The sequence below is a fragment of the Ranitomeya variabilis genome, chromosome 3, assembly GCF_051348905.1.
Source record: "Ranitomeya variabilis isolate aRanVar5 chromosome 3, aRanVar5.hap1, whole genome shotgun sequence".
In the NCBI taxonomy this organism is placed as follows: Eukaryota; Metazoa; Chordata; class Amphibia; order Anura; family Dendrobatidae; genus Ranitomeya; species Ranitomeya variabilis.
In genome coordinates, this window is record NC_135234.1 from 300,405,605 (window position 1) to 300,477,693 (window position 72,089).

Consider the following 72,089-nt stretch of genomic DNA (forward strand, 5'->3'; position numbering starts at 1 on the left):
TAGGTCCCAACCACCAAATTTAAAAAACAAAACACTTAATGAGAGCCAGAAGGTTGAAGCTCAGATTTATTCAGTTGAGGACAACACCAGGGAGCGGCAAACAGAGGAATTAGGCCCCAACCACCAATTTTTTTTAAAAAAGCACTTAATGAGAGCCAGAAGGTTGAAGCTCAGCTTTATACAGTTGAGGACAACACCAGGGAGCGGCAGACACCGTTAGTAGGCCGTAACCAAAGTTGAAGGCCAAATGCAGTTTAATATCTGATACTATAGGCCGAAATCCTAAAGACTGAAGCTCAGCTTTATTCAGTTGAGGACAACACCAGGGAACGGCAAACAGAGGTATTAGGCCCCAACCACCAATTTTTTTTAAAAAAAGCACTTAATGAGAGCCAGAAGGTTGAAGCTCAGCTTTATTCAGTTGAGGACAACACCAGGGAGCGGCAAACAGAGGTATTAGGCCCCAACCACCAAATAAAAAAAAAAAAAACACTTAATGAGAGCCAGAAGGTTGAATGTCATGAATCCCCAACGGCTAGGGATAGCACAGGACAAGCAAAGTATAACAAATATCGGACGAGCTCTAGGGTGATGGAACCTGGGCTGACCGCTGCCCTACGCCTGACAAACGCAACTAGAGATAGCCAGGGAGCGTGCCTACGTTGGTTCTAGACGCCACGCACCAGCCTAAGAGCTAACTAGTACTGCAGAGAAAACAAAGACCTCACTTGCCTCCAGAGGAATTAACCCCAAAAGGTATAGTTGCCCCCCACATGTATTGACGGTGAAATGAGAGGAAGGCACACACATAGAGATGATGTAAATAGTTTTAGCAAATAGAGGCCCGCTGAAAACTAGAAAGCAGAATGATACAAAAGGGGACTGAGCGGTCAGCAAAAAACCCTAATCAAAAAAACCATCCTGAGATTACAAGAACCCATGTGCCAACTCATGGCACATGGGGAGAACCTCAGTCCACTAGAGCAACCAGCTAGCATAGAGACATTCTAAGCCAGCTGGACCAAAAACCAAACAACTGAAAATCAGCACTTAGCTTATCCTGAAAGATCTGGGAGCAGGTAGGCAGGAACCAAACAGAGCACATCAGAACACATTGATAGCCGGCAAGGGAAATGACAGAAAGGCCAGGTAAAATAGGAAACACCCAGCCTCTGATGGACAGGTGGAAACCAAAGGCCGCAACCCAGCAAAGTCACCCAGTACCAGCAGTAACCACCAGAGGGAGCCCACAAACAGAATCCACAACAGTACCCCCCCCCTTGAGGAGGGGTCACCGAACCCTCACGAGAACCCCCAGGGCGATCAGGGTGAGCTCTATGGAAGGCGCGGACCAAATCAGTCGCATGAACATCGGAGGCGACCACCCAGGAATTATCCTCCTGACCATAACCCTTCCACTTAACCAAATACTGGAGTTTGCGTCTGGAAACACGAGAATCCAAGATCTTTTCAACAACATACTCCAATTCTCCCTCCACCAGCACCGGAGCAGGAGGCTCGACCGAAGGAACAACGGGCACCTCATACCTCCGCAACAACGACCGATGGAAAACATTATGAATAGCAAACGATGCTGGGAGATCCAAACGAAAAGATACAGGGTTAAGAATCTCCGAGATCCTATAAGGACCGATGAACCGAGGCTTGAACTTAGGAGAAGAGACCTTCATAGGGACAAAACGAGAAGACAACCACACCAAGTCCCCAACAAGAAGTCGGGGACCCACGCGGCGACGGCGATTAGCAAACTGCTGAGTCTTCTCCTGAGATAACTTCAAATTGTCCACCACCTGATTCCAAATCTGATGTAGCCTGTCCACCACCACGTCCACTCCAGGACAATCAGAAGATTCCCCCTGACCAGAGGAAAAACGAGGATGAAACCCCGAATTACAAAAAAAAGGAGAGACCAACGTGGCAGAACTAGCCCGATTATTAAGAGCAAATTCGGCCAGTGGCAAAAAAGCAACCCAGTCATCCTGATCAGCAGAAACAAAACACCTCAAATAAGTTTCCAAGGTCTGATTAGTTCGCTCCGTCTGGCCATTCGTCTGAGGATGGAATGCAGACGAGAAAGACAAATCAATGCCCATCTTGGCACAAAACGTCCACCAAAATCTAGACACAAACTGGGATCCCCTGTCAGAAACGATATTCTCCGGAATCCCATGCAAACGAACCACGTTCTGAAAAAACAAAGGAACCAACTCAGAGGAGGAGGGCAACTTAGGCAGGGGCACCAAATGAACCATCTTAGAAAAGCGGTCACACACAACCCAGATAACGGACATTTTCTGTGAAACCGGGAGATCAGAAATAAAATCCATGGAAATGTGCGTCCAAGGCCTCTTCGGGATGGGCAATGATAACAACAACCCACTAGCCCGCGAACAGCAAGGCTTAGCTCGAGCACACACTTCACAAGACTGCACAAAGGTACGCACATCCCTAGACAAGGAAGGCCACCAAAAAGACCTGGCCACCAAGTCTCTTGTACCAAATATTCCAGGATGACCAGCCAACACAGAAGAATGGACCTCGGAGATGACTCTACTGGTCCAATCATCCGGAACAAACAGTCTTTCTGGTGGACATCGATCCGGTTTATCCACCTGAAACTCCTGCAATGCGCGTCGCAAGTCTGGGGATACGGCGGACAATATTACCCCATCCCTAAGGATACCAGCAGGCCCAGTGTCTCCAGGAGAGTCAGGCACAAAACTCCTGGAAAGAGCATCTGCCTTCACATTCTTTGAACCTGGCAGGTATGAAACCACGAAATCGAAACGAGAAAAAAATAACGACCAACGAGCCTGTCTAGGATTCAAACGCCTGGCAGACTCAAGGTAAATGAGATTCTTGTGATCAGTCAAGACCACCACGCGATGTTTAGCACCCTCAAGCCAATGACGCCACTCCTCAAATGCCCACTTCATGGCCAAAAGCTCCCGATTACCCACATCATAATTGCGCTCGGCGGGCGAGAATTTTCTAGAGAAGAAAGCACATGGCTTCATCACCGAGCCATTAGAACTTCTCTGTGACAAAACCGCCCCCGCTCCAATCTCGGAAGCATCAACCTCAACCTGAAAAGGAAGCGAAACATCTGGTTGACACAACACAGGAGCAGAAGAAAACCGGCGCTTAAGTTCCCGAAAGGCCTCCACGGCCGCAGGAGACCAATCAGCAACATCAGCACCCCTTTTAGTCAAATCAGTCAAAGGTTTAACAATACTGGAAAAATTAACAATGAACCGACGATAAAAATTAGCAAACCCCAAGAACTTCTGAAGGCTCTTAACAGATATAGGTTGTGTCCAGTCACAAATAGCCTGAACCTTAACGGGATCCATCTCAATAGTAGAAGGAGAAAAAATGTACCCCAAAAAAGAAATCTTCTGGACTCCGAAGAGACACTTTGAGCCTTTCACAAACAGAGAATTGGCCCGCAAAACCTGAAACACCTTCCTGACCTGTAGAACATGAGACTCCCAGTCATCAGAAAACACCAAAATATCATCCAAATACACAATCATAAACTTATCCAGATATTCACGGAAAATATTGTGCATAAAGGACTGAAAGACTGACGGAGCATTGGAGAGTCCAAAAGGCATTACCAAATACTCAAAATGGCCCTCAGGCGTATTAAATGCGGTTTTCCACTCATCACCCTGTTTTATCCGCACCAGATTATACGCACCACGAAGATCTATTTTAGTGAACCACCTAGCCCCCTTAATGCGAGCAAACAAATCAGTAAATAATGGCAATGGATACTGGTATTTGACTGTAATCTTATTCAGAAGGCGATAATCTATACAAGGCCTCAGGGAACCATCTTTTTTAGCCACGAAAAAAAAACCTGCTCCCAGAGGGGACGAAGATGGACGAATATGTCCCTTTTCCAAGGACTCCTTAATATAATTCCGCATAGCAGTATGCTCTGGCAGTGACAGATTAAATAAACGACCCTTAGGGAACTTACTGCCAGGAATCAATTCTATAGCACAGTCACACTCTCTATGAGGAGGGAGCGAATTGAGCTTAGGCTCCTCAAAAACATCCCTATAATCCGATAAAAACGCAGGGATCTCCGAAGGAGTAGATGAAGCGATAGAAATCGGAGGTGCATAATCATGAACCCCCTGACATCCCCAGCTTAGCACAGACATTGTTTTCCAGTCCAGGACAGGATTATGAGTTTGTAACCATGGCAGACCAAGCACTAGTACATCATGTAAATTATACAGTACAAGGAAGCGAATCACCTCCTGATGAACGGGAGTCATGCGCATGGTCACTTGTGTCCAATACTGCGGTTTATTCATAGCCAATGGTGTAGAATCAATTCCCTTCAGAGGAATAGGAACTTCCAGAGGCTCTAGACTAAAACCGCAGCGTTTAGCAAATGACCAATCCATAAGACTCAGGGCAGCGCCTGAATCCACATAGGCATCGACGGAAATGGAAGACAGTGAAAAAATCAGAGTCACAGACAAAATGAACTTAGACTGCAGAGTATCAATGGCAAAAGATTTATCAACCCTTTTTGTGCGTTTAGAGCATGCTGATATAACATGAGCTGAATCACCACAATAAAAACACAAACCATTTTTCCGCCTATAATTTTGCCGTTCACTTCTGGACTGAATTCTATCACATTGCATAGTCTCAGGTGCCTGTTCAGAAGACACCGCCAACTGGTGCACGGGTTTGCGCTCCCGTAAACGCCGATCAATCTGAATGGCCATAGCCATAGACTCATTCAGACCTGTAGGCGCAGGGAACCCCACCATAATATCCTTAATGGCCTCAGAAAGACCATTTCTGAAGTTTGCAGCCAGGGCGCACTCATTCCACTGAGTAAGCACCGACCATTTCCGAAATTTCTGACAAAATATTTCCGCTTCATCATGCCCCTGAGAGAGGGCTAATAAAGCCTTTTCAGCCTGAATCTCTAGGTTAGGTTCCTCATAGAGCAATCCCAATGCCAGAATAAACGCATCCACACTGAGCAATGCAGGATCCCCTGGTGCCAATGCAAATGCCCAATTCTGAGGGTCGCCCCGTAGGAACGATATAACAATCTTGACCTGTTGAGCAGGGTCTCCAGAGGAGCGAGATTTCAAAGAGAGAAACAATTTACAATTGTTCCTGAAATTCAGGAAGGTAGATCTATCTCCAGAAAAAAACTATGGAATAGGAATTCTAGGTTCAGACATGGGAGTGTGAACAACGAAATCCTGTATGTTTTGAACCTTTGCCGCGAGATTACTCAGGCTGGAAGCCAAACTCTGGACATCCATGATAAACAGCTAAGATCAGAGCCATTCAAGGGTTAAGAGGAGGTAAGAAGCAGCTAGACAGCAATTAAGGGCTAGGCAGCAATACTCTGAAGGGAAAAAAAAAAAAAAAAAAAAATTTTTCCCTTGAACACTTCTTTTCCTCCTGCTTCAGCCCAAACAATTAACACTTTGTGGGCCGGCTATACTGTCATGAATCCCCAACGGCTAGGGATAGCACAGGACAAGCAAAGTATAACAAATATCGGACGAGCTCTAGGGTGATGGAACCTGGGCTGACCGCTGCCCTACGCCTGACAAACGCAACTAGAGATAGCCAGGGAGCGTGCCTACGTTGGTTCTAGACGCCACGCACCAGCCTAAGAGCTAACTAGTACTGCAGAGAAAACAAAGACCTCACTTGCCTCCAGAGGAATTAACCCCAAAAGGTATAGTTGCCCCCCACATGTATTGACGGTGAAATGAGAGGAAGGCACACACATAGAGATGATGTAAATAGTTTTAGCAAATAGAGGCCCGCTGAAAACTAGAAAGCAGAATGATACAAAAGGGGACTGAGCGGTCAGCAAAAAACCCTAATCAAAAAAACCATCCTGAGATTACAAGAACCCATGTGCCAACTCATGGCACATGGGGAGAACCTCAGTCCACTAGAGCAACCAGCTAGCATAGAGACATTCTAAGCCAGCTGGACCAAAAACCAAACAACTGAAAATCAGCACTTAGCTTATCCTGAAAGATCTGGGAGCAGGTAGGCAGGAACCAAACAGAGCACATCAGAACACATTGATAGCCGGCAAGGGAAATGACAGAAAGGCCAGGTAAAATAGGAAACATCCAGCCTCTGATGGACAGGTGGAAACCAAAGGCCGCAACCCAGCAAAGTCACCCAGTACCAGCAGTAACCACCAGAGGGAGCCCACAAACAGAATCCACAACAGTTGAAGCTCAGATTTATTCAGTTGAAGACAACACCAGGGAGCGGCAAACAGAGGTATTAAGCCCCAACCACCAATTTTTTTTTTAAAAAGCACTTAATGAGAGCCAGAAGGCTGAAGCTCAGCTTTATACAGTTGAGGACAACACCAGGGAGCGGCAGACACTGTTAGTAGGCCGTAACCAAAATTGAAGGCCAAATGCAGTTTAATATCTGATACTATAGGCCGAAAGCCTAAAGACTGAAGCTCAGCTTTATTCAGTTGAGGACAACACCAGGGAACGGCAAACAGAGGTATTAGGCCCCAACCACCAATTTTTTTAAAAAAAGCACTTAACGAGAGCCAGAAGGTTGAAGCTCAGATTTATACAGTTGAGGACAACACCAGGGAGCGGCAAACAGAGGTATTAGGCCCCAACCACCAAATTTAAAAAAAAAAAAACACTTAATGAGAGCCAGAAGGTTGAAGCTCAGATTTATTCAGTTGAGGACAACACCAGGGATCGGCAAACAGAGGTATTAGGCCCCAACCACCAAATTAAAAAAAAAAAACACTTAATGAGAGCCAGAAGGTTGAAGCTCAGCTTTGTTCAGTTGAGGACAATACCAGGGAACGGCAAACAGCGGTATTAGGCCCCAACCACCAATTTTTTTAAAAAAAGCACTTAATGAGAGCCAGAAGGTTGAAGCTCAGATTTATTCAGTTGAGGACAACACCAGGGAGTGGCAAACAGAGGTATTAGGCCCCAACCACCAAATTAAAAAAAAAAACACTTAATGAGAGCCAGAAGGTTGAAGCTCAGATTTATTCAGTTGAAGACAACACCAGGGAGCGGCAAACAGAGGTATTAGGCCCCAACCACCAATTTTTTTTTAAAAAAGCACTTAATGAGAGCCGGAAGGTTGAAGCTCAGATTTATTCAGTTGAGGACAACACCAGGGAGCGGCAAACAGAGGTATTAGGCCCCAACCACCAAATTTAAAAAAAAAAAAAACTTTATGAGAGCCATAAGGTTGAAGCTCAGATTTATTCAGTTGAGGACAACACCAGGGATCGGCAAACAGAGGTATTAGGCCCCAACCACCAATTTTTTTTTAAAAAAAGCACTTAATGAGAGCCAGAGGACTGAAGCTCAGCTTTATTCAGTTGAGGACAATACCAGGGAGCGGAAAACAGTGGTATTAGGCCCCAACCACCAAATTTAAAATAAAAAAACACTTAATGAGAGCCATAAGGTTGAAGCTCAGATTTATTCAGTTGAGGACAACACCAGGGATCGGCAAACAGAGGTATTAGGCCCCAACCACCAATTTTTTTAAAAAAAAGCACTTAATGAGAGCCAGAGGACTGAAGCTCAGCTTTATTCAGTTGAGGACAATACCAGGGAGCGGAAAACAGTGGTATTAGGCCCCAACCACCAAATTTAAAATAAAAAAACACTTAATGAGAGCCAGAAGGCTGAAGCTCAGCTTTATACAGTTGAGGACAACACCAGGGAGCGGCACACACTGTTAGTAGGCCGTAACCAAAGTTGAAGGCCAAATGCAGTTTAATATCTGATACTATAGGCCGAAAGCCTAAAGACTGAAGCTCAGCTTTATTCAGTTGAGGACAACACCAGGGAACGGCAAACAGAGGTATTAGGCCCCAACCACCAATTTTTTTTAAAAAAGCACTTAATGAGAGCCAGAAGGTTGAAGCTCAGATTTATACAGTTGAGGACAACACCAGAGAGCGGCAAACAGAGGTATTAGGCCCCAACCACCAAATAAAAAAAAAACAAACACTTAATGAGAGCCAGTAGGTTGAAGCTCAGATTTATTCAGTTGAGGACAACACCAGGGATCGGCAAACAGAGGTATTAGGCCCCAACCACCAAATTAAAAAAAAAAAACACTTAATGAGAGCCAGAAGGTTGAAGCTCAGCTTTGTTCAGTTGAGGACAATACCAGGGAACGGCAAACAGCGGTATTAGGCCCCAACCACCAATTTTTTTAAAAAAAGCACTTAATGAGAGCCAGAAGGTTGAAGCTCAGATTTATTCAGTTGAGGACAACACCAGGGAGTGGCAAACAGAGGTATTAGGCCCCAACCACCAAATTAAAAAAAACAAAACACTTAATTAGAGCCAGAAGGTTGAAGCTCAGCTTTGTTCAGTTGAGGACAATACCAGGGAACGGCAAACAGAGGTATTAGGCCCCAACCACCAAATTTAAAATAAAAAAACACTTAATGAGAGCCAGAAGGTTGAAGCTCAGATTTATTCAGTTGAGGACAACACCAGGGAGCGGCAAACAGAGGAATTAGGCCCCAACCACCAATTTTTTTTAAAAAAGCACTTAATGAGAGCCAGAAGGTTGAAGCTCAGCTTTATACAGTTGAGGACAACACCAGGGAGCGGCAGACACCGTTAGTAGGCCGTAACCAAAGTTGAAGGCCAAATGCAGTTTAATATCTGATACTATAGGCTGAAATCCTAAAGACTGAAGCTCAGCTTTATTCAGTTGAGGACAACACCAGGGAGCGGCAAACAGAGGTATTAGGCCCCAACCACCAATTTTCTTAAAAAAAGCACTTAATGAGAGCCAGAAGGTTGAAGCTCAGATTTATTCAGTTGAGGACAACACCAGGGAACGGCAAACAGAGGTATTAGGCCCCAACCACCAATTTTTTTTTAAAAAAGCGCTTAATGAGAGCCAGAAGGGTGAAGCTCAGCTTTATTCAGTTGAGGACAACACCAGGGAGCGGCAAACAGAGGTATTAGGCCCCAACCACCAATTTTTTTTAAAAAAGCACTTAATGAGAGCCAGAAGGTTGAAGCTCAGCTTTATTCAGTTGAGGACAACACCAGGGAGCGGCAAACAGAGGTATTAGGCCCCAACCACCAAATTTTTTTTAAAAAACACTTAATGAGAGCCAGAAGGTTGAAGCTCAGATTTATTCAGTTGAGGACAACACCAGGGAGCGGCAAACAGAGGTATTAGGCCCCAACCACCAATTTGTTTTAAAAAAGCACTTAATGAGAGCCAGAATGCTGAAGCTCAGCTTTATTCAGTTGAGGACAACACCAGGGATCGGCAAACAGAGGTATTAGGCCCCAACCACCAAATAAAAATAAAAAAACACTTAAATAGAGCCAGAAGGTTGAAGCTCAGATTTATTGAGTTGAAGACAACACCAGGGAGCGGCAAACAGAGGTATTAGGCCCCAACCACCAATTGTTTTTAAAAAAGCACTTAATGAGAGCCAGAAGGTTGAAGCTCAGCTTTATTCAGTTGTGGACAAAACCAGGGAGCGGCAAACAGAGGTATTAGGCCCCAACCACCAAATAAAAAAAAAAAAACACTTAATGAGAGCCAGAAGGTTGAAGCTCAGATTTATTCAGTTGAAGACAACACCAGGGAGCGGCAAACAGAGGTATTAAGCCCCAACCACCAATTTTTTTTTTAAAAAGCACTTAATGAGAGCCAGAAGGCTGAAGCTCAGCTTTATACAGTTGAGGACAACACCAGGGAGCGGCAGACACTGTTAGTAGGCCGTAACCAAAATTGAAGGCCAAATGCAGTTTAATATCTGATACTATAGGCCGAAAGCCTAAAGACTGAAGCTCAGCTTTATTCAGTTGAGGACAACACCAGGGAACGGCAAACAGAGGTATTAGGCCCCAACCACCAATTTTTTTAAAAAAAGCACTTAATGAGAGCCAGAAGGTTGAAGCTCAGCTTTATTCATTTGAGGACAACACCAGGGAGCGGCAAACAGAGGTATTAGGCCCCAACCACCAATTTTTTAAAAAAAAGCACTTAATGAGAGCCAGAAGGTTGAAGCTCAGCTTTATTCAGTTGAGGACAACACCAGGGAGCGGCAAACAGAGGTATTAGGCCCCAACCACCAAATAAAAAAAAAAAAACACTTAATGAGAGCCAGAAGGTTGAAGCTCAGATTTATTCAGTTGAAGACAATACCAGGGAGCGGCAAACAGAGGTATTAAGCCCCAACCACCAATTTTTTTTAAAAAAAGCACTTAATGAGAGCCAGAAGGCTGAAGCTCAGCTTTATACAGTTGAGGACAACACCAGGGAGCGGCAGACACTGTTAGTAGGCCGTAACCAAAGTTGAAGGCCAAATGCAGTTTAATATCTGATACTATAGGCCGAAAGCCTAAAGACTGAAGCTCAGCTTTATTCAGTTGAGGACAACACCAGGGAACGGCAAACAGAGGTATTAGGCCCCAACCACCAAATTAAAAAAAAAAAAACACTTAATGAGAGCCAGAAGGTTGAAGCTCAGATTTATTCAGTTGAGGACAACACCAGGGATCGGCAAACAGAGGTATTAGGCCCCAACCACCAATTTTTTTAAAAAAAGCACTTAATGAGAGCCAGAAGGTTGAAGCTCCGATTTATTCAGTTGAGGACAACACCAGGGAGCGGCAAACAGAGGTATTAGGCCCCAACCACCAAATTTAAAAAAAAAAAACACTTAATGAGAGCCAGAAGGTTGAAGCTCAGATTTATTCAGTTGAGGACAACATCAGGGATCGGCAAACAGCGGTAATAGGCCCCAACCACCAATTTTTTTTAAAAAAGCACTTAATGAGAGCCAGAAGGTTGAAGCTCAGATTTATTCAGTTGAGGACAACACCAGGGAGCGGCAAACAGAGGTATTAGGCCCCAACCACCAAATTTAAAAAAAAAAAAAACTTTATGAGAGCCAGAAGGTTGAAGCTCAAATTTATTCAGTTGAGGACAACACCAGGGATCGGCAAACAGAGGTATTAGGCCCGAACCACCAATTTTTTTTAAAAAAAGCACTTAATGAGAGCCAGAGGGCTGAAGCTCAGCTTTATTCAGTTGAGGACAATACCAGGGAGCGGAAAACAGTGGTATTAGGCCCCAACCACCAAATTTAAAAAAAAAAACACTTAATGAGAGCCAGAAGGTTGAAACTCAGATTTATTCAGTTGAGGACAACACCAGGGAGCGGCAAACAGAGGAATTAGGCCCCAACCACCAATTTTTTTAAAAAAAGCACTTAATGAGAGCCAGAAGGTTGAAGCTCAGCTTTATACAGTTGAGGACAACACCAGGGAGCGGCAGACACCGTTAGTAGGCCGTAACCAAAGTTGAAGGCCAAATGCAGTTTAAAATCTGATACTATAGGCCGAAATCCTAAAGACTGAAGCTCAGCTTTATTCAGTTGAGGACAACACCAGGGAACGGCAAACAGAGGTATTAGGCCCCAACCACCAATTTTTTTTTAAAAAGCACTTAATGAGAGCCAGAAGGTTGAAGCTCAGATTTATTCAGTTGAGGACAACACCAGGGAGCGGCAAACAGAGGTATTAGGCCCCAACCACCAAATAAAAAAAAAAAAAACACTTAATGAGAGCCAGAAGGTTGAAGCTCAGATTTATTCAGTTGAGGACAACACCAGGGAGTGGCAAACAGAGGTATTAGGCCCCAACCACCAAATAAAATAAAAAAAAGCACTTAATGAGAGCCAGAAGGCTGAAGCTCAGCTTTATACAGTTGAGGACAACACCAGGGAGCGGCAGACACTGTTAGTAGGCCGTAACCAAAGTTGAAGGCCAAATGCAGTTTAATATCTGATACTATAGGCCGAAAACCTAAAGACTGAAGCTCAGCTTTATTCAGTTGAGGACAACACCAGGGAACGGCAAACAGAGGTATTAGGCCCCAACCACCAATTTTTTTTAAAAAAGCACTTAATGAGAGCCAGAAGGTTGAAGCTCAGATTTATACAGTTGAGGACAACACCAGGGAGCGGCAAACAGAGGTATTAGGCCCCAACCACCAAATTAAAAAAAAAAAAACACTTAATGAGAGCCAGAAGGTTGAAGCTCAGATTTATTCAGTTGAGGACAACACCAGGGATCGGCAAACAGAGGTATTAGGCCCCAACCACCAAATAAAAAAAAAAAAACACTTAATGAGTGCCAGAAGGTTGAAGCTCAGCTTTGTTCAGTTGAGGACAATACCAGGGAACGGCAAACAGCGGTATTAGGCCCCAACCACCAATTTTTTTTAAAAAAGCACTTAATGAGAGCCAGAGGGCTGAAGCTCAGCTTTATTCAGTTGAGGACAATACCAGGGAGCGGAAAACAGTGGTATTAGGCCCCAACCACCAAATTTAAAAAAAAAAACACTTAATGAGAGCCAGAAGGTTGAAACTCAGATTTATTCAGTTGAGGACAACACCAGGGAGCGGAAAACAGAGGAATTAGGCCCCAACCACCAATTTTTTTTTAAAAAGCACTTAATGAGAGCCAGAAGGTTGAACCTCAGCTTTATACAGTTGAGGACAACACCAGGGAGCGGCAGACACCGTTAGTAGGCCGTAACCAAAGTTGAAGGCCAAATGCAGTTTAATATCTGATACTATAGGCCGAAATCCTAAAGACTGAAGCTCAGCTTTATTCAGTTGAGGACAACACCAGGGAACGGCAAACAGAGGTATTAGGCCCCAACCACCAATGTTTTTAAAAAAAAGCACTTAATGAGAGCCAGAAGGTTGAAGCTCAGCTTTATTCAGTTGAGGACAACACCAGGGAGCGGCAATCAGAGGTATTAGGCCCCAACCACCAATTTTTTTAAAAAAAAGCACTTAATGAGAGCCAGAAGGTTGAAGCTCAGCTTTATTCAGTTGAGGACAACACCAGGGAGCGGCATACAGAGGTATTAGGCCCCAACCACCAAATAAAAAAAAAAAATGCACTTAATGAGAGCCAGAAGGCTGAAGGTCAGCTTTATACAGTTGAGGACAACACCAGTGAGCGGCAGACACTGTTAGTAGGCCGTAACCAAAGTTGAAGGCCAAATGCAGTTTAATATCTGATACTATAGGCCGAAAGCCTAAAGACTGAAGCTCAGCTTTATTCAGTTGAGGACAACACCAGGGAACGGCAAACAGAGGTATTAGGCCTCAACCACCAAATTAAAAAAAAAAAAAACACTTAATGAGAGGCAGAAGGTTGAAGCTCAGATTTATACAGTTGAGGACAACACCAGGGAGCGGCAAACAGAGGTATTAGGCCCCAACCACCAAATTAAAAAAAAAAAAAAACACTTAATGAGAGCCAGAAGGTTGAAGCTCAGATTTATTCAGTTGAGGACAACACCAGGGAGTGGCAAACAGAGGTATTAGGCCCCAACCACCAAATTAAAAAAAAAAAACACTTAATGAGAGCCAGAAGGTTGAAGCTCAGATTTATTCAGTTGAAGACAACACCAGGGAGCGGCAAACAGAGGTATTAGGCCCCAACCACCAATTTTTTTTAAAAAAAAGCACTTAATGAGAGCCGGAAGGTTGAAGCTCAGATTTGTTCAGTTGAGGACAACACCAGGGAGCGGCAAACAGAGGTATTAGGCCCCAACCACCAAATTTAAAAAAAAAAAACACTTAATGAGAGCCAGAAGGTTGAAGCTCAGATTTATTCAGTTGAGGACAACACCAGGGATCGGCAAACAGAGGTATTAGGCCCCAACCACCAATTTTTTTTAAAAAAGCACTTAATGAGAGCCAGAAGGCTGAAGCTCAGCTTTATTCAGTTGAGGACAATACCAGGGAGCGGAAAACAGAGATATTAGGCCCCAACCACCAAATTTAAAAAAAAAAACACTTAATGAGAGCCAGAAGGTTGAAGCTCAGATTTATTCAGTTGAGGACAACACCAGGGATCGGCAAACAGAGGTATTAGGCCCCAACCACCAATTTTTTTAAAAAAAGCACTTAATGAGAGCCAGAAGGTTGAAGCTCAGCTTTATTCAGTTGAGGACAACACCAGGGAGCGGCAAACAGAGGTATTAGGCCCCAACCACCAATTTTCTTAAAAAAAGCACTTAATGAGAGCCAGAAGGTTGAAGCTCAGATTTATTCAGTTGAGGACAACACCAGGGATCGGCAAACAGAGGTATTAGGCCCCAACCACCAATTTTTTTTAAAAAAGCACTTAATGAGAGCAAGAAGGCTGAAGCTCAGCTTTATTCAGTTGAGGACAACACCAGGGATCGGCAAACAGAGGTATTAGGCCCCAACCACCAATTTTTTTTTAAAAAGCACTTAATGAGAGCCAGAAGGCTGAAGCTCAGCTTTATTCAGTTGAGGACAATACCATGGAGCGGAAAACAGATGTATTAGGCCCCAACCACCAAATTTTTTTAAAAAAGCACTTAATGAGAGCCAGAAGGTTGAAGCTCAGATTTATTCAGTTGAGGACAACACCAGGGATCGGCAAACAGAGGTATTAGGCCCCAACCACCAATTTTTTTAAAAAAAGCACTTAATGAGAGCCAGAAGGTTGAAGCTCAGCTTTATTCAGTTGAGGACAACACCAGGGAGCGGCAAACAGAGGTATTAGGCCCCAATTACCAATTTTCTTAAAAAAAGTACTTAATGAGAGCCAGAAGGTTGAAGCTCAGATTTTTTCAGTTGAGGACAACACCAGGGAGCGGCAAACAGAGGTATTAGGCCCCAACCACCAATTTTTTTAAAAAAAGCGCTTAATGAGAGCCAGAAGGTTGAAGCTCAGATTTATTCAGTTGAGGACAATACCAGGGAGCGGAAAACAGAGGTATTAGGCCCGAACCATTAAATTTTTTAAAAAAAGCACTTAATGAGAGCCAGAAGGTTGAAGCTCAGATTTATTCAGTTGAGGACAACACCAGGGAGCGGGAAAAAGAGGTATTAGGCCCCAACCACCAATTTTTTTTAAAAAAGCACTTATTGAGAGCCAGAAGGTTGAAGCTCAGCTTTATTCAGTTGAGGACAACACCAGGGAGCGGCAAACAGAGGTATTAGGCCCCAACCACCAATTTTCTTAAAAAAAGCACTTAATGAGAGCCAGAAGGTTGAAGTTCAGATTTATTCAGTTGAGGACAACACCAGGGAGCGGCAAACAGAGGTATTAGGCCCCAACCACCAAATTTAAAAAAAAAAAAACACTTAATGAGAGCCAGAAGGTTGAAGCTCAGATTTATTCAGTTGAGGACAACACCAGGGAGCGGCAAACAGAGGTATTAGGCCCCAACCACCAATTTTTTTTAAAAAAGCGCTTAATGAGAGCCAGAAGGTTGAAGCTCAGCTTTATTCAGTTGAGGACAACACCAGGGAGCGGCAAACAGAGGTATTAGGCCCCAACCACCAATTTAAAAAAAAAAAGCACTTAATGAGAGCCAGAAGGTTGAAGCTCAGCTTTATTCAGTTGAGGACAACACCAGGGAGCGGCAAACAGAGGTATTAGGCCCCAACCACCAAATTTAAAAAACAAAACACTTAATGAGAGCCAGAAGGTTGAAGCTCAGATTTATTCAGTTGAGGACAACACCAGGGAGCGGCAAACAGAGGAATTAGGCCCCAACCACCAATTTTTTTTTAAAAACCACTTAATGAGAGCCAGAAGGTTGAAGCTCAGCTTTATACAGTTGAGGACAACACCAGGGAGCGGCAGACACCGTTAGTAGGCCGTAACCAAAGTTGAAGGCCAAATGCAGTTTAACCCCTTAAGCCCGTATGACGTACTATCCCGTCGAGGTGGGGTGGGCCTTAATTCCCGGTGACGGGATAGTACGTCATACGCGATCGGCCGCGCTCACAGGGGGAGCGCGGCCGATCGCGGCCGGGTGTCGGCTGCATATCGCAGCTGACATCCGGCACTATGTGCCAGGAGTGGTCACAGACCGCCCCCGGCACATTAACCCCCGGCACACCGCGATCAAACATGATCGCGGTGTACCGGCGGTACAGGGAAGCATCGCGCAGGGAGGGGGCTCCCTGCGGGCTTCCCTGAGACGATCGGTACAAGGTGATGTACTCACCTCGTACCGAACGTCTTCTCCCTGCAGGCCCCGGATCCAAAATGGCCGAGGGGCTGTATCCGGGTCCTGCAGGGAGCACTTCCGGGTCGGAGCAGGCTGCAGATGAAAGCTGCAGCCTGCTCCGATGAAAGTATGATCGCCGATCTGATAGAGTGCTGTGCACACTATCAGATCTGCGATCTGTGATGTCCCCCCCTGGGACAAAGTAAAAAAGTAAAAAAAAAAAATTCCACGTGTAAAAAAAAAAAAAAAAAATCCTAAATAAATAATAATAAAAAAAAAATATTATTCCCATAAATACATTTCTTTATCTAAAAAAAACAAACAAAAACAATAAAAGTACACATATTTAGTATCGCCGCGTCCGTAACGACCCAACCTATAAAACTGGCCCACTAGTTAACCCCTTCAGTAAACACCGTAAGAAAAAAAAAACGAGGCAAAAAACAACGCTTTATTACCATACCGCCGAACAAAAAGTGGAATAGCACGCGATCAAAAAGACGGGTATAAATAACCATGTTACCGCTGAAAACGTCATCTTGTCCCGCAAAAAACGAGCCGCCATACAGCATCATCAGCAAAAAAATAAAAAAGTTATAGTCCTCAGAATAAAGCGATGCCAAAATAATTATTTTTTCTATAAAATAGTTTTTATCGTATAAAAGCGTCAAAACATAAAAAAATGATATAAATGAGGTATCGCTGTAATCGTACTGACCCGACGAATAAAACTGCTTTATCAATTTTACCAAGCGCAGAACGGTATAAACGCCTCTCCCAAAAGAAATTCATGAATAGCTGGTTTTTGGTTATTCTGCCTCACAAAAATCGGAATAAAAAGTGATAAAAAATGGTCACGTGTCCGAAAATGTTACCAATAAAAACGTCAACTCGTCCCGCAAAAAACAAGACCTCACATGACTCTGTGGACCAAAATGTGGAAAAATTATAGGTCTCAAAATGTGGAGACGCAAAAACTTTTTTGCTATAAAAAGCGTCTTTTAGTCTGGTTTCACACTTGCGTTTTTATCTGCATGCGTTTTTTAAAAAAACCGCATGTGTGAAAAAATGCATGTAAACGCGGTAAAACGCATGCGTTTTTATAGAAAAACACAAGAAAACAAGAAAAAAACAAAAAACCCTAACCCTACCCCTAACCCTACCCCTAACCTGAAATACGTGGCACTGAAATACGTGGCACTGAAATATACGTTTATATACGTATATACGTATATAAGTGCCACGATATTTCAGTGGCCACGTATTTAAGTGCCACGTATTTAAGTGCCACGTATTTAAGTGCCACGTATTTCAGTGCCACGTATTTACGTGCCACGTATTTACGTGCCACGTATTTTTCAGTGCCTGAAATACGTAGCACTGAAATACGTGGCACTGAAATATCGTGGCACTGAAATATCGTGGCACTGAAGTATTTACGTGCCACGTATTTTTCAGTGCCTGAAATACGTGGCACTGAAATACGTGGCACTGAAATATCGTGGCACTGAAATACGTGGCACTGAAATACGTGGCACTTAAATACGTGGCACTTAAATACGTGGCTCTTAAATACGTGGCTCTTAAATACGTGGCTCTTAAATACGTGGCACTTATATACGTGGCACTTATATACGTGGCACTTATGACTGTCAGAAAATGTTCAGTAAACGGTTAGGGGTGAGGTTAGGGGTAGGGTTTCAGGTAGAATTGGGGAGTTTCCACTGTTCAGGCACATCAGGGGCTCTCCAAACGCGACATGGCGTCCAATCTCAATTCCAGCCAATTCTGCGTTGAAAAAGTAAAACAGTGCTCCTTCCCTTCCGAGCTCTCCCGTGCGTCCAAAAAGGGGTTTACCCCAACATATGGGGTATCAGCATACTAGGGACAAATTGAACAACAACTTCTGGGGTCCAAGTTCTCTTGTTATCCTTGGGAAAATAAAAATTTGGGGGGCTAAAAATCATTTTTGTGGGAAAAAAAATGTTTTATTTTCACGGCTCTGCGTTGTAAACTGTAGTGAAACACTTGGGGGTTCAAAGTTCTCACAACACATCTAGATAAGTTCCTTGGGAGGTCTAGTTTCCAATATGGGGTCACTTGTGGGGGGTTTGTACTATTTGGGTACATCAGGGGCTCTGCAAATGCAACGTGACGCCTGCAGACCAATCCATTTAAGTCTGCATTCCAAATGGCGCTCCTTCCCTTCCGAGCTCTGTCATGCGCCCAAACAGTGGTTCCCCCCCACATAGGGGGTATCAGCGTACTCAGGACAAATTGGACAACAACTTTTAGGGTCCAATTTATCCTGATACCCTTGTGAAAATACAAAACTGGGGGCTAAAAAATCATTTTTGTGAAAAAAAAAAATAATTTTTATTTTCACGGCTCTGCGTTATAAACTGTAGTGAAACACTTGGGGGTTCAAAGTTCTCACAACACATCTAGATAAGTTCCTTGGGGGGTCTAGTTTCCAATATGGGGTCACTTGTGGGGGGTTTGTACTGTTTGGGTACATCAGGGGCTCTGCAAATGCAACGTGACGCCTGCAGACCAATCCATTTAAGTCTGCATTCCAAATGGCGCTCCTTCCCTTCCGAGCTCTGTCATGCGCCCAAACAGTGGTTCCTCCCCACATAGGGGGTATCAGCGTACTCAGGACAAATTGGACAACAACTTTTAGGGTCCAATTTATCCTGATACCCTTGTGAAAATACAAAACTGGGGGCTAAATTTCATTTTTGTGAAAAAAAAAAAAAAATTATTTTCACGGCTCTGCGTTATAAACTGTAGTGAAACACTTGGGGGTTCAAAGTTCTCACAACACATCTAGATAAGTTCCTTGGGGGGTCTAGTTTCCAATATGGGGTCACTTGTGGGGGGTTTGTACTGTTTGGGTACATCAGGGGCTCTGCAAATGCAACGTGACGCCTGCAGACCAATCCATTTAAGTCTGCATTCCAAATGGCGCTCCTTCCCTTCCGAGCTCTGTCATGCGCCCAAACAGTGGTCCCCCCCCACAAATGGGGTATCAGCGTACTCCAGACAAATTGGACAACAACTTTTGGGGTCCAATTTATCCTGATACCCTTGTGAAAATACAAAACTGGGGGCTAAAATATCATTTTTGTGAAAAAAAAAAAAAATTTTTATTTTCACGGCTCTGCGTTATAAACTGTAGTGAAACACTTGGGGGTTCAAAGCTCTCAAAACACATCTAAATAAGTTCCTTAGGGGGTCTACTTTACAAAATGGTGTCACTTGTGGGGGGGTTTAATGTTTAGGCACATCAGGGGCTCTCCAAACGCAACATGGCATCCCATCTTAATTCCAGTCAATTTTGCATTGAAAAGTAAAATAGCGCTTCTTCCCTTCTGAGCTCTGCTATGCGCCCAAACAATGGTTTACACCCACATATGGGGTATCGTCGTACTCAGGACAAATTGCACAACAACTTTTGTGGTCTAATTTCTTCTCTTACCCTTGGGGAAATAAAAAAATGGGGGTGAAAAGATCATTTTTGTGAAAAAATATGATTTTTTATTTTTATGGCTCTGCATTATAAACTTCTGTGAAGCACTTGTTGGGTCAAAGTGCTCAACACACATCTAGATAAGTTCCTTAAGGGGTCTACTTTCCAAAATGGTGTCACTCGTGGGGGGTTTCAATGTTTAGGCACATTAGGGGCTCTCCAAACGCAACATGGCGTCCCATCTCAATTCCAGTCAATTTTGCATTGAAAAGTCAAATGGCGCTCCTTCCCTTCCGAGCTCTGCCCTGCGCCCAAACAATGGTTTACACCCACATATGGGGTATCAGCGTACTCAGGACAAATTGCACAACAATTTTTGGGGTCCAATTTCTTCTCTCACCCTTGGGAAAATAAAAAATTGGGGGTGAAAAGATCATTTTTGTGAAAAAATATGATTTTTTATTTTTACGGCTCTGCATTATAAACTTCTGTAAAGCACTTGTTGGGTCAAAGTGCTCACCACACATCTAGATAAGTTCCTTAGGGGGTCTACTTTCCAAAATGGTGTCACTTGTTAGGGGTTTCAATGTTTAGGCACATCAGGGGCTCTCCAAATGCAACATGGCGTCCCATCTCAATTCCAGTCAATTTTGCATTGAAAAGTCAAATGGCGCTCCTTTGCTTCCAAGCTCTGCCATGCGCCCAAACTGTGGTTTACCCCCACATATGGGGTATCAGCGTACTCAGGACAAATTGTACAACAACTTTTGGGGTCTATTTTCTCCTGTTACCCTTGGTAAAATAAAACAAATTGGAGCTGAAATAAATTTTGTGTGAAAAAAAGTTAAATGTTCATTTTTATTTAAACATTCCAAAAATTCCTGTGAAACACCTGAAGGGTTAATAAACTTCTTGAAAGTGGTTTTGAGTGCCTTGAGGGGTGCAGTTTTTAGAATGGTGTCACACTTGGGTATTTTCTATCATATAGACCCGTCAAAATGACTTCAAATGAGATGTGGTCCCTAAAAAAAAATGGTGTTGTAAAAATGAGAAATTGCTGGTCAACTTTTAACCCTTATAACTCCGTCACAAAAAAAAATTTTGGTTCCAAAATTGTGCTGATGTAAAGTAGACATGTGGGAAATGTTATTTATTAAGTATTTTGTGTGACATATGTCTGTGATTTAAGGGCATAAAAATTCAAAGTTGGAAAATTGCGAAATTTTCAAAATTTTCGCCAAATATTCGTTTTTTTCACAAATAAACACAAGTTATATCGAAGAAATTTTACCACTAACATGAAGTACAATATGTCACGAGAAAACAATGTCAGAATCGCCAAGATCCGTTGAAGCGTTCCAGAGTTATAACCTCATAAAGGGACAGTGGTCAGAATTGTAAAAATTGGCCTGGTCATTAACGTGCAAACCACCCTCGGGGCTTAAGGGGTTAATATCTGATACTATAGGCCGAAATCCTAAAGACTGAAGCTCAGCTTTATTCAGTTGAGGACAACACCAGGGATCGGCAAACAGAGGTATTAGGCCCCAACCACCAAATAAAAAAAAAAAAACACTTAATGAGAGCCAGAAGGTTGAAGCTCAGATTTATTCAGTTGAAGACAACACCAGGGAGCGGCAAACAGAGGTATTAAGCCCCAACCACCAATTTTTTTAAAAAAAGCACTTAATGAGAGCCAGAAGGTTGAAGCTCAGATTTATACAGTTGAGGACAACACCAGGGAGCGGCAAACAGAGGTATTAGGCCCCAACCACCAATTTTTTTAAAAAAAGCACTTAATGAGAGCCAGAAGGTTGAAGCTCAGCTTTATTCAGTTGAGGACAACACCAGGGAGCGGCAAACAGAGGTATTAGGCCCCAACCACCAAATAAAAAAAAAAAAAACACTTAATGAGAGCCAGAAGGTTGAAGCTCAGATTTATTCAGTTGAAGACAATACCAGGGAGCGGCAAACAGAGGTATTAAGCCCCAACCACCAATTTTTTTTAAAAAAAGCACTTAATGAGAGCCAGAAGGCTGAAGCTCAGCTTTATACAGTTGAGGACAACACCAGGGAGCGGCAGACACTGTTAGTAGGCCGTAACCAAAGTTGAAGGCCAAATGCAGTTTAATATCTGATACTATAGGCCGAAAGCCTAAAGACTGAAGCTCAGCTTTATTCAGTTGAGGACAACACCAGGGAACGGCAAACAGAGGTATTAGGCCCCAACCACCAATTTTTTTAAAAAAAGCACTTAATGAGAGCCAGAAGGTTGAAGCTCAGATTTATACAGTTGAGGACAACACCAGGGAGCGGCAAACAGAGGTATTAGGCCCCAACCACCAAATTAAAAAAAAAAAAACACTTAATGAGAGCCAGAAGGTTGAAGCTCAGATTTATTCAGTTGAGGACAACACCAGGGATCGGCAAACAGAGGTATTAGGCCCCAACCACCAAATAAAAAAAAAAAAACACTTAATGAGAGCCAGAAGGTTGAAGCTCAGCTTTGTTCAGTTGAGGACAATACCAGGGAACGGCAAACAGCGGTATTAGGCCCCAACCACCAATTTTTAAAAAAAAAGCACTTAATGAGAGCCAGAAGGTTGAAGCTCAGATTTATTCAGTTGAGGACAACACCAGGGAGCGGCAAACAGAGGTATTAGGCCCCAACCACCAAATTAAAAAAAAAAAAACACTTAATGAGAGCCAGAAGGTTGAAACTCAGATTTATTCAGTTGAGGACAACACCAGGGAGCGGCAAACAGAGGAATTAGGCCCCAACCACCAATTTTTTTAAAAAAAGCACTTAATGAGAGCCAGAAGGTTGAAGCTCAGATTTATTCAGTTGAGGACAACACCAGGGAGCGGCATACAGAGGTATTAGGCCCCAACCACCAAATTAAAAAAAAAAAATGCACTTAATGAGAGCCAGGAGGCTGAAGGTCAGCTTTATACAGTTGAGGACAACACCAGTGAGCGGCAGACACTGTTAGTAGGCCGTAACCAAAGTTGAAGGCCAAATGCAGTTTAATATCTGATACTATAGGCCGAAAGCCTAAAGACTGAAGCTCAGCTTTATTCAGTTGAGGACAACACCAGGGAACGGCAAACAGAGGTATTAGGCCTCAACCACCAAATTAAAAAAAAAAAAAACACTTAATGAGAGCCAGAAGGTTGAAGCTCAGATTTATACAGTTGAGGACAACACCAGGGAGCGGAAAACAGAGGTATTAGGCCCCAACCACCAAATTTAAAAAAAAAAAAACCACTTAATGAGAGCCGGAAGGTTGAAGCTCAGATTTATTCAGTTGAGGACAACACCAGGGAGCGGCAAACAGAGGTATTAGGCCCCAACCACCAAATTAAAAAAAAAAAAACACTTAATGAGAGCCAGAAGGTTGAAGCTCAGATTTATTCAGTTGAGGACAACACCAGGGATCGGCAAACAGAGGTATTAGGCCCCAACCACCAATTTTTTAAAAAAAAGTACTTAATGAGAGCCAGAAGGCTGAAGCTCAGCTTTATTCAGTTGAGGACAACACCAGGGATCGGCAAACAGAGGTATTAGGCCCCAACCACCAATTTTTTTAAAAAAAGCATTTAATGAGAGCCAGAAGGCTGAAGCTCAGCTTTATTCAGTTGAGGACAATACCAGGGAGCGGAAAACAGAGATATTAGGCCCCAACCACCAAATTTAAAAAAAAAAACACTTAATGAGAGCCAGAAGGTTGAAGCTCAGATTTATTCAGTTGAGGACAACACCAGGGATCGGCAAACAGAGGTATTAGGCCCCAACCACCAATTTTTTTTAAAAAAGCACTTAATGAGAGCCAGAAGGTTGAAGCTCAGCTTTATTCAGTTGAGGACAACACCAGGGAGTGGCAAACAGAGGTATTAGGCCCCAACCACCAAATTTTTTTTAAAAAACACTTAATGAGAGCCAGAAGGTTGAAGCTCAGATTTATTCAGTTGAGGACAACACCAGGGAGCGGCAAACAGAGGTATTAGGCCCCAACCACCAATTTGTTTTAAAAAAGCACTTAATGAGAGCCAGAATGCTGAAGCTCAGCTTTATTCAGTTGAGGACAACACCAGGGATCGGCAAACAGAGGTATTAGGCCCCAACCACCAATTTTTTTTAAAAAAGCACTTAATGAGAGCCAGAAGGCTGAAGCTCAGCTTTATTCAGTTGAGGACAATACCAGGGAGCGGAAAACAGAGGTATTAGGCCCGAACCATTACATTTTTTAAAAAAAGCACTTAATGAGAGCCAGAAGGTTGAAGCTCAGCTTTATTCAGTTGAGGACAACACCAGGGAGCGGCAAACAGAGGTATTAGGCCCCAACCACCAAATTAAAAAAAAAAAAACACTTAATGAGAGCCAGAAGGTTGAAGCTCAGCTTTGTTCAGTTGAGGACAATACCAGGGAACGGCAAACAGCGGTATTAGGCCCCAACCACCAATTTTTTTAAAAAAAGCACTTAATGAGAGCCAGAATTTGAAGCTCAGATTTATTCAGTTGAGGACAATACCAGGGAGTGGCAAACAGAGGTATTAGGCCCCAACCACCAAATAAAAAAAAAAAAACACTTAATGAGAGCCAGAAGGTTGAAGCTCAGATTTATTCAGTTGAAGACAACACCAGGGAGCGGCAAACAGAGGTATTAAGCCCCAACCACCAATTTTTTTTTTAAAAAGCACTTAATGAGAGCCAGAAGGCTGAAGCTCAGCTTTATACAGTTGAGGACAACACCAGGGAGCGGCAGACACTGTTAGTAGGCCGTAACCAAAATTGAAGGCCAAATGTAGTTTAATATCTGATACTATAGGCCGAAAGCCTAAAGACTGAAGCTCAGCTTTATTCAGTTGAGGACAACACCAGGGAACGGCAAACAGAGGTATTAGGCCCCAACCACCAATTTTTTAAAAAAAAGCACTTAATGAGAGCCAGAAGGTTGAAGCTCAGATTTATACAGTTGAGGACAACACCAGGGAGCGGCAAACAGAGGTATTAGGCCCCAACCACCAATTTTTTTAAAAAAAGCACTTAATGAGAGCCAGAAGGTTGAAGCTCAGCTTTATTCAGTTGAGGACAAAACCAGGGAGCGGCAAACAGAGGTATTAGGCCCCAACCACCAAATTAAAAAAAAAAACACTTAATGAGAGCCAGAAGGTTGAAGCTCAGATTTATTCAGTTGAGGACAACACCAGGGAGCGGCAAACAGAGGAATTAGGCCCCAACCACCAATTTTTTTTTAAAAAGCACTTAATGAGAGCCAGAAGGTTGAAGCTCAGCTTTATACAGTTGAGGACAACACCAGGGAGCGGCAGACACCGTTAGTAGGCCGTAACCAAAGTTGAAGGCCAAATGCAGTTTAATATCTGATACTATAGGCCGAAATCCTAAAGACTGAAGCTCAGCTTTATTCAGTTGAGGACAACACCAGGGAACGGCAAACAGAGGTATTAGGCCCCAACCACCAATTTTTTTAAAAAAAGCACTTAATGAGAGCCAGAAGGTTGAAGCTCAGATTTATACAGTTGAGGACAACACCAGGGAGCGGCAAACAGAGGTATTAGGCCCCAACCACCAAATTAAAAAAAAAAAAACACTTAATGAGAGCCAGAAGGTTGAAGCTCAGCTTTATTCAGTTGAGGACAACACCAGGGATCGGCAAACAGAGGTATTAGGCCCCAACCACCAAATAAAAAAAAAAAAACACTTAATGAGAGCCAGAAGGTTGAAGCTCAGCTTTGTTCAGTTGAGGACAATACCAGGGAACGGCAAACAGCGGTATTAGGCCCCAACCACCAATTTTTTAAAAAAAAGCACTTAATGAGAGCCAGAAGGTTGAAGCTCAGATTTATTCAGTTGATGACAACACCAGGGAGCGGCAAACAGAGGTATTAGGCCCCAACCACTAAATTAAAAAAAAAAAAAAACTTTATGACAGCCAGAAGGTTGAAGCTCAGATTTATTCAGTTGAGGACAACACCAGGGATCGGCAAACAGAGGTATTAGGCCCCAACCACCAATTTTTTTAAAAAAACCACTTAATGAGAGCCAGAGGGCTGAAGCTCAGCTTTATTCAGTTCAGGACAATACCAGGGAGCGGAAAACAGTGGTATTAGGCCCCAACCACCAAATTTAAAAAAAAAAAACACTTAATGAGAGCCAGAAGGTTGAAGCTCAGCTTTATACAGTTGAGGACAACACCAGGGAGCGGCAGACACCGTTAGTAGGCCGTAACCAAAGTTGAAGGCCAAATGCAGTTTAATATCTGATACTATAGGCCGAAATCCTAAAGACTGAAGCTCAGCTTTATTCAGTTGAGGACAACACCAGGGAACGGCAAACAGAGGTATTAGGCCCCAACCACCAATTTTTTTTAAAAAAGCACTTAATGAGAGCCAGAAGGTTGAAGCTCAGATTTATACAGTTGAGGACAACACCAGGGAGCGGCAAACAGAGGTATTAGGCCCCAACCACCAAATTAAAAAAAAAAAAAGCACTTAATGAGAGCCAGAAGGTTGAAGCTCAGATTTATACAGTTGAGGACAACACCAGGGAGCGGCAAACAGAGGTATTAGGCCCCAACCACCAAATTAAAAAAAAAAAAACACTTAATGAGAGCCAGAAGGTTGAAGCTCAGATTTATTCAGTTGAGGACAACACCAGGGATCGGCAAACAGAGGTATTAGGCCCCAACTACCAAATAAAAAAAAAAAAAACACTTAATGAGAGCCAGAAGGTTGAAGCTCAGCTTTGTTCAGTTGAGGACAATACCAGGGAACGGCAAACAGCAGTATTAGGCCCCAACCACCAATTTTTAAAAAAAAAACACTTAATGAGAGCCAGAAGGTTGAAGCTCAGATTTATTCAGTTGAGGACAACACCAGGGAGCGGCAAACAGAGGTATTAGGCCCCAACCACCAAATTTAAAAAAAAAAAAAACTTTATGAGAGCCAGAAGGTTGAAGCTCAGATTTATTCAGTTGAGGACAACACCAGGGATCGGCAAACAGAGGTATTAGGCCCCAACCACCAATTTTTTTAAAAAAAGCACTTAATGAGAGCCAGAAGGTTGAAGCTCAGCTTTATACAGTTGAGGACAACACCAGGGAGCGGCAGACACCGTTAGTAGGCCGTAACCAAAGTTGAAGGCCAAATGCAGTTTAATATCTGATACTATAGGCCGAAATCCTAAAGACTGAAGCTTAGCTTTATTCAGTTGAGGACAACACCAGAGATCGGCAAACAGAGGTATTAGGCCCCAACCACCAAATTTAAAAAAAAAACACTTAATGAGAGCCAGAAGGTTGAAGCTCAGATTTATTCAGTTGAGGACAACACCAGGGAGCGGCATACAGAGGTATTAGGCCCCAACCACCAATTTTTTTAAAAAAAGCACTTAATGAGAGCCAGAAGGTTGAAGCTCAGATTTATTCAGTTGAGGACAACACCAGGGAGCGGCAAACAGAGGTATTAGGCCCCAACCACTAAATTAAAAAAAAAAAAAACTTTATGACAGCCAGAAGGTTGAAGCTCAGATTTATTCAGTTGAGGACAACACCAGGGATCGGCAAACAGAGGTATTAGGCCCCAACCACCAATTTTTTTAAAAAAACCACTTAATGAGAGCCAGAGGGCTGAAGCTCAGCTTTATTCAGTTGAGGACAATACCAGGGAGCGGAAAACAGTGGTATTAGGCCCCAACCACCAAATTTAAAAAAAAAAACACTTAATGAGAGCCAGAAGGTTGAAGCTCAGCTTTATACAGTTGAGGACAACACCAGGGAGCGGCAGACACCGTTAGTAGGCCGTAACCAAAGTTGAAGGCCAAATGCAGTTTAATATCTGATACTATAGGCCGGAATCCTAAAGACTGAAGCTCAGCTTTATTCAGTTGAGGACAACACCAGGGAACGGCAAACAGAGGTATTAGGCCCCAACCACCAATTTTTTTTAAAAAAGCACTTAATGAGAGCCAGAAGGTTGAAGCTCAGATTTATACAGTTGAGGACAACACCAGGGAGCGGCAAACAGAGGTATTAGGCCCCAACCACCAAATTAAAAAAAAAAAAAGCACTTAATGAGAGCCAGAAGGTTGAAGCTCAGATTTATACAGTTGAGGACAACACCAGGGAGCGGCAAACAGAGGTATTAGGCCCCAACCACCAAATTAAAAAAAAAAAAACACTTAATGAGAGCCAGAAGGTTGAAGCTCAGATTTATTCAGTTGAGGACAACACCAGGGATCGGCAAACAGAGGTATTAGGCCCCAACTACCAAATAAAAAAAAAAAAACACTTAATGAGAGCCAGAAGGTTGAAGCTCAGCTTTGTTCAGTTGAGGACAATACCAGGGAACGGCAAACAGCGGTATTAGGCCCCAACCACCAATTTTTTTAAAAAAAGCACTTAATGAGAGCCACAAGGTTGAAGCTCAGATTTATTCAGTTGAGGACAACACCAGGGAGCGGCAAACAGAGGTATTAGGCCCCAACCACCAAATTTAAAAAAAAAAAAAACTTTATGAGAGCCAGAAGGTTGAAGCTCAGATTTATTCAGTTGAGGACAACACCAGGGATCGGCAAACAGAGGTATTAGGCCCCAACCACCAATTTTTTTAAAAAAAGCACTTAATGAGAGCCAGAAGGTTGAAGCTCAGCTTTATACAGTTGAGGACAACACCAGGGAGCGGCAGACACCGTTAGTAGGCCGTAACCAAAGTTGAAGGCCAAATGCAGTTTAATATTTGATACTATAGGCCGAAATCCTAAAGACTGAAGCTTAGCTTTATTCAGTTGAGGACAACACCAGAGATCGGCAAACAGAGGTATTAGGCCCCAACCACCAAATTTAAAAAAAAAAACACTTAATGAGAGCCAGAAGGTTGAAGCTCAGATTTATTCAGTTGAGGACAACACCAGGGAGCGGCATACAGAGGTATTAGGCCCCAACCACCAAATAAAAAAAAAAAAATGCACTTAATGAGAGCCAGAAGGCTGAAGGTCAGCTTTATACAGTTGAGGACAACACCAGTGAGCGGCAGACACTGTTAGTAGGCCGTAACCAAAGTTGAAGGCCAAATGCAGTTTAATATCTGATACTATAGGCCGAAAGCCTAAAGACTGAAGCTCAGCTTTATTCAGTTGAGGACAACACCAGGGAATGGCAAACAGAGGTATTAGGCCTCAACCACCAAATTAAAAAAAAAAAAAACACTTAATGAGAGCCAGAAGGTTGAAGCTCAGATTTATACAGTTGAGGACAACACCAGGGAGCGGCAAACAGAGGTATTAGGCCCCAACCACCAAATAAAAAAAAAAAAAAAACACTTAATGAGAGCCAGAAGGTTGAAGCTCAGATTTATTCAGTTGAGGACAACACCAGGGAGCGGCAAACAGAGGTATTAGGCCCCAACCACCAATTTTTTTAAAAAAAGCACTTAATGAGAGCCAGAAGGCTGAAGCTCAGCTTTATTCAGTTGAGGACAACACCAGGGAGCGGCAAACAGAGGTATTAGGCCCCAACCACCAAATAAAAAAAAAAAAACACTTAATGAGAGCCAGAAGGTTGAAGCTCAGATTTATTCAGTTGAAGACAACACCAGGGAGCGGCAAACAGAGGTATTAAGCCCCAACCACCAATTATTTTTTTTAAAAAGCACTTAATGAGAGCCAGAAGGCTGAAACTCAGCTTTATACAGTTGAGGACAACACCAGGGAGCGGCAGACACTGTTAGTAGGCCGTAACCAAAATTGAAGGCCAAATGTAGTTTAATATCTGATACTATAACCCGAAAGCCTAAAGACTGAAGCTCAGCTATATTCAGTTGAGGACAACACCAGGGAACGGCAAACAGAGGTATTAGGCCCCAACCACCAATTTTTTTAAAAAAAGCACTTAATGAGAGCCAGAAGGTTGAAGCTCAGATTTATGCAGTTGAGGACAACACCAGGGAGTGGCAAACAGAGGTATTAGGCCCCAACCACCAATTTTTTTAAAAAAAGCACTTAATGAGAGCCAGAAGGTTGAAGCTCAGCTTTATTCAGTTGAGGACAAAACCAGGGAGTGGCAAACAGAGGTATTAGGCCCCAACCACAAAATTTAAAAAAAAAAACACTTAATGAGAGCCAGAAGGTTGAAGCTCAGATTTATTCAGTTGAGGACAACACCAGGGAGCGGCAAACAGAGGAATTAGGCCCCAACCACCAATTTTTTTTTTAAAAAGCACTTAATGAGAGCCAGAAGGTTGAAGCTCAGCTTTATACAGTTGAGGACAACACCAGGGAGCGGCAGACACCGTTAGTAGGCCGTAACCAAAGTTGAAGGCCAAATGCAGTTTAATATCTGATACTATAGGCCGAAATCCTAAAGACTGAAGCTCAGCTTTATTCAGTTGAGGACAACACCAGGGAACGGCAAACAGAGGTATTAGGCCCCAACCACCAATTTTTTTAAAAAAAGCACTTAATGAGAGCCAGAAGGTTGAAGCTCAGATTTATACAGTTGAGGACAACACCAGGGAGCGGCAAACAGAGGTATTAGGCCCCAACCACCAATTTTTTTAAAAAAAGCACTTAATGAGAGCCAGAAGGTTGAAGCTCAGCTTTATTCAGTTGAGGACAACACCAGGGAGCGGCAAACAGAGGTATTAGGCCCCAACCACCAAATAAAAAAAAAAAAACACTTAATGAGAGCCAGAAGGTTGAAGCTCAGATTTATTCAGTTGAAGACAATACCAGGGAGCGGCAAACAGAGGTATTAAGCCCCAACCACCAATTTTTTTTAAAAAAAGCACTTAATGAGAGCCAGAAGGCTGAAGCTCAGCTTTATACAGTTGAGGACAACACCAGGGAGCGGCAGACACTGTTAGTAGGCCGTAACCAAAGTTGAAGGCCAAATGCAGTTTAATATCTGATACTATAGGCCGAAAGCCTAAAGACTGAAGCTCAGCTTTATTCAGTTGAGGACAACACCAGGGAACGGCAAACAGAGGTATTAGGCCCCAACCACCAATTTTTTTTAAAAAAGCACTTAATGAGAGCCAGAAGGTTGAAGCTCAGATTTATTCAGTTGAGGACAACACCAGGGATCGGCAAACAGAGGTATTAGGCCCCAACCACCAAATAAAAAAAAAAAAACACTTAATGAGAGCCAGAAGGTTGAAGCTCAGCTTTGTTCAGTTGAGGACAATACCAGGGAACGGCAAACAGCGGTATTAGGCCCCAACCACCAATTTTTTTAAAAAAAGCACTTAATGAGAGCCAGAAGGTTGAAGCTCAGATTTATTCAGTTGAGGACAACACCAGGGAGCGGCAAACAGAGGTATTAGGCCCCAACCACTAAATTAAAAAAAAAAAAAAACTTTATGACAGCCAGAAGGTTGAAGCTCAGATTTATTCAGTTGAGGACAACACCAGGGATCGGCAAACAGAGGTATTAGGCCCCAACCACCAATTTTTTTAAAAAAACCACTTAATGAGAGCCAGAGGGCTGAAGCTCAGCTTTATTCAGTTCAGGACAATACCAGGGAGCGGAAAACAGTGGTATTAGGCCCCAACCACCAAATTTAAAAAAAAAAAACACTTAATGAGAGCCAGAAGGTTGAAGCTCAGCTTTATACAGTTGAGGACAACACCAGGGAGCGGCAGACACCGTTAGTAGGCCGTAACCAAAGTTGAAGGCCAAATGCAGTTTAATATCTGATACTATAGGCCGAAATCCTAAAGACTGAAGCTCAGCTTTATTCAGTTGAGGACAACACCAGGGAACGGCAAACAGAGGTATTAGGCCCCAACCACCAATTTTTTTTAAAAAAGCACTTAATGAGAGCCAGAAGGTTGAAGCTCAGATTTATACAGTTGAGGACAACACCAGGGAGCGGCAAACAGAGGTATTAGGCCCCAACCACCAAATTAAAAAAAAAAAAAGCACTTAATGAGAGCCAGAAGGTTGAAGCTCAGATTTATACAGTTGAGGACAACACCAGGGAGCGGCAAACAGAGGTATTAGGCCCCAACCACCAAATTAAAAAAAAAAAAACACTTAATGAGAGCCAGAAGGTTGAAGCTCAGATTTATTCAGTTGAGGACAACACCAGGGATCGGCAAACAGAGGTATTAGGCCCCAACTACCAAATAAAAAAAAAAAAAACACTTAATGAGAGCCAGAAGGTTGAAGCTCAGCTTTGTTCAGTTGAGGACAATACCAGGGAACGGCAAACAGCAGTATTAGGCCCCAACCACCAATTTTTAAAAAAAAAACACTTAATGAGAGCCAGAAGGTTGAAGCTCAGATTTATTCAGTTGAGGACAACACCAGGGAGCGGCAAACAGAGGTATTAGGCCCCAACCACCAAATTTAAAAAAAAAAAAAACTTTATGAGAGCCAGAAGGTTGAAGCTCAGATTTATTCAGTTGAGGACAACACCAGGGATCGGCAAACAGAGGTATTAGGCCCCAACCACCAATTTTTTTAAAAAAAGCACTTAATGAGAGCCAGAAGGTTGAAGCTCAGCTTTATACAGTTGAGGACAACACCAGGGAGCGGCAGACACCGTTAGTAGGCCGTAACCAAAGTTGAAGGCCAAATGCAGTTTAATATCTGACACTATAGGCCGAAATCCTAAAGACTGAAGCTTAGCTTTATTCAGTTGAGGACAACACCAGAGATCGGCAAACAGAGGTATTAGGCCCCAACCACCAAATTTAAAAAAAAAACACTTAATGAGAGCCAGAAGGTTGAAGCTCAGATTTATTCAGTTGAGGACAACACCAGGGAGCGGCATACAGAGGTATTAGGCCCCAACCACCAATTTTTTTAAAAAAAGCACTTAATGAGAGCCAGAAGGTTGAAGCTCAGATTTATTCAGTTGAGGACAACACCAGGGAGCGGCAAACAGAGGTATTAGGCCCCAACCACTAAATTAAAAAAAAAAAAAACTTTATGACAGCCAGAAGGTTGAAGCTCAGATTTATTCAGTTGAGGACAACACCAGGGATCGGCAAACAGAGGTATTAGGCCCCAACCACCAATTTTTTTAAAAAAACCACTTAATGAGAGCCAGAGGGCTGAAGCTCAGCTTTATTCAGTTGAGGACAATACCAGGGAGCGGAAAACAGTGGTATTAGGCCCCAACCACCAAATTTAAAAAAAAAAACACTTAATGAGAGCCAGAAGGTTGAAGCTCAGCTTTATACAGTTGAGGACAACACCAGGGAGCGGCAGACACCGTTAGTAGGCCGTAACCAAAGTTGAAGGCCAAATGCAGTTTAATATCTGATACTATAGGCCGGAATCCTAAAGACTGAAGCTCAGCTTTATTCAGTTGAGGACAACACCAGGGAACGGCAAACAGAGGTATTAGGCCCCAACCACCAATTTTTTTAAAAAAAGCACTTAATGAGAGCCAGAAGGTTGAAGCTCAGATTTATACAGTTGAGGACAACACCAGGGAGCGGCAAACAGAGGTATTAGGCCCCAACCACCAAATTAAAAAAAAAAAAAGCACTTAATGAGAGCCAGAAGGTTGAAGCTCAGATTTATACAGTTGAGGACAACACCAGGGAGCGGCAAACAGAGGTATTAGGCCCCAACCACCAAATTAAAAAAAAAAAAACACTTAATGAGAGCCAGAAGGTTGAAGCTCAGATTTATTCAGTTGAGGACAACACCAGGGATCGGCAAACAGAGGTATTAGGCCCCAACTACCAAATAAAAAAAAAAAAACACTTAATGAGAGCCAGAAGGTTGAAGCTCAGCTTTGTTCAGTTGAGGACAATACCAGGGAACGGCAAACAGCGGTATTAGGCCCCAACCACCAATTTTTTTAAAAAAAGCACTTAATGAGAGCCACAAGGTTGAAGCTCAGATTTATTCAGTTGAGGACAACACCAGGGAGCGGCAAACAGAGGTATTAGGCCCCAACCACCAAATTTAAAAAAAAAAAAAACTTTATGAGAGCCAGAAGGTTGAAGCTCAGATTTATTCAGTTGAGGACAACACCAGGGATCGGCAAACAGAGGTATTAGGCCCCAACCACCAATTTTTTTAAAAAAAGCACTTAATGAGAGCCAGAAGGTTGAAGCTCAGCTTTATACAGTTGAGGACAACACCAGGGAGCGGCAGACACCGTTAGTAGGCCGTAACCAAAGTTGAAGGCCAAATGCAGTTTAATATCTGATACTATAGGCCGAAATCCTAAAGACTGAAGCTTAGCTTTATTCAGTTGAGGACAACACCAGAGATCGGCAAACAGAGGTATTAGGCCCCAACCACCAAATTTAAAAAAAAAAACACTTAATGAGAGCCAGAAGGTTGAAGCTCAGATTTATTCAGTTGAGGACAACACCAGGGAGCGGCATACAGAGGTATTAGGCCCCAACCACCAAATAAAAAAAAAAAAATGCACTTAATGAGAGCCAGAAGGCTGAAGGTCAGCTTTATACAGTTGAGGACAACACCAGTGAGCGGCAGACACTGTTAGTAGGCCGTAACCAAAGTTGAAGGCCAAATGCAGTTTAATATCTGATACTATAGGCCGAAAGCCTAAAGACTGAAGCTCAGCTTTATTCAGTTGAGGACAACACCAGGGAATGGCAAACAGAGGTATTAGGCCTCAACCACCAAATTAAAAAAAAAAAAAACACTTAATGAGAGCCAGAAGGTTGAAGCTCAGATTTATACAGTTGAGGACAACACCAGGGAGCGGCAAACAGAGGTATTAGGCCCCAACCACCAAATAAAAAAAAAAAAAAAACACTTAATGAGAGCCAGAAGGTTGAAGCTCAGATTTATTCAGTTGAGGACAACACCAGGGAGCGGCAAACAGAGGTATTAGGCCCCAACCACCAATTTTTTTAAAAAAAGCACTTAATGAGAGCCAGAAGGCTGAAGCTCAGCTTTATTCAGTTGAGGACAACACCAGGGAGCGGCAAACAGAGGTATTAGGCCCCAACCACCAAATAAAAAAAAAAAAAACACTTAATGAGAGCCAGAAGGTTGAAGCTCAGATTTATTCAGTTGAAGACAACACCAGGGAGCGGCAAACAGAGGTATTAAGCCCCAACCACCAATTTTTTTTTTTAAAAAGCACTTAATGAGAGCCAGAAGGCTGAAACTCAGCTTTATACAGTTGAGGACAACACCAGGGAGCGGCAGACACTGTTAGTAGGCCGTAACCAAAATTGAAGGCCAAATGTAGTTTAATATCTGATACTATAGGCCGAAAGCCTAAAGACTGAAGCTCAGCTATATTCAGTTGAGGACAACACCAGGGAACGGCAAACAGAGGTATTAGGCCCCAACCACCAATTTTTTTAAAAAAAGCACTTAATGAGAGCCAGAAGGTTGAAGCTCAGATTTATGCAGTTGAGGACAACACCAGGGAGTGGCAAACAGAGGTATTAGGCCCCAACCACCAATTTTTTTTAAAAAAGCACTTAATGAGAGCCAGAAGGTTGAAGCTCAGCTTTATTCAGTTGAGGACAAAACCAGGGAGTGGCAAACAGAGGTATTAGGCCCCAACCACAAAATTTAAAAAAAAAACCACTTAATGAGAGCCAGAAGGTTGAAGCTCAGATTTATTCAGTTGAGGACAACACCAGGGAGCGGCAAACAGAGGAATTAGGCCCCAACCACCAATTTTTTTTTTAAAAAGCACTTAATGAGAGCCAGAAGGTTGAAGCTCAGCTTTATACAGTTGAGGACAACACCAGGGAGCGGCAGACACCGTTAGTAGGCCGTAACCAAAGTTGAAGGCCAAATGCAGTTTAATATCTGATACTATAGGCCGAAATCCTAAAGACTGAAGCTCAGCTTTATTCAGTTGAGGACAACACCAGGGAACGGCAAACAGAGGTATTAGGCCCCAACCACCAATTTTTTTAAAAAAAGCACTTAATGAGAGCCAGAAGGTTGAAGCTCAGATTTATACAGTTGAGGACAACACCAGGGAGCGGCAAACAGAGGTATTAGGCCCCAACCACCAATTTTTTTAAAAAAAGCACTTAATGAGAGCCAGAAGGTTGAAGCTCAGCTTTATTCAGTTGAGGACAACACCAGGGAGCGGCAAACAGAGGTATTAGGCCCCAACCACCAAATAAAAAAAAAAAAACACTTAATGAGAGCCAGAAGGTTGAAGCTCAGATTTATTCAGTTGAAGACAATACCAGGGAGCGGCAAACAGAGGTATTAAGCCCCAACCACCAATTTTTTTTAAAAAAAGCACTTAATGAGAGCCAGAAGGCTGAAGCTCAGCTTTATACAGTTGAGGACAACACCAGGGAGCGGCAGACACTGTTAGCAGGCCGTAACCAAAGTTGAAGGCCAAATGCAGTTTAATATCTGATACTATAGGCCGAAAGCCTAAAGACTGAAGCTCAGCTTTATTCAGTTGAGGACAACACCAGGGAACGGCAAACAGAGGTATTAGGCCCCAACCACCAATTTTTTTTTAAAAAGCACTTAATGAGAGCCAGAAGGTTGAAGCTCAGATTTATTCAGTTGAGGACAACACCAGGGATCGGCAAACAGAGGTATTAGGCCCCAACCACCAAATAAAAAAAAAAAAACACTTAATGAGAGCCAGAAGGTTGAAGCTCAGCTTTGTTCAGTTGAGGACAATACCAGGGAACGGCAAACAGCGGTATTAGGCCCCAACCACCAATTTTTTAAAAAAAAGCACTTAATGAGAGCCAGAAGTTGAAGCTCAGATTTATTCAGTTGAGGACAACACCAGGGAGTGGCAAACAGAGGTATTAGGCCCCAACCACCAAATTAAAAAAAAAAAAACACTTAATGAGAGCCAGAAGGTTGAAGCTCAGATTTATTCAGTTGAAGACAACACCAGGGAGCGGCAAACAGAGGTATTAGGCCCCAACCACCATTTTTTTTTTTAAAAAGCACTTAATGAGAGCCGGAAGGTTGAAGCTCAGATTTATTCAGTTGAGGACAACACCAGGGATCGGCAAACAGAGGTATTAGGCCCCAACCACCAATTTTTTTAAAAAAAGCACTTAATGAGAGCCAGAAGGTTGAAGCTCAGCTTTATACAGTTGAGGACAACACCAGGGAGCGGCAGACACCGTTAGTAGGCCGTAACCAAAGTTGAAGGCCAAATGCAGTTTAATATCTGATACTATAGGCCGAAATCCTAAAGACTGAAGCTTAGCTTTATTCAGTTGAGGACAACACCAGAGATCGGCAAACAGAGGTATTAGGCCCCAACCACCAAATTTAAAAAAAAAAACACTTAATGAGAGCCAGAAGGTTGAAGCTCAGATTTATTCAGTTGAGGACAACACCAGGGAGCGGCATACAGAGGTATTAGGCCCCAACCACCAAATAAAAAAAAAAAAATGCACTTAATGAGAGCCAGAAGGCTGAAGGTCAGCTTTATACAGTTGAGGACAACACCAGTGAGCGGCAGACACTGTTAGTAGGCCGTAACCAAAGTTGAAGGCCAAATGCAGTTTAATATCTGATACTATAGGCCGAAAGCCTAAAGACTGAAGCTCAGCTTTATTCAGTTGAGGACAACACCAGGGAATGGCAAACAGAGGTATTAGGCCTCAACCACCAAATTAAAAAAAAAAAAAACACTTAATGAGAGCCAGAAGGTTGAAGCTCAGATTTATACAGTTGAGGACAACACCAGGGAGCGGCAAACAGAGGTATTAGGCCCCAACCACCAAATAAAAAAAAAAAAAAAACACTTAATGAGAGCCAGAAGGTTGAAGCTCAGATTTATTCAGTTGAGGACAACACCAGGGAGCGGCAAACAGAGGTATTAGGCCCCAACCACCAATTTTTTTTAAAAAAGCACTTAATGAGAGCCAGAAGGCTGAAGCTCAGCTTTATTCAGTTGAGGACAACACCAGGGAGCGGCAAACAGAGGTATTAGGCCCCAACCACCAAATAAAAAAAAAAAAACACTTAATGAGAGCCAGAAGGTTGAAGCTCAGATTTATTCAGTTGAAGACAACACCAGGGAGCGGCAAACAGAGGTATTAAGCCCCAACCACCAATTTTTTTTTTTAAAAAGCACTTAATGAGAGCCAGAAGGCTGAAACTCAGCTTTATACAGTTGAGGACAACACCAGGGAGCGGCAGACACTGTTAGTAGGCCGTAACCAAAATTGAAGGCCAAATGTAGTTTAATATCTGATACTATAGGCCGAAAGCCTAAAGACTGAAGCTCAGCTATATTCAGTTGAGGACAACACCAGGGAACGGCAAACAGAGGTATTAGGCCCCAACCACCAATTTTTTTAAAAAAAGCACTTAATGAGAGCCAGAAGGTTGAAGCTCAGATTTATGCAGTTGAGGACAACACCAGGGAGTGGCAAACAGAGGTATTAGGCCCCAACCACCAATTTTTTTTAAAAAAGCACTTAATGAGAGCCAGAAGGTTGAAGCTCAGCTTTATTCAGTTGAGGACAAAACCAGGGAGTGGCAAACAGAGGTATTAGGCCCCAACCACAAAATTTAAAAAAAAAACCACTTAATGAGAGCCAGAAGGTTGAAGCTCAGATTTATTCAGTTGAGGACAACACCAGGGAGCGGCAAACAGAGGAATTAGGCCCCAACCACCAATTTTTTTTTTAAAAAGCACTTAATGAGAGCCAGAAGGTTGAAGCTCAGCTTTATACAGTTGAGGACAACACCAGGGAGCGGCAGACACCGTTAGTAGGCCGTAACCAAAGTTGAAGGCCAAATGCAGTTTAATATCTGATACTATAGGCCGAAATCCTAAAGACTGAAGCTCAGCTTTATTCAGTTGAGGACAACACCAGGGAACGGCAAACAGAGGTATTAGGCCCCAACCACCAATTTTTTTAAAAAAAGCACTTAATGAGAGCCAGAAGGTTGAAGCTCAGATTTATACAGTTGAGGACAACACCAGGGAGCGGCAAACAGAGGTATTAGGCCCCAACCACCAATTTTTTTAAAAAAAGCACTTAATGAGAGCCAGAAGGTTGAAGCTCAGCTTTATTCAGTTGAGGACAACACCAGGGAGCGGCAAACAGAGGTATTAGGCCCCAACCACCAAATAAAAAAAAAAAAACACTTAATGAGAGCCAGAAGGTTGAAGCTCAGATTTATTCAGTTGAAGACAATACCAGGGAGCGGCAAACAGAGGTATTAAGCCCCAACCACCAATTTTTTTTAAAAAAAGCACTTAATGAGAGCCAGAAGGCTGAAGCTCAGCTTTATACAGTTGAGGACAACACCAGGGAGCGGCAGACACTGTTAGTAGGCCGTAACCAAAGTTGAAGGCCAAATGCAGTTTAATATCTGATACTATAGGCCGAAAGCCTAAAGACTGAAGCTCAGCTTTATTCAGTTGAGGACAACACCAGGGAACGGCAAACAGAGGTATTAGGCCCCAACCACCAATTTTTTTTTAAAAAGCACTTAATGAGAGCCAGAAGGTTGAAGCTCAGATTTATTCAGTTGAGGACAACACCAGGGATCGGCAAACAGAGGTATTAGGCCCCAACCACCAAATAAAAAAAAAAAAACACTTAATGAGAGCCAGAAGGTTGAAGCTCAGCTTTGTTCAGTTGAGGACAATACCAGGGAACGGCAAACAGCGGTATTAGGCCCCAACCACCAATTTTTAAAAAAAAAGCACTTAATGAGAGCCAGAAGTTGAAGCTCAGATTTATTCAGTTGAGGACAACACCAGGGAGTGGCAAACAGAGGTATTAGGCCCCAACCACCAAATTAAAAAAAAAAAACACTTAATGAGAGCCAGAAGGTTGAAGCTCAGATTTATTCAGTTGAAGACAACACCAGGGAGCGGCAAACAGAGGTATTAGGCCCCAACCACCATTTTTTTTTTTAAAAAGCACTTAATGAGAGCCGGAAGGTTGAAGCTCAGATTTATTCAGTTGAGGACAACACCAGGGATCGGCAAACAGAGGTATTAGGCCCCAACCACCAAATTAAAAAAAAAAACACTTAATGAGAGCCAGAAGGTTGAAGCTCAGCTTTGTTCAGTTGAGGACAATACCAGGGAACGGCAAACAGCGGTATTAGGCCCCAACCACCAATTTTTTTAAAAAAAGCACTTAATGAGAGCCAGAAGTTGAAGCTCAGATTTATTCAGTTGAGGACAACACCAGGGAGTGGCAAACAGAGGTATTAGGCCCCAACCACCAAATTAAAAAAAAAAAACACTTAATGAGAGCCAGAAGGTTGAAGCTCAGATTTATTCAGTTGAAGACAACACCAGGGAGCGGCAAACAGAGGTATTAGGCCCCAACCACCATTTTTTAAAAAAAAAAGCACTTAATGAGAGCCGGAAGGTTGAAGCTCAGATTTATTCAGTTGAGGACAACACCAGGGAGCGGCAAACAGAGGTATTAGGCCCCAACCACCAATTTTTTTAAAAAAAGCACTTAATGAGAGCCAGAAGGCTGAAGCTCAGCTTTATTCAGTTGAGGACAACACCAGGGATCGGCAAACAGAGGTATTAGGCCCCAACCACCAAATAAAAATAAAAAAACACTTAATGAGAGCCACAAGGTTGAAGCTCAGATTTATTCAGTTGAAGACAACACCAGGGAGCGGCAAACAGAGGTATTAAGCCCCAACCACCAATTTTTTTTTTAAAAAGCACTTAATGAGAGCCAGAAGGCTGAAGCTCAGCTTTATTCAGTTGAGGACAACACCAGGGAACGGCAAACAGAGGTATTAGGCCCCAACCACCAATTTTTTTAAAAAAAGCACTTAATGAGAGCCAGAAGGTTGAAGCTCAGCTTTATTCAGTTGAGGACAAAACCAGGGAGCGGCAAACAGAGGTATTAGGCCCCAACCACCAAATTTAAAAAAAAAACCACTTAATGAGAGCCAGAAGGTTGAAGCTCAGATTTATTCAGTTGAGGACAACACCAGGGAGCGGCAAACAGAGGAATTAGGCCCCAACCACCAATTTTTTTTAAAAAAGCACTTAATGAGAGCCAGAAGGTTGAAGCTCAGCTTTATACAGTTGAGGACAACACCAGGGAGCGGCAGACACCGTTAGTAGGCCGTAACCAAAGTTGAAGGCCAAATGCAGTTTAATATCTGATACTATAGGCCGAAATCCTAAAGACTGAAGCTCAGCTTTATTCAGTTGAGGACAACACCAGGGAACGGCAAACAGAGGTATTAGGCCCCAACCACCAATTTTTTTAAAAAAAGCACTTAATGAGAGCCAGAAGGTTGAAGCTCAGATTTATACAGTTGAGGACAACACCAGGGAGCGGCAAACAGAGGTATTAGGCCCCAACCACCAATTTTTTTTAAAAAAGCACTTAATGAGAGCCAGAAGGTTGAAGCTCAGCTTTATTCAGTTGAGGACAACACCAGGGAGCGGCAAACAGAGGTATTAGGCCCCAACCACCAAATTAAAAAAAAAAAACACTTAATGAGAGCCAGAAGGTTGAAGCTCAGATTTATTCAGTTGAAGACAATACCAGGGAGCGGCAAACAGAGGTATTAAGCCCCAACCACCAATTTTTTTAAAAAAAAGCACTTAATGAGAGCCAGAAGGCTGAAGCTCAGCTTTATACAGTTGAGGACAACACCAGGGAGCGGCAGACACTGTTAGTAGGCCGTAACCAAAGTTGAAGGCCAAATGCAGTTTAATATCTGATACTATAGGCCGAAAGCCTAAAGACTGAAGCTCAGCTTTGTTCAGTTGAGGACAACACCAGGGAACAGCAAACAGAGGTATTAGGCCCCAACCACCAATTTTTTTTAAAAAAAGCACTTAATGAGAGCCAGAAGGTTGAAGCTCAGATTTATACAGTTGAGGACAACACCAGGGAGCGGCAAACAGAGGTATTAGGCCCCAACCACCAAATTAAAAAAAAAAAAACACTTAATGAGAGCCAGAAGGTTGAAGCTCAGCTTTATTCAGTTGAGGACAACACCAGGGATCGGCAAACAGAGGTATTAGGCCCCAACCACCAAATAAAAAAAAAAAAAGCACTTAATGAGAGCCAGAAGGCTGAAGCTCAGCTTTATTCAGTTGAGGACAACACCAGGGATCGGCAAACAGAGGTATTAGGCCCCAACCACCAAATTTAAAAAAAAAAACACTTAATGAGAGCCAGAAGGTTGAAGCTCAGATTTATTCAGTTGAGGACAACACCAGGGAGCGGCATACAGAGGTATTAGGCCCCAACCACCAAATAAAAAAAAAAAAACACTTATTGAGAGCCAGAAGGTTGAAGCTCAGCTTTGTTCAGTTGAGGACAATACCAGGGAATGGCAAACAGCGGTATTAGGCCCCAACCACCAATTTTTTTAAAAAAAGCACTTAATGAGAGCCAGAAGGTTGAAGCTCAGATTTATTCAGTTGAGGACAACACCAGGGAGCGGCAAACAGAGGTATTAGGCCCCAACCACCATATTTAAAAAAAAAAAAAACTTTATGAGAGCCAGAAGGTTGAAGCTCAGCTTTGTTCAGTTGAGGACAACACCAGGGAGTGGCAAACAGAGGTATTAGGCCCCAACCACCAAATTAAAAAAAAAAAACACTTAATGAGAGCCAGAAGGTTGAAGCTCAGATTTATTCAGTTGAAGACAACACCAGGGAGCGGCAAACAGAGGTATTAGGCCCCAACCACCAATTTTTTTAAAAAAAGCACTTAATGAGAGCCAGAAGGCTGAAGCTCAGCTTTATTCAGTTGAGGACAACACCAGGGATCGGCAAACAGAGGTATTAGGCCCCAACCACCAAATTTAAAAAAAAAAACACTTAATGAGAGCCAGAAGGTTGAAGCTCAGATTTATTCAGTTGAGGACAACACCAGGGAGCGGCATACAGAGGTATTAGGCCCCAACCACCAAATAAAAAAAAAAAAATGCACTTAATGAGAGCCAGAAGGCTGAAGGTCAGCTTTATACAGTTGAGGACAACACCAGTGAGCGGCAGACACTGTTAGTAGGCCGTAACCAAAGTTGAAGGCCAAATGCAGTTTAATATCTGATACTATAGGCCGAAAGCCTAAAGACTGAAGCTCAGCTTTATTCAGTTGAGGACAACACCAGGGAACGGCAAACAGAGGTATTAGGCCTCAACCACCAAATTTAAAAAAAATCAAAACACTTAATGAGAGCCAGAAGGTTGAAGCTCAGATTTATACAGTTGAGGACAACACCAGGGAGCGGCAAACAGAGGTATTAGGCCCCAACCACCAAATAAAAAAAAAAAAAAAACACTTAATGAGAGCCAGAAGGTTGAAGCTCAGATTTATTCAGTTGAGGACAACACCAGGGAGTGGCAAACAGAGGTATTAGGCCCCAACCACCAAATTAAAAAAAAAAAACACTTAATGAGAGCCAGAAGGTTGAAGCTCAGATTTATTCAGTTGAGGACAACACCAGGGATCGGCAAACAGAGGTATTAGGCCCCAACCACCAATTTTTTTAAAAAAAGCACTTAACCCCTTTCTGTCATTAGACGTACTATTCCGTCCATGTGGGGTGGGCCCTACTTCCCAAGGACGGAATAGTACGTCATACGCGATCGGCCGCGCTCACGGGGGGAGCGCGGCCGATCGCGGCCGGGTGTCAGCTGCATATCGCAGCTGACATCCGGCACTATGTGCCAGGAGCGGTCACGGACCGCCCCCGGCACATTAACCCCCGGCACACCGCGATCAAACATGATCGCGATGTGCCGGCGGTGCAGGGAAGCATCGCGCAGGGAGGGGGCTCCCTGCGGGCTTCCCTGAGCCCCCCGCAGCAACGCGATGTGATAGCGTTGCTGCGAGGGTCTTACCTCCCTCCCTGCCTGCTCCAGACCCGGATCCAAGATGGCCGCGGATCCGGGTCCTGCAGGGAGGGAGGTGGCTTCACAGAAGCCTGCTCAGAGCAGGCACTGTGAAGAAGCCTGCACTTCTCGCAGATCGGTGATCTGTCAGAGTGCTATGCAAACTGACAGATCACCGATCTGTATTGTCCCCCCCTGGGGCAAAGTAAAAAAGTAAAAAAAAAATTTTCCAAATGTGTAAAAAAAAAAAAATAAATAAATTACAAAATAATGAAAAAAAAAAAAATATATTATTCCCATAAATACATTTCTTTATCTAAATAAAATAAAAAAAACAATAAAAGTACACATATTTAGTATCGCCGCGTCCGTAACGACCCGACCTACAAAACTGGCCCACTAGTTAACCCCTTCAGTAAACACCGTAAGAAAAAAAAAAAAAAAACGAGGCAAAAAACAACGCTTTATTATCATACCACTGAACAAAAAGTGGAATAACACGCGATCAAAAAGACTGATATAAATAACCATGGTACCGCTGAAAATGTCATCTTGTCCCGCAAAAAACGAGCCGCCATACAGCATCATCAGCAAAAAAATAAAAAAGTTATAGTCCTGAGAATAAAGCGATACCAAAATAATTATTTTTTCTATAAAATAGTTTTTATCGTATAAAAGCGCCAAAACATAAAAAAAATGATATAAATGAGATATCGCTGTAATCGTACTGACCCGACGAATAAAACTGCTTTATCAATTTTACCAAACGCGGAACGGTATAAACGCCTCCCCAAAAAGAAATTCATGAATAGCTGGTTTTTGATCACTCTGCCTCACAAAAATCGGAATAAAAAGCGATCAAAAAATGTCACGTGTCCGAAAATGTTACCAATAAAAACGTCAACGCATCCCGCAAAAAACAGGATCTCACATGACTCTGTGGACTCAAATATGGAAAAATTACAGCTCTCAAAATGTGGTAACGCAAAAAATATTTTTTGCAATGAAAAGCGTCTTTCAGTGTGTGACGGCTGCCAATCATAAAAATCCGCTAAAAAACCCGCTATAAAAGTAAATCAAACCCCCCTTCATCACCCCCTTAGTTAGGGAAAAATAAAAAAATTAAAAAATGTATTTATTTCCATTTTCCCATTAGGGTTAGGGTTAGGGCTAGAGTTAGGACTAGAGTTAGGGCTAGGGTTATTGCTAGGGTTAGGGCTAGGGTTGGGGCTAGGGTTGGGGCTACAGTTAGGGTTGGGGCTAAAGATAGGGTTAGGGTTTGGATTACATTTACGGTTGGGAATAGGGTTGGGTGTGTCTGGGTTAGAGGAGTGGTTAGGGTTACTGTTGGGATTAGGGTAAGGGGTGTGTTTGGATTAGGGTTTCAGTTATAATTGGGGGGTTTCCACTGTTCGGGCACATCAGGGGCTTTCCAAACGGGATATGGCATCCGATCTGAATTCCAGCCAATTCTGCGTTGAAAAAGGAAAACAGTGCTCCTTCCCTTCCGAGCTCTCCCGTGTGCCCAAACAGGGGTTTACCCCAACATATGGGGTATCATCGTACTCAGGACAAATTGGACATCATCTTTTGGGGTCCAATTTCTCCTGCTACCCTTGGGAAAATACAAAACTGGGGGCCAAAAAATAAGTTTTGTGGGAAAAAAAGGATTTTTTATTTTCACGGCTCTGCGTTGTAAACTGTAGTGAAACACTTGGGGGTTCAAAGTTCTCACAACACATCTAGATAAGTTCCTTGAGGGGTTTAATTTCCGATATGGGGTCACTTGTGGGGGGTTTGTACTGTTTGCGTACATCAGGGGCTCTGCAAATGCAACGTGACCCCTGCAGACCAATCCATTTAAGTCTGCATTCCAAATGGCGCTCCTTCCCTTCCGAGCTCTGTCATGCGCCCAAACAGTGGTTCCCCCCCACATATGGGGTATCAGCATACTCAGGACAAATTAGACAACAACTATTTGGGTCCAATTTATCCTGTTACCCTTGCGAAAATACAAAACTGGGGGCTAAAAAATCATTTTTGTGAAAAAAAAAAAGAATTTATTTTCACGGCTCTGCGTTATAAACTGTAGTGAAACACTTGGGGGTTCAAAGTTCTCACAACACATCTAGATAAGTTCCTTGGGGGGTCTAGTTTCCAATATGGGGTCACTTGTGGGGGTTTTGTACTGTTTGGGTACATCAGGGGCTCTGCAAATGCAACATGACGCCTGCAGACCAATCCATTTAAGTCTGCATTCCAAATGGCGCTCCTTCCCTTCCGAGCTCTGTCATGCGCCCAAACAGTGGTTCCCCCCACATATCGGGTAACAGCATACTCAGGACAAATTGGACAACAAATTTTGGGGTCCAATTTATCCTGTTACCCTTGTGAAAATACAAAACTGGGGGCTAAAAAATCATTTTTGTGAAAAAAAAAAGAATTTATTTTCACGGCTCTGCGTTATAAACTGTAGTGAAACACTTGGGGGTTCAAAGCTCTCAAAAGACATCTAGATAAGTTCCTTAGGGGGTCTACTTTCCAAAATGGTGTCACTTGTGGGGGTTTTTAATGTTTAGGCACATCAGGGGCTCTGCAAACGCAACATGGCATCCCATCTTAATTCCAGTCAATTTTGCATTGAAAAGTAAAATAGCGCTCCTTCCCTTCCGAGCTCTGCTATGCGCCCAAACAGTGGTTTACCCCAACATATGGGGTATCGTCGTACTCAGGACAAATTGCACAACAACTTTTGTGCTCTAATTTCTTCTCTTACCCTTGGGGAAATAAAAAAATGGGGGCGAAAAGATCATTTTTGTGAAAGAATATGATTTTTTATTTTTACGGCTCTGCATTATAAACTTCTGTGAAGCACTTGTTGGGTCAAAGTGCTCACCACACATCTAGATAAGTTCCTTAGGGGGTCTACTTTCCAAAATGGTGTCACTTGTGGGGGGTTTCAATGTTTAGGCACATCAGGAGCTCTCCAAACGCAACATGACGTCCCATCTCAATTCCAGTCAATTTTGCATTGAAAAGTCAAATGGCGCTCCTTCCCTTCCGAGCTCTGCCCTGCGCCCAAACATTGGTTTACACCCACATATGGGCTATCAGCATACTCAGGACAAATTGCACAACAATTTTTGGGGTCCAATTTCTTCTCTTACCCTTGGGAAAATAAAAAATTGGGGGCGAAAAGATCATTTTTGTGAAAAAATATGATTTTTTATTTTTACGGCTCTGCATTATAAACTTCTGTGAAGCACTTGTTGGGTCAAAGTGCTCACCACACATCTAGATAAGTTCCTTAGGGGGTCTACTTTCCAAAATGGTGTCACTTGTGGGGGGTTTCAATGTTTAGGCACATCAGGGGCTCTCCAAATGCAACATGGCGTCCCATCTCAATTCCAGTCAATTTTGCATTGAAAAGTCAAATGGCGCTCCTTTCCTTCCGAGCTCTGCCATGCGCCCAAACAGTGGATTACCCCCACATATGGGGTATCAGCATACTCAGGACAAATTGTACAACAAATTTTGGGGTCTATTTTCTCCTGTTACCCTTGGTAAAATAAAACAAATTGGATCTGAAATAAATTTTGTGTGAAAAAAAGTTAAATGTTCATTTTTATTTAAACATTCCAAAAATTCCTGTGAAACACCTGAAGGGTTAATAAACTTCTTGAAAGTGGTTTTGAGTACCTTGAGGGGTGCAGTTTTTAGAATGGTGTCACACTTGGGTATTTTCTATCATATAGACCCCTCAAAATGACTTCAAATGAGATGTGGTCCCTAAAAAAAATGGTGTTGTAAAAATGAGAAATTGCTGGTCAACTTTTAACCCTTATAACTCCGTCACAAAAAAAAATTTTGGTTCCAAAATTGTGCTGATGTAAAGTAGACATGTGGGAAATGTTACTTATTAAGTATTTTGCGTGACATATGTCTGTGATTTAAGGGCATAAAAATTAAAAGTTGGAAAATTGCGAAATTTTCAAAATTTTCGCCAAATATTCGTTTTTTTCACAAATAAACGCAACTTATATCGAAGAAATTTTACCACTATCATGAAGTACAATATGTCACGAGAAAACAATGTCAGAATCGCCAAGATCCGTTGAAGCGTTCCAGAGTTATAACCTCATAAAGGGACAGTGGTCAGAATTGTAAAAATTGGCCTGGTCATTAACGTGCAAACCACCCTTGGGGGTGAAGGGGTTAATGAGAGCCAGAAGGCTGAAGCTCAGCTTTATTCAGTTGAGGACAACACCAGGGATCGGCAAACAGAGGTATTAGGCCCCAACCACCAATTTTTTTAAAAAAAGCACTTAATGAGAGCCAGAAGGCTGAAGCTCAGCTTTATTCAGTTGAGGACAATACCAGGGAGCGGAAAACAGAGATATTAGGCCCCAACCACCAAATTTAAAAAAAAAAACACTTAATGAGAGCCAGAAGGTTGAAGCTCAGATTTATTCAGTTGAGGACAACACCAGGGATCGGCAAACAGAGGTATTAGGCCCCAACCACCAATTTTTTTTAAAAAAAGCACTTAATGAGAGCCAGAAGGTTGAAGCTCAGCTTTATTCAGTTGAGGACAACACCAGGGAGCGGCAAACAGAGGTATTAGGCCCCAACCACCAATTTTCTTAAAAAAAGCACTTAATGAGAGCCAGAAGGTTGAAGCTCAGATTTATTCAGTTGAGGACAACACCAGGGATCGGCAAACAGAGGTATTAGGCCCCAACCACCAATTTTTTTAAAAAAAGCACTTAATGAGAGCCAGAAGGCTGAAGCTCAGCTTTATTCAGTTGAGGACAACACCAGGGATCAGCAAACAGAGGTATTAGGCCCCAACCACCAAGTTTTTTTTAAAAAAGCACTTAATGAGAGCCAGAAGGCTGAAGCTCAGCTTTATTCAGTTGAGGACAATACCAGGGAGCGGAAAACAGAGGTATTAGGCCCCAACCACCAAATTTTTTTAAAAAAGCACTTAATGAGAGCCAGAAGGTTGAAGCTCAGATTTATTCAGTTGAGGACAACACCAGGGATCGGCAAACAGAGGTATTAGGCCCCAACCACCAATTTTTTTTTTAAAAAGCACTTAATGAGAGCCAGAAGGTTGAAGCTCAGCTTTATTCAGTTGAGGACAACACCAGGGAGCGGCAAACAGAGGTATTAGGCCCCAACCACCAATTTTCTTAAAAAAAGCACTTAATGAGAGCCAGAAGGTTGAAGTTCAGATTTTTTCAGTTGAGGACAACACCAGTGTTGTGAATTTGCTTTTTGCTCCCTCTAGTGGTTACTAGTTTTTTGACTCTGGTTTTTCTGTCATTCCTTTTATCCGCACCTGGGTCGTTAGTTAGGGGTGTTGCTATATAAGGTCCCTGGACCTTCAGTTCAATGCCTGGCAACGTAGTTATCAGAGCTAGTCTGCTGTGCTCTTGTCTACTGATCCTGGTTCCAGTTATATCAGCTAAGTCTGCTTTTTGCTTTTTGCTATTTGTTTTGGTTTTGTATTTTTGTCCAGCTTGTTCCAAATCTATATCCTGACCTTTGCTGGAAGCTCTAGGGGACTGGTGTTCTCCCCCCGGACCGTTAGACGGTTCGGGGGTTCTTGAATTTCCAGTGTGGATCTGGATAAATTTTTGATTGTTTATCTGGATGATATTTTGGTTTTTTCTGATAATTGGGATTCGCATGTGGAGCAGGTCAGGTTGGTCTTTAAAATTTTGCGTGAAAATTCTTTGTTTGTCAAGGGCTCAAAGTGTCTCTTTGGTGTACAGAAGGTTCCCTTTTTGGGGTTCATTTTTTCCCCTTCTGCTGTGGAGATGGACCCAGTCAAGGTCCGAGCTATTCTTGATTGGACTCAGCCCTCGTCAGTTAAGAGTCTTCAGAAGTTCTTGGGCTTCGCTAACTTCTACCGTCGTTTTATCGCTAATTTTTCTAGCATTGTGAAACCTTTGACGGATATGACCAAGAAGGGCTCCGATGTAGCTAACTGGGCTCCTGCTGCCGTGGAGGCTTTCCAGGAGTTGAAACGCCGGTTTACTTCGGCGCCTGTTTTGTGCCAGCCTGACGTCTCACTTCCCTTTCAGGTTGAGGTGGATGCTTCGGAGATTGGGGCAGGGGCCGTTTTGTCGCAGAGAGGCCCTGGTTGCTCTGTTATGAAACCTTGTGCCTTTTTCTCTAGGAAGTTTTCGCCTGCCGAGCGAAATTATGATGTGGGCAATCGGGAGTTGTTGGCCATGAAATGGGCATTTGAGGAGTGGCGTCATTGGCTCGAGGGTGCTAAGCATCGTGTGGTGGTCTTGACTGATCACAAAAATCTGATGTATCTCGAGTCTGCTAAACGCCTTAATCCGAGACAGGCCCGCTGGTCATTGTTTTTCTCCCGCTTTGATTTTGTTGTCTCGTATTTACCAGGTTCAAAGAATGTGAAGGCCGATGCTCTTTCTAGGAGCTTTGTGCCTGATGCTCCTGGAGTCGCTGATCCTGTTGGTATTCTTAAAGATGGAGTTATCTTGTCAGCTATTTCTCCGGATCTGCGACGTGTGTTGCAGAGATTTCAGGCTGATAGGCCTGAGTCTTGTCCACCTGACAGACTGTTTGTCCCGGATAAGTGGACCAGCAGAGTCATTTCCGAGGTTCATTCCTCGGTGTTGGCAGGTCACCCGGGAATTTTTGGCACCAGAGATCTGGTGGCCAGGTCCTTTTGGTGGCCTTCCTTGTCAAGGGATGTGCGGTCATTTGTGCAGTCCTGTGGGACTTGTGCTCGAGCTAAGCCTTGCTGTTCTCGTGCCAGCGGTTTGCTCTTGCCCTTGCCTGTCCCGAAGAGACCTTGGACACATATCTCCATGGATTTAATTTCTGATCTTCCGCTATCTCAGGGCATGTCCGTTATCTGGGTGATATGTGATCGCTTCTCCAAGATGGTCCATTTGGTTCCTTTGCCTAAGCTGCCTTCCTCTTCCGATCTGGTTCCTGTGTTTTTCCAGAACGTGGTTCGTTTGCACGGCATCCCTGAGAATATTGTGTCAGACAGAGGATCCCAGTTCGTTTCCAGGTTCTGGCGATCCTTTTGTAGTAGGATGGGCATTGATTTGTCGTTTTCGTCTGCTTTCCATCCTCAGACTAATGGACAGACGGAGCGAACCAATCAGACTTTGGAGGCTTATTTGAGGTGTTTTGTCTCTGCTGATCAGGACGATTGGGTGACATTCTTGCCGTTGGCTGAGTTTGCCCTTAATAATCGGGCTAGTTCCGCCACCTTGGTTTCGCCTTTTTTCTGCAACTCTGGTTTCCATCCTCGCTTTTCTTCGGGTCATGTGGAGCCTTCTGACTGTCCTGGGGTGGATTCTGTGGTGGATAGGTTGCAGCGGATCTGGAATCATGTGGTGGACAACTTGAAGTTGTCACAGGAGAAGGCTCAGCGCTTTGCCAACCGCCGCCGCGGTGTGGGTCCCCGACTACGCGTTGGGGATTTGGTATGGCTTTCTTCCCGCTTTGTTCCTATGAAGGTCTCCTCTCCCAAATTTAAACCTCGTTTTATTGGGCCTTACAAGATATTGGAAATCCTTAATCCTGTATCTTTTCGTCTGGATCTTCCTGTGTCGTTTGCTATTCACAATGTATTTCATAGGTCCTTGTTGCGGCGGTACATTGTGCCTGTAGTTCCTTCTGCTGAGCCTCCTGCTCCGGTGTTGGTTGAGGGCGAGTTGGAGTACGTGGTGGAGAAGATCTTGGATTCTCGCCTCTCCAGGCGGAGGCTTCAGTACCTGGTCAAGTGGAAGGGCTATGGTCAGGAGGATAATTCCTGGGTGGTCGCCTCTGATGTTCATGCGGCCGATTTAGTTCGTGCCTTTCATGCCGCTCATCCTGATCGCCCTGGTGGTCGTGGTGAGGGTTCGGTGACCCCTCACTAAGGGGGGGGTACTGTTGTGAATTTGCTTTTTGCTCCCTCTAGTGGTTACTAGTTTTTTGACTCTGGTTTTTCTGTCATTCCTTTTATCCGCACCTGGGTCGTTAGTTAGGGGTGTTGCTATATAAGCTCCCTGGACCTTCAGTTCAATGCCTGGCAACGTAGTTATCAGAGCTAGTCTGCTGTGCTCTTGTCTACTGATCCTGGTTCCAGTTATATCAGCTAAGTCTGCTTTTTGCTTTTTGCTATTTGTTTTGGTTTTGTATTTTTGTCCAGCTTGTTCCAAATCTATATCCTGACCTTTGCTGGAAGCTCTAGGGGACTGGTGTTCTCCCCCCGGACCGTTAGACGGTTCGGGGGTTCTTGAATTTCCAGTGTGGATTTTGATAGGGTTTTTGTTGACCATATAAGTTACCTTTCTTTATTCTACTATCAGTAAGCGGGCCTCTCTGTGCTAAACCTGGTTCATTTCTGTGTTTGTCATTTCCTCTTACCTCACCGTCATTATTTGTGGGGGGCTTCTATCCAGCTTTGGGGCCCCCTTCTCTGGAGGCAAGAAAGGTCTTTATTTTCCTCTACTAGGGGTAGCTAGATTCTCCGGCTGGCGCGTGTCATCTAGAATCAACGTAGGAATGATCCCCGGCTACTTCTAGTGTTGGCGTTAGGAGTAGATATATGGTCAACCCAGTTACCACTGCCCTATGAGCTGGATTTTTGTATTCTGCAGACTTCCACGTTCCTCTGAGACCCTCGCCATTGGGGTCATAACAACCAGGGAGCGGCAAACAGAGGTATTAGGCCCCAACCACCAAATTAAAAAAAAAAACCACTTAATGAGAGCCAGAAGGTTGAAGCTCAGATTTATTCAGTTGAGGACAACACCAGGGAGCGGCAAACAGAGGTATTAGGCCCCAACCACCAATTTTTTTTTAAAAAGCGCTTAATGAGAGCCAGAAGGTTGAAGCTCAGATTTATTCAGTTGAGGACAACACCAGGGAGCGGGAAAAAGAGGTATTAGCCCCAACCACCAATTTTTTTTAAAAAAGCACTTATTGAGAGCCAGAAGGTTGAAGCTCAGCTTTATTCAGTTGAGGACAACACCAGGGAGCGGCAAACAGAGGTATTAGGCCCCAACCACCAATTTTCTTAAAAAAAGCACTTAATGAGAGCCAGAAGGTTGAAGCTCAGATTTATTCAGTTGAGGACAACACCAGGGAGCGGCAAACAGAGGTATTAGGCCCCAACCACCAAATTAAAAAAAAAAAAACACTTAATGAGAGCCAGAAGGTTGAAGCTCAGATTTATTCAGTTGAGGACAACACCAGGGAGCGGCAAACAGAGGTATTAGGCCCCAACCACCAATTTTTTTAAAAAAAGCGCTTAATGAGAGCCAGAAGGTAGAAGCTCAGCTTTATTCAGTTGAGGACAACACCAGGGAGCGGCAAACAGAGGTATTAGGCCCCAACCACCAATTTTTTTAAAAAAGCACTTAATGAGAGCCAGAAGGTTGAAGCTCAGATTTATTCAGTTGAGGACAACACCAGGGAGCGGCAAACAGAGGAATTAGGCCCCAACCACCAATTTTTTTTTAAAAAGCACTTAATGAGAGCCAGAAGATTGAAGCTCAGCTTTATACAGTTGAGGACAACACCAGGGAGCGGCAGACACCGTTAGTAGGCCGTAACCAAAGTTGAAGGCCAAATGCAGTTTAATATCTGATACAATAGGCCGAAATCCTAAAGACTGAAGCTCAGCTTTATTCAGTTGAGGACAACACCAGGGAGTGGCAAACAGAGGTATTAGGCCCCAACCACCAATTTTTTTAAAAAAAAGCACTTAATGAGAGCCAGAAGGCTGAAGCTCAGCTTTATTCAGTTGAGGACAACACCAGGGATCGGCAAACAGAGGTATTAGGCCCCAACCACCAAATAAAATAAAAAAAACACTTAATGAGAGCCAGAAGGTTGAAGCTCAGATTTATTCAGTTGAAGACAACACCAGGGAGCGGCAAACAGAGGTATTAGGCCCCAACCACCAATTTTTTTAAAAAAGCACTTAATGAGAGCCAGAAGGTTGAAGCTCAGATTTATTCAGTTGAGGACAACACCAGGGAGCGGCAAACAGAGGAATTAGGCCCCAACCACCAATTTTTTTTTAAAAAGCACTTAATGAGAGCCAGAAGATTGAAGCTCAGCTTTATACAGTTGAGGACAACACCAGGGAGCGGCAGACACCGTTAGTAGGCCGTAACCAAAGTTGAAGGCCAAATGCAGTTTAATATCTGATACAATAGGCCGAAATCCTAAAGACTGAAGCTCAGCTTTATTCAGTTGAGGACAACACCAGGGAGTGGCAAACAGAGGTATTAGGCCCCAACCACCAATTTTTTTAAAAAAAGCACTTAATGAGAGCCAGAAGGCTGAAGCTCAGCTTTATTCAGTTGAGGACAACACCAGGGATCGGCAAACAGAGGTATTAGGCCCCAACCACCAAATAAAAAAAAAAAAAGCACTTAATGAGAGCCAGAAGGCTGAAGCTCAGCTTTATACAGTTGAGGACAACACCAGGGAGCGGCAGACACTGTTAGTAGGCCGTAACCAAAGTTGAAGGCCAAATGCAGTTTAATATCTGATACTATAGGCCGAAAGCCTAAAGACTGAAGCTCAGCTTTATTCAGTTGAGGACAACACCAGGGAACGGCAAACAGCGGTATTAGGCCCCAACCACCAATTTTTTTTTTTTTAAAAAAGCACTTAATGAGAGCCGGAAGGTTGAAGCTCAGATTTATTCAGTTGAGGACAACACCAGGGAGCGGCAAACAGAGGTATTAGGCCCCAACCACCAAATTTAAAAAAAAAAAAAACTTTATGAGATCCAGAAGGTTGAAGCTCAGATTTATTCAGTTGAGGACAACACCAGGGAGCGGCAAACAGAGGTATTAGGCCCCAACCACCAATTTTTTTAAAAAAAGCACTTAATGAGAGCCAGAAGGCTGAAGCTCAGCTTTATTCAGTTGAGGACAACACCAGGGATCGGCAAACAGAGGTATTAGGCCCCAACCACCAAATAAAAAAAAAAAAACACTTAATGAGAGCCAGAAGGTTGAAGCTCAGATTTATTCAGTTGAAGACAACACCAGGGAGCGGCAAACAGAGGTATTAAGCCCCAACCACCAATTTTTTTTTTAAAAAGCACTTAATAAGAGCCAGAAGGCTGAAGCTCAGCTTTATACAGTTGAGGACAACACCAGGGAGCGGCAGACACTGTTAGTAGGCCGTAACCAAAATTGAAGGCCAAATGCAGTTTAATATCTGATACTATAGGCCGAAAGCCTAAAGACTGAAGCTCAGCTTTATTCAGTTGAGGACAACACCAGGGAACGGCAAACAGAGGTATTAGGCCCCAACCACCAATTTTTTTTAAAAAAGCACTTAATGAGAGCCAGAAGGTTGAAGCTCAGATTTATACAGTTGAGGACAACACCAGGGAGCGGCAAACAGAGGTATTAGGCCCCAACCACCAATTTTTTTAAAAAAAGCACTTAATGAGAGCCAGAAGGTTGAAGCTCAGCTTTATTCAGTTGAGGACAAAACCAGGGAGCGGCAAACAGAGGTATTAGGCCCCAACCACCAAATTTAAAAAAAAAAACACTTAATGAGAGCCAGAAGGTTGAAGCTCAGATTTATTCAGTTGAGGACAACACCAGGGAGCGGCAAACAGAGGAATTAGGCCCCAACCACCAATTTTTTTTAAAAAAGCACTTAATGAGAGCCAGAAGGTTGAAGCTCAGCTTTATACAGTTGAGGACAACACCAGGGAGCGGCAGACACCGTTAGTAGGCCGTAACCAAAGTTGAAGGCCAAATGCAGTTTAATATCTGATACTATAGGCCGAAATCCTATAGACTGAAGCTCAGCTTTATTCAGTTGAGGACAACACCAGGGAACGGCAAACAGAGGTATTAGGCCCCAACCACCAATTTTTTTTTAAAAAAGCACTTAATGAGAGCCAGAAGGTTGAAGCTCAGCTTTATTCAGTTGAGGACAACACCAGGGAGCGGCAAACAGAGGTATTAGGCCCCAACCACCAAATTTAAAAAAAAAACCACTTAATGAGAGCCAGAAGGTTGAAGCTCAGATTTATTCAGTTGAAGACAACACCAGGGAGCGGCAAACAGAGGTATTAGGCCCCAACCACCAATTTTTTTAAAAAAGCACTTAATGAGAGCCAGAGGGCTGAAGCTCAGCTTTATTCAGTTGAGGACAATACCAGGGAGCGGAAAACAGTGGTATTAGGCCCCAACCACCAAATTTAAAATAAAAAAGCACTTAATGAGAGCCAGAAGGCTGAAGCTCAGCTTTATTCAGTTGAGGACAATACCAGGGAGCGGAAAACAGAGGTATTAGGCCCCAACCACCAAATTTTTTTAAAAAAGCACTTAATGAGAGCCAGAAGGTTGAAGCTCAGATTTATTCAGTTGAGGACAACACCAGGGATCGGCAAACAGAGGTATTAGGCCCCAACCACCAATTTTTTTTAAAAAAGCACTTAATGAGAGCCAGAAGGTTGAAGCTCAGATTTATTCAGTTGAGGACAACACCAGGGAGCGGCAAAAAGAGGTATTAGGCCCCAACCACCAATTTTCTTAAAAAAAGCACTTAATGAGAGCCAGAAGGTTGAAGCTCAGATTTATTCAGTTGAGGACAACACCAGGGAGCGGCAAACAGAGGTATTAGGCCCCAACCACCAAATTTTAAAAAAAAAAAACACTTAATGAGAGCCAGAAGGTTGAAGCTCAGCTTTATTCAGTTGAGGACAACACCAGGGAGCGGCAAACAGAGGTATTAGGCCCCAACCACCAATTTTTTTAAAAAAAGCACTTAATGAGAGCCAGAAGGTTGAAGCTCAGCTTTATTCAGTTGAGGACAACACCAGGGAGCGGCAAACAGAGGTATTAGGTCCCAACCACCAAATTTAAAAAACAAAACACTTAATGAGAGCCAGAAGGTTGAAGCTCAGATTTATTCAGTTGAGGACAACACCAGGGAGCGGCAAACAGAGGAATTAGGCCCCAACCACCAATTTTTTTTAAAAAAGCACTTAATGAGAGCCAGAAGGTTGAAGCTCAGCTTTATACAGTTGAGGACAACACCAGGGAGCGGCAGACACCGTTAGTAGGCCGTAACCAAAGTTGAAGGCCAAATGCAGTTTAATATCTGATACTATAGGCCGAAATCCTAAAGACTGAAGCTCAGCTTTATTCAGTTGAGGACAACACCAGGGAACGGCAAACAGAGGTATTAGGCCCCAACCACCAATTTTTTTTTAAAAAAAGCACTTAATGAGAGCCAGAAGGTTGAAGCTCAGCTTTATTCAGTTGAGGACAACACCAGGGAGCGGCAAACAGAGGTATTAGGCCCCAACCACCAAATAAAAAAAAAAAAAACACTTAATGAGAGCCAGAAGGTTGAATGTCATGAATCCCCAACGGCTAGGGATAGCACAGGACAAGCAAAGTATAACAAATATCGGACGAGCTCTAGGGTGATGGAACCTGGGCTGACCGCTGCCCTACGCCTGACAAACGCAACTAGAGATAGCCAGGGAGCGTGCCTACGTTGGTTCTAGACGCCACGCACCAGCCTAAGAGCTAACTAGTACTGCAGAGAAAACAAAGACCTCACTTGCCTCCAGAGGAATTAACCCCAAAAGGTATAGTTGCCCCCCACATGTATTGACGGTGAAATGAGAGGAAGGCACACACATAGAGATGATGTAAATAGTTTTAGCAAATAGAGGCCCGCTGAAAACTAGAAAGCAGAATGATACAAAAGGGGACTGAGCGGTCAGCAAAAAACCCTAATCAAAAAAACCATCCTGAGATTACAAGAACCCATGTGCCAACTCATGGCACATGGGGAGAACCTCAGTCCACTAGAGCAACCAGCTAGCATAGAGACATTCTAAGCCAGCTGGACCAAAAACCAAACAACTGAAAATCAGCACTTAGCTTATCCTGAAAGATCTGGGAGCAGGTAGGCAGGAACCAAACAGAGCACATCAGAACACATTGATAGCCGGCAAGGGAAATGACAGAAAGGCCAGGTAAAATAGGAAACACCCAGCCTCTGATGGACAGGTGGAAACCAAAGGCCGCAACCCAGCAAAGTCACCCAGTACCAGCAGTAACCACCAGAGGGAGCCCACAAACAGAATCCACAACAGTACCCCCCCCTTGAGGAGGGGTCACCGAACCCTCACGAGAACCCCCAGGGCGATCAGGGTGAGCTCTATGGAAGGCGCGGACCAAATCAGTCGCATGAACATCGGAGGCGACCACCCAGGAATTATCCTCCTGACCATAACCCTTCCACTTAACCAAATACTGGAGTTTGCGTCTGGAAACACGAGAATCCAAGATCTTTTCAACAACATACTCCAATTCTCCCTCCACCAGCACCGGAGCAGGAGGCTCGACCGAAGGAACAACGGGCACCTCATACCTCCGCAACAACGACCCATGGAAAACATTATGAATAGCAAACGATGCTGGGAGATCCAAACGAAAAGATACAGGGTTAAGAATCTCCGAGATCCTATAAGGACCGATGAACCGAGGCTTGAACTTAGGAGAAGAGACCTTCATAGGGACAAAACGAGAAGACAACCACACCAAGTCCCCAACAAGAAGTCGGGGACCCACGCGGCGACGGCGATTAGCAAACTGCTGAGTCTTCTCCTGAGACAACTTCAAATTGTCCACCACCTGATTCCAAATCTGATGTAGCCTGTCCACCACCACGTCCACTCCAGGACAATCAGAAGATTCCCCCTGACCAGAGGAAAAACGAGGATGAAACCCCGAATTACAAAAAAAAGGAGAGACCAACGTGGCAGAACTAGCCCGATTATTAAGAGCAAATTCGGCCAGTGGCAAAAAAGCAACCCAGTCATCCTGATCAGCAGAAACAAAACACCTCAAATAAGTTTCCAAGGTCTGATTAGTTCGCTCCGTCTGGCCATTCGTCTGAGGATGGAATGCAGACGAGAAAGACAAATCAATGCCCATCTTGGCACAAAACGTCCACCAAAATCTAGACACAAACTGGGATCCCCTGTCAGAAACGATATTCTCCGGAATCCCATGCAAACGAACCACGTTCTGAAAAAACAAAGGAACCAACTCAGAGGAGGAGGGCAACTTAGGCAGGGGCACCAAATGAACCATCTTAGAAAAGCGGTCACACACAACCCAGATAACGGACATTTTCTGTGAAACCGGGAGATCAGAAATAAAATCCATGGAAATGTGCGTCCAAGGCCTCTTCGGGATGGGCAATGATAACAACAACCCACTAGCCCGCGAACAGCAAGGCTTAGCTCGAGCACACACTTCACAAGACTGCACAAAGGTACGCACATCCCTAGACAAGGAAGGCCACCAAAAAGACCTGGCCACCAAGTCTCTTGTACCAAATATTCCAGGATGACCAGCCAACACAGAAGAATGGACCTCGGAGATGACTCTACTGGTCCAATCATCCGGAACAAACAGTCTTTCTGGTGGACATCGATCCGGTTTATCCACCTGAAACTCCTGCAATGCGCGTCGCAAGTCTGGGGATACGGCGGACAATATTCCCCCATCCCTAAGGATACCAGCAGGCCCAGTGTCTCCAGGAGAGTCAGGCACAAAACTCCTGGAAAGAGCATCTGCCTTCACATTCTTTGAACCTGGCAGGTATGAAACCACGAAATCGAAACGAGAAAAAAATAACGACCAACGAGCCTGTCTAGGATTCAAACGCCTGGCAGACTCAAGGTAAATGAGATTCTTGTGATCAGTCAAGACCACCACGCGATGTTTAGCACCCTCAAGCCAATGACGCCACTCCTCAAATGCCCACTTCATGGCCAAAAGCTCCCGATTACCCACATCATAATTGCGCTCGGCGGGCGAGAATTTTCTAGAGAAGAAAGCACATGGCTTCATCACCGAGCCATTAGAACTTCTCTGTGACAAAACCGCCCCCGCTCCAATCTCGGAAGCATCAACCTCAACCTGAAAAGGAAGCGAAACATCTGGTTGACACAACACAGGAGCAGAAGAAAACCGGCGCTTAAGTTCCCGAAAGGCCTCCACGGCCGCAGGAGACCAATCAGCAACATCAGCACCCCTTTTAGTCAAATCAGTCAAAGGTTTAACAATACTGGAAAAATTAACAATGAACCGACGATAAAAATTAGCAAACCCCAAGAACTTCTGAAGGCTCTTAACAGATATAGGTTGTGTCCAGTCACAAATAGCCTGAACCTTAACGGGATCCATCTCAATAGTAGAAGGAGAAAAAATGTACCCCAAAAAAGAAATCTTCTGGACTCCGAAGAGACACTTTGAGCCTTTCACAAACAGAGAATTGGCCCGCAAAACCTGAAACACCTTCCTGACCTGTAGAACATGAGACTCCCAGTCATCAGAAAACACCAAAATATCATCCAAATACACAATCATAAACTTATCCAGATATTCACGGAAAATATTGTGCATAAAGGACTGAAAGACTGACGGAGCATTGGAGAGTCCAAAAGGCATTACCAAATACTCAAAATGGCCCTCAGGCGTATTAAATGCGGTTTTCCACTCATCACCCTGTTTTATCCGCACCAGATTATACGCACCACGAAGATCTATTTTAGTGAACCACCTAGCCCCCTTAATGCGAGCAAACAAATCAGTAAATAATGGCAATGGATACTGGTATTTGACTGTAATCTTATTCAGAAGGCGATAATCTATACAAGGCCTCAGGGAACCATCTTTTTTAGCCACGAAAAAAAAACCTGCTCCCAGAGGGGACGAAGATGGACGAATATGTCCCTTTTCCAAGGACTCCTTAATATAATTCCGCATAGCAGTATGCTCTGGCAGTGACAGATTAAATAAACGACCCTTAGGGAACTTACTGCCAGGAATCAATTCTATAGCACAGTCACACTCTCTATGAGGAGGGAGCGAATTGAGCTTAGGCTCCTCAAAAACATCCCTATAATCCGATAAAAACGCAGGGATCTCCGAAGGAGTAGATGAAGCGATAGAAATCGGAGGTGCATAATCATGAACCCCCTGACATCCCCAGCTTAGCACAGACATTGTTTTCCAGTCCAGGACAGGATTATGAGTTTGTAACCATGGCAGACCAAGCACTAGTACATCATGTAAATTATACAGTACAAGGAAGCGAATCACCTCCTGATGAACGGGAGTCATGCGCATGGTCACTTGTGTCCAATACTGCGGTTTATTCATAGCCAATGGTGTAGAATCAATTCCCTTCAGAGGAATAGGAACTTCCAGAGGCTCTAGACTAAAACCGCAGCGTTTAGCAAATGACCAATCCATAAGACTCAGGGCAGCGCCTGAATCCACATAGGCATCGACGGAAATGGAAGACAGTGAAAAAATCAGAGTCACAGACAAAATGAACTTAGACTGCAGAGTATCAATGGCAAAAGATTTATCAACCCTTTTTGTGCGTTTAGAGCATGCTGATATAACATGAGCTGAATCACCACAATAAAAACACAAACCATTTTTCCGCCTATAATTTTGCCGTTCACTTCTGGACTGAATTCTATCACATTGCATAGTCTCAGGTGCCTGTTCAGAAGACACCGCCAACTGGTGCACGGGTTTGCGCTCCCGTAAACGCCGATCAATCTGAATGGCCATAGCCATAGACTCATTCAGACCTGTAGGCGCAGGGAACCCCACCATAATATCCTTAATGGCCTCAGAAAGACCATTTCTGAAGTTTGCAGCCAGGGCGCACTCATTCCACTGAGTAAGCACCGACCATTTCCGAAATTTCTGACAAAATATTTCCGCTTCATCATGCCCCTGAGAGAGGGCTAATAAAGCCTTTTCAGCCTGAATCTCTAGGTTAGGTTCCTCATAGAGCAATCCCAATGCCAGAATAAACGCATCCACACTGAGCAATGCAGGATCCCCTGGTGCCAATGCAAATGCCCAATTCTGAGGGTCGCCCCGTAGGAACGATATAACAATCTTGACCTGTTGAGCAGGGTCTCCAGAGGAGCGAGATTTCAAAGAGAGAAACAATTTACAATTGTTCCTGAAATTCAGGAAGGTAGATCTATCTCCAGAAAAAAACTATGGAATAGGAATTCTAGGTTCAGACATGGGAGTGTGAACAACGAAATCCTGTATGTTTTGAACCTTTGCCGCGAGATTACTCAGGCTGGAAGCCAAACTCTGGACATCCATGATAAACAGCTAAGATCAGAGCCATTCAAGGGTTAAGAGGAGGTAAGAAGCAGCTAGACAGCAATTAAGGGCTAGGCAGCAATACTCTGAAGGGAAAAAAAAAAAAAAAAAAAAAATTTTTCCCTTGAACACTTCTTTTCCTCCTGCTTCAGCCCAAACAATTAACACTTTGTGGGCCGGCTATACTGTCATGAATCCCCAACGGCTAGGGATAGCACAGGACAAGCAAAGTATAACAAATATCGGACGAGCTCTAGGGTGATGGAACCTGGGCTGACCGCTGCCCTACGCCTGACAAACGCAACTAGAGATAGCCAGGGAGCGTGCCTACGTTGGTTCTAGACGCCACGCACCAGCCTAAGAGCTAACTAGTACTGCAGAGAAAACAAAGACCTCACTTGCCTCCAGAGGAATTAACCCCAAAAGGTATAGTTGCCTGTCATGATCTCTGCAGGCAGAGATCATAGCAAGCCTATAGAGGGACAAGCTCTCGGAAGATGGAACTATACTGACCATGAACTAAGCCTGCCGCGCAACTAGAAATAGCCAGGTAGCATTTCCTATTTATCGCTAGATGCCCAGCTCTGGCCTAAGACCTAAATAGCTAGCAGAGGGAAATATAAGACCTGGCTCACCTCTAGAGAAATATTCCAAAGAAGACAGTAGCCCCCCACATATAATGACGGTGAGTTCAGATGAAACGACAAACGCAGCAGGAAAATAGTCTTAGCAAATTTGAGGTCCGCTTACTAGATAGCAGAAGACAGATAGCATACTTTCATGGTCAGCAGAAAAACACTAACAAAACACCATCCAGAGATTACCTTAAACTCTGGCATTAACTCATAACGCCAGAGTAGCAATCCCTGATCAACGAGAGCTTTCCAGACACAGTAACAAAACTTCAGCTGTGAACTGGAACAAATAGGCAAAACAAAACATGGACAAAAGTCCAACTTATCTAGTAGTAGTCTAGAAGCAGGAACAAGCACTGAGAGGCATCAGATAACATTGTTGACCGGCAAGAAACCACCAGAGAAATGAGCTTAAATAGCGACACCCACTACTGATGGAATCAGGTGAAACAGGAAAGAGGAAGACAAGTCCAATTCCACAAGCGGCCACCGGGGGAGCCCAGAATCCAAATTCACAACAGTACCCCCCCCTCAAGGAGGGGGCACCGAACCCTCACCAGATCCACCAGGGCGACCAGGATGAGCCCTATGGAAGGCACGAACAAGATCAGAAGCATGAACATCAGATGCATTGACCCAAGAATTATCCTCCTGGCCGTAACCCTTCCAGTTGACCAGATACTGGAGTTTCCGTCTGGAAACACGAGAGTCCAAAATTTTCTCCACAACGTACTCCAACTCACCCTCAACCAACACCGGAGCAGGAGGCTCAACTGAAGGTACAACAGGTACCTCATACCTGCGCAATAACGACCGATGAAAAACGTTATGAATGGAAAAGGACGCAGGGAGGTCCAAACGGAAAGAAACAGGATTAAGAATCTCCAATATTCTATAAGGGCCGATGAACCGAGGTTTAAACTTAGGAGAAGAGACCCTCATAGGGACAAAACGAGAAGACAACCACACTAAATCTCCAACACAAAGCCGAGAACCAACACGACGATGACGGTTGGCAAAACGCTGAGTCTTCTCCTGGGACAACTTCAAATTGTCCATAACCTGCCCCCAAATGTGATGCAATCTCTCTACCACCGCATCCACTCCAGGACAATCCGAGGATTCCACCTGACCGGAGGAAAATCGAGGGTGAAACCCCGAATTACAGAAAAACGGGGACACCAAGGTGGAAGAACTGGCCCGATTATTGAGGGCGAACTCTGCCAATGGCAAAAAAGCAACCCAATCATCCTGGTCAGCAGAGACAAAACACCTCAGATATGTCTCAAGGGTCTGATTAGTCCGCTCGGTCTGGCCATTAGTCTGAGGGTGAAAAGCAGACGAAAAAGACAAATCTATGCCCATCCTAGCACAGAATGCCCGCCAAAATCTAGACACAAATTGGGTACCTCTGTCAGAAACAATATTCTCAGGAATACCGTGCAATCGGACAACATTCTGAAAAAACAGAGGAACCAACTCAGAAGAAGAAGGCAACTTGGGCAGAGGAACCAAATGGACCATTTTAGAGAAACGGTCACAGACCACCCAGATGACAGACATCTTCTGGGAAACAGGCAGATCTGAAATAAAATCCATCGAGATGTGTGTCCAAGGCCTCTTAGGAATAGGCAAGGGCAACAGCAGTCCGCTAGCCCGAGAACTACAAGACTTGGCCCGAGCACAAACGTCACATGACTGCACAAAGACTCGCACATCTCGTGACAGAGAAGGCCACCAGAAGGATCTTGCCACCAAATCCCTGGTACCAAAAATTCCGGGATGACCTGCCAATGCAGAAGAATGTACCTCAGAGATGACTCTGCTGGTCCAATCATCCGGAACAAACAGTCTATCAGGCGGACAACGATCCGGTCTATCCGCCTGAAACTCTTGCAAGGACCGCCGCAGATCAGGAGAAACGGCCGACAAAATTACTCCCTCCCTAAGGATACCTGTGGGTTCAGAATTACCAGGAGAGTCCGGGTCAAAACTCCTAGAAAGGGCATCTGCCTTAACATTCTTAGAACCCGGTAGGTATGACACCACAAAATTAAAGCGAGAAAAAAATAAAGACCAGCGCGCCTGTCTAGGATTCAGGCGTCTGGCAGTCTCAAGATAAATCAAATTTTTGTGGTCAGTCAATACCACCACCTGATGTCTAGCCCCCTCGAGCCAATGGCGCCACTCCTCAAACGCCCACTTCATGGCCAAAAGCTCCCGATTCCCAACATCATAATTCCGCTCTGCGGGCGAAAATTTGCGAGAAAAGAAGGCACAAGGCCTAATGACGGAGCAGTCGGAACCTTTCTGCGACAACACTGCCCCAGCTCCGATCTCCGAAGCGTCAACCTCAACCTGAAAAGGCAGATTCACATCAGGCTGACGCAACACAGGGGCAGAGGCAAAACGGCGCTTAAGCTCCTGAAAGGCCTCTACAGCATGAGGGGACCAATTAGCAACATCAGCGCCTTGTCTGGTCAAATCAGTCAGTGGTTTAACGACATCCGAAAAACCAGCAATAAATCGGCGGTAAAAGTTGGCAAAGCCCAAAAATCTCTGAAGACCCTTAAGAGAGGAGGGCTGAGTCCAGTCACAAATAGCTTGCACCTTGACGGGATCCATCTCAATGGAAGAGGGAGAAAAAATATACCCCAAAAAGGAAATTTTCTGGACCCCAAAAACGCACTTAGACCCCTTCACACATAAAGAATTAGACCGCAGAACCTGAAAAACTCTCCTGACCTGCTGGACATGAGAGTCCCAGTCATCAGAAAAAATCAGAATATCATCCAGATATATTATCATAAATTTATCCAGAAAATCGCGGAAAATATCATGCATAAAAGACTGGAAAACTGAAGGGGCATTAGAAAGACCAAAAGGCATGACCAAATACTCAAAGTGGCCCTCGGGCGTATTAAATGCGGTCTTCCACTCATCCCCCTGCCTGATCCGCACCAAATTATACGCCCCACGAAGATCAATTTTAGAGAACCACTTAGCACCCTCTATACGAGCAAACAAATCAGTAAGCAATGGCAATGGGTATTGATACTTAACAGTGATCTTATTCAGAAGCCGATAATCAATACATGGTCTCAAAGAGCCGTCTTTTTTTGAGACAAAGAAAAACCCAGCTCCCAAGGGAGAAGAAGATGGACGAATATGTCCCTTTTCCAAAGACTCCTTTATATATTCCCGCATAGCAGCATGTTCCGGCACAGACAAATTAAACAAACGACCCTTTGGATATTTACAACCCGGTATCAAATCTATGGCACAATCGCACTCACGGTGCGGAGGTAACGACCCAAGCTTGGGTTCGTCAAAGACGTCTAGATAATCAGAGAGGAACTCAGGGACTTCAGAGGGAATGGACGACGAAATAGAAACCAAAGGTACGTCCCCATGAATACCCTTACATCCCCAGCTCAACACAGACATTGCTCTCCAGTCCAAGACTGGGTTGTGAGACTGCAACCATGGCAATCCCAGTACCAAATCGTCATGTAAATTATACAGCACCAGGAAACGAATAATCTCCTGGTGATCCGGATTGATACGCATGGTTACTTGTGTCCAGTATTGTGGTTTATTATTAGCCAATGGGGTGGAGTCAATCCCCTTCAGAGGAATAAGAGTCTCCAAAGGCTCTAAATCAAAACCACAACGATTGGCAAAGGACCAATCCATAAGACTCAGAGCGGCGCCAGAGTCAACATAGGCGTCCGTGGCAATGGATGACAAAGAGCAAATCAGGGTTACAGACAAAATAAACTTAGACTGAATGGTGCTAATGGAAACAGACTTATCAAGCTTCTTTGTACGCCTAGAGCATGCTGATATAACATGAGTAGAATCCCCACAATAGAAACACAATCCATTCTTCCGTCTAAAATTCTGTCGCTCGCTCCTGGACAGAATTCTATCACACTGCATACTTTCTGGCGTCTTTTCCATAGACACCGCCAGATGGTGCACCGGTTTGCGCTCCCGCAGACGCCTATCAATCTGAATAGCCATTGTCATGGACTCATTCAGACCTGCAGGCAAAGGGAACCCCACCATAACATCCTTAACGGCATCAGAGAGACCTTCTCTGAAAGTTGCCGCCAAGGCGCACTCATTCCACTGAGTAAGCACAGACCATTTACGGAATTTTTGGCAGAAAACTTCAGCTTCGTCTTGCCCCTGAGATAGTGCCATCAAAGTTTTTTCTGCCTGAAGTTCCAAATGAGGTTCCTCATAAAGCAAGCCCAAGGCCAGAAAAAACGCATCCACATCGCGTAACGCAGGATCCCCTGCTGGCAATGAGAAGGCCCAATCTTGAGGGTCACCCCTGAGCAAGGAAATCACAATCCTAACCTGCTGAGCAGGGTCTCCAGCTGAACGAGACTTCAGGGACAAATAAAGCTTACAATTATTTCGGAAATTCTGGAAGCTAGCTCTATTCCCTGTGAAGAACTCCGGCAAAGGAATTCTCGGCTCAGATACCGGAGCATGTACCACAAAATCTTGTAAATTTTGTACTTTCGTGATGAGATTATTCAAACCCGCAGTTACACTCTGGAGATCCATTATTGTCAGGTGCACACAGAGCATACAGAGATTAGGAGGAGAGAGAGAGAAAAGACTGCAGCAAGGCAGACTGGAGGAAAAAAAAAAAAAAAAAAAAAAATTTCAGCAGACTTCTTATAGCTCTCCTTTCTCAACCTGGGTCTTAAACACTTTATTGGTCCGGTCAAACTGTCATGATCTCTGCAGGCAGAGATCATAGCAAGCCTATAGAGGGACAAGCTCTCGGAAGATGGAACTATACTGACCATGAACTAAGCCTGCCGCGCAACTAGAAATAGCCAGGTAGCATTTCCTATTTATCGCTAGATGCCCAGCTCTGGCCTAAGACCTAAATAGCTAGCAGAGGGAAATATAAGACCTGGCTCACCTCTAGAGAAATATTCCAAAGAAGACAGTAGCCCCCCACATATAATGACGGTGAGTTCAGATGAAACGACAAACGCAGCAGGAAAATAGTCTTAGCAAATTTGAGGTCCGCTTACTAGATAGCAGAAGACAGATAGCATACTTTCATGGTCAGCAGAAAAACACTAACAAAACACCATCCAGAGATTACCTTAAACTCTGGCATTAACTCATAACGCCAGAGTAGCAATCCCTGATCAACGAGAGCTTTCCAGACACAGTAACAAAACTTCAGCTGTGAACTGGAACAAATAGGCAAAACAAAACATGGACAAAAGTCCAACTTATCTAGTAGTAGTCTAGAAGCAGGAACAAGCACTGAGAGGCATCAGATAACATTGTTGACCGGCAAGAAACCACCAGAGAAATGAGCTTAAATAGCGACACCCACTACTGATGGAATCAGGTGAAACAGGAAAGAGGAAGACAAGTCCAATTCCACAAGCGGCCACCGGGGGAGCCCAGAATCCAAATTCACAACAGTTGCCCCCCACATGTATTGACGGTGAAATGAGAGGAAGGCACACACATAGAGATGATGTAAATAGTTTTAGCAAATAGAGGCCCGCTGAAAACTAGAAAGCAGAATGATACAAAAGGGGACTGAGCGGTCAGCAAAAAACCCTAATCAAAAAAACCATCCTGAGATTACAAGAACCCATGTGCCAACTCATGGCACATGGGGAGAACCTCAGTCCACTAGAGCAACCAGCTAGCATAGAGACATTCTAAGCCAGCTGGACCAAAAACCAAACAACTGAAAATCAGCACTTAGCTTATCCTGAAAGATCTGGGAGCAGGTAGGCAGGAACCAAACAGAGCACATCAGAACACATTGATAGCCGGCAAGGGAAATGACAGAAAGGCCAGGTAAAATAGGAAACATCCAGCCTCTGATGGACAGGTGGAAACCAAAGGCCGCAACCCAGCAAAGTCACCCAGTACCAGCAGTAACCACCAGAGGGAGCCCACAAACAGAATCCACAACAGTTGAAGCTCAGATTTATTCAGTTGAAGACAACACCAGGGAGCGGCAAACAGAGGTATTAAGCCCCAACCACCAATTTTTTTTTTAAAAAGCACTTAATGAGAGCCAGAAGGCTGAAGCTCAGCTTTATACAGTTGAGGACAACACCAGGGAGCGGCAGACACTGTTAGTAGGCCGTAACCAAAATTGAAGGCCAAATGCAGTTTAATATCTGATACTATAGGCCGAAAGCCTAAAGACTGAAGCTCAGCTTTATTCAGTTGAGGACAACACCAGGGAACGGCAAACAGAGGTATTAGGCCCCAACCACCAATTTTTTTAAAAAAAGCACTTAACGAGAGCCAGAAGGTTGAAGCTCAGATTTATACAGTTGAGGACAACACCAGGGAGCGGCAAACAGAGGTATTAGGCCCCAACCACCAAATTTAAAAAAAAAAAACACTTAATGAGAGCCAGAAGGTTGAAGCTCAGATTTATTCAGTTGAGGACAACACCAGGGATCGGCAAACAGAGGTATTAGGCCCCAACCACCAAATTAAAAAAAAAAAACACTTAATGAGAGCCAGAAGGTTGAAGCTCAGCTTTGTTCAGTTGAGGACAATACCAGGGAGCGGAAAACAGTGGTATTAGGCCCCAACCACCAAATTTAAAATAAAAAAACACTTAATGAGAGCCATAAGGTTGAAGCTCAGATTTATTCAGTTGAGGACAACACCAGGGATCGGCAAACAGAGGTATTAGGCCCCAACCACCAATTTTTTTAAAAAAAAGCACTTAATGAGAGCCAGAGGACTGAAGCTCAGCTTTATTCAGTTGAGGACAATACCAGGGAGCGGAAAACAGTGGTATTAGGCCCCAACCACCAAATTTAAAATAAAAAAACACTTAATGAGAGCCAGAAGCCTGAAGCTCAGCTTTATACAGTTGAGGACAACACCAGGGAGCGGCACACACTGTTAGTAGGCCGTAACCAAAGTTGAAGGCCAAATGCAGTTTAATATCTGATACTATAGGCCGAAAGCCTAAAGACTGAAGCTCAGCTTTATTCAGTTGAGGACAACACCAGGGAACGGCAAACAGAGGTATTAGGCCCCAACCACCAATTTTTTTTAAAAAAGCACTTAATGAGAGCCAGAAGGTTGAAGCTCAGATTTATACAGTTGAGGACAACACCAGAGAGCGGCAAACAGAGGTATTAGGCCCCAACCACCAAATAAAAAAAAAACAAACACTTAATGAGAGCCAGTAGGTTGAAGCTCAGATTTATTCAGTTGAGGACAACACCAGGGATCGGCAAACAGAGGTATTAGGCCCCAACCACCAAATTAAAAAAAAAAAACACTTAATGAGAGCCAGAAGGTTGAAGCTCAGCTTTGTTCAGTTGAGGACAATACCAGGGAACGGCAAACAGCGGTATTAGGCCCCAACCACCAATTTTTTTAAAAAAAGCACTTAATGAGAGCCAGAAGGTTGAAGCTCAGATTTATTCAGTTGAGGACAACACCAGGGAGTGGCAAACAGAGGTATTAGGCCCCAACCACCAAATTAAAAAAAACAAAACACTTAATTAGAGCCAGAAGGTTGAAGCTCAGCTTTGTTCAGTTGAGGACAATACCAGGGAACGGCAAACAGAGGTATTAGGCCCCAACCACCAAATTTAAAATAAAAAAACACTTAATGAGAGCCAGAAGGTTGAAGCTCAGATTTATTCAGTTGAGGACAACACCAGGGAGCGGCAAACAGAGGAATTAGGCCCCAACCACCAATTTTTTTTAAAAAAGCACTTAATGAGAGCCAGAAGGTTGAAGCTCAGCTTTATACAGTTGAGGACAACACCAGGGAGCGGCAGACACCGTTAGTAGGCCGTAACCAAAGTTGAAGGCCAAATGCAGTTTAATATCTGATACTATAGGCTGAAATCCTAAAGACTGAAGCTCAGCTTTATTCAGTTGAGGACAACACCAGGGAGCGGCAAACAGAGGTATTAGGCCCCAACCACCAATTTTCTTAAAAAAAGCACTTAATAAGAGCCAGAAGGTTGAAGCTCAGATTTATTCAGTTGAGGACAACACCAGGGAGCGGCAAACAGAGGTATTAGGCCCCAACCACCAATTTTTTTTTTAAAAAGCGCTTAATGAGAGCCAGAAGGGTGAAGCTCAGCTTTATTCAGTTGAGGACAACACCAGGGAGCGGCAAACAGAGGTATTAGGCCCCAACCACCAATTTTTTTTAAAAAAGCACTTAATGAGAGCCAGAAGGTTGAAGCTCAGCTTTATTCAGTTGAGGACAACACCAGGGAGCGGCAAACAGAGGTATTAGTGTCATGATCTCTGCAGGCAGAGATCATAGCAAGCCTATAGAGGGACAAGCTCTCGGAAGATGGAACTATACTGACCATGAACTAAGCCTGCCGCGCAACTAGAAATAGCCAGGTAGCATTTCCTATTTATCGCTAGATGCCCAGCTCTGGCCTAAGACCTAAATAGCTAGCAGAGGGAAATATAAGACCTGGCTCACCTCTAGAGAAATATTCCAAAGAAGACAGTAGCCCCCCACATATAATGACGGTGAGTTCAGATGAAACAACAAACGCAGCAGGAAAATAGTCTTAGCAAATTTGAGGTCCGCTTACTAGATAGCAGAAGACAGATAGTATACTTTCATGGTCAGCAGAAAAACACTAACAAAACACCATCCAGAGATTACCTTAAACTCTGGCATTAACTCATAACGCCAGAGTAGCAATCCCTGATCAACGAGAGCTTTCCAGACACAGTAACAAAACTTCAGCTGTGAACTGGAACAAATAGGCAAAACAAAACATGGACAAAAGTCCAACTTATCTAGTAGTAGTCTAGAAGCAGGAACAAGCACTGAGAGGCATCAGATAACATTGTTGACCGGCAAGAAACCACCAGAGAAATGAGCTTAAATAGCGACACCCACTACTGATGGAATCAGGTGAAACAGGAAAGAGGATGACAAGTCCAATTCCACAAGCGGCCACCGGGGGAGCCCAGAATCCAAATTCACAACAGTACCCCCCCCTCAAGGAGGGGGCACCGAACCCTCACCAGATCCACCAGGGCGACCAGGATGAGCCCTATGGAAGGCACGAACAAGATCAGAAGCATGAACATCAGATGCATTGACCCAAGAATTATCCTCCTGGCCGTAACCCTTCCAGTTGACCAGATACTGGAGTTTCCGTCTGGAAACACGAGAGTCCAAAATTTTCTCCACAACGTACTCCAACTCACCCTCAACCAACACCGGAGCAGGAGGCTCAACTGAAGGTACAACAGGTACCTCATACCTGCGCAATAACGACCGATGAAAAACGTTATGAATGGAAAAGGACGCAGGGAGGTCCAAACGGAAAGAAACAGGATTAAGAATCTCCAATATTCTATAAGGGCCGATGAACCGAGGTTTAAACTTAGGAGAAGAGACCCTCATCGGGACAAAACGAGAAGACAACCAAACTAAATCTCCAACACAAAGCCGAGAACCAACACGACGATGACGGTTGGCAAAACGCTGAGTCTTCTCCTGGGACAACTTCAAATTGTCCATAACCTGCCCCCAAATGTGATGCAATCTCTCTACCACCGCATCCACTCCAGGACAATCCGAGGATTCCACCTGACCGGAGGAAAATCGAGGGTGAAACCCCGAATTACAGAAAAACGGGGACACCAAGGTGGAAGAACTGGCCCGATTATTGAGGGCGAACTCTGCCAATGGCAAAAAAGCAACCCAATCATCCTGGTCAGCAGAGACAAAACACCTCAGATATGTCTCAAGGGTCTGATTAGTCCGCTCGGTCTGGCCATTAGTCTGAGGGTGAAAAGCAGACGAAAAAGACAAATCTATGCCCATCCTAGCACAGAATGCCCGCCAAAATCTAGACACAAATTGGGTAC